Source organism: Pygocentrus nattereri, chromosome 20, assembly GCF_015220715.1.
Source record: "Pygocentrus nattereri isolate fPygNat1 chromosome 20, fPygNat1.pri, whole genome shotgun sequence".
Classification (NCBI taxonomy): domain Eukaryota; kingdom Metazoa; phylum Chordata; class Actinopteri; order Characiformes; family Serrasalmidae; genus Pygocentrus; species Pygocentrus nattereri.
Window position 1 is genome coordinate 3,391,120 of NC_051230.1, and position 71,716 is coordinate 3,462,835.

A 71,716-nucleotide genomic window follows, 5' to 3' on the forward strand; every position below is an offset into this window, starting at 1 on the left:
CACAGCACAGCGTAGATTAACCTCATACACGGGATTAAGACCGGTCAAAACCAGCTCTAAACAAAGTGACCGCTGGGCCCTGATTGGTGCTCTGGCTTTGCGCTTCTTTCGTTTTGACATGTTACGTTTTTATACACACAGAAACCAAAAGGAACGACAGATTTCTCAAAATGTAGGAGGAAAAAGTCGGATATTAGACTCTGAAATGTAGTGGAGTGAAAGGAAAAAGTCCAGAACGGAGAAACTTCAGTACAGATACACCAAAAAGTACTTAAGTACAGAAACCAATTACATTTACTCAGTTACTCAGTTACTGTCCAGCACTGCTTTTTAATCATTTCAAGAAGAGGTGGGCGATATGCCAAAGAATACAGTATTGCGATACTTCAAGAAATGTTCATTGATGATATCGCAATATTTATTTTTCAGACATCTGATCAGTTGGAACAGAGAAAAAAGAACCAACAGGGCCACGTTAAAAAATACTATCAAAAATTGTAAATACAATGATTTTTATTTAATACTTGGCACTAAATCCAATTAACCCCGTATTCTCCAGGGCATATTCTGGTTTGCCCATCTGAATTCACATGACCAAATCGTAAGGCAAATTATTCAGTGACTGCATAAAATAAATGTAAATTTTTATTCAAATGAACAGAACCTGTGTGTTATGATCTCCACATTTCACTACATGCTTACAATTTACTGCTGAAAGCCAAAAATCTCGGCCGCTCTTTGTGTTGTTTTCTAAAAGTGATGTTTCCAGAGCAGATCACTGAAGAGACGCCGTCTGTTTATAGTTTATAGCCCAGATTTGGGGAAAAACGGGTCGACTTTCAGTAGAAAAACAAAGTTCAGCTTCTTTTATTATAAGGGTTTAAAATGACATCACCGTCTATTAGACTGGAGAGAAGAGCTACAGCCTCACACGACGCCCAGCTTCTGAATGGAGCTTATGGAATATGAACATTATGGAGAACATGACCGAGTGCGGTTTGGAACCACCGGTGGTCTCAAGGAGTTGAAGACGTTAAAAGGGACTTCACTGTATATTCAATAATATACAGAATATATACTGTATATTATTTTATATTACACAAAACACACATCTTGAATACTGCATAGTATATACAATACAACATATAACTGGGCATATCATATTGCATATCATACAATATATATGATATATTATTAGGCATATTATACAGCACGTGGTATGTTATATTGTATTTTATATATATATATATATATATATATATACACACATACACATACACACACACACACACACACACTCTGAGTAATACATATCATCATCATGACCCATTTATCACGATAATTATCTATATTGCCCAGCCCTACAGAGAAATACATGCAGGGCATATAGAAGCTCAGAAGACTCGTGTAGGTTCTCTGGTGGTTCTGGATGGTAATAAAGTGTCTATATCTGTGTTGTAGCCATGGCGACGCCTGGTTCCCATCACCACCACTGTAAAGACGTCTGAACGGCTCTGTTTACACGTCACACGCTGAAATATGCAGGAATTTGGGAAATTCGGTGGAGTTCCCCCCAAATGAACCGAGCCACACCGAATCAAATGTAAACAGACTCACCAGCTCGTCGAGATTGCGCATGTCACACACTCTCCTCTGCGGCTGCCAGACGGGCGCGAGCTCGTGCTCCTCTTCCTCCTCCTCCTCCTCCTCTTCCTCGTGCTCCTGCTTCGTCCTCCGCTCCCGCTCGCGCCCGCGCCCGCCGTCGGCCGCCGCGGCCGTGCCCCCCTCGCGCTCCCGCTCCCGTTCCCGTTCCCTCTCCCTCTCCCGGCTCTCCTCGCGCGCGATCTCCTCCTCGAGCTGCACGAGCACGGGCGCGGGCATGCCGAAGCGCGCGCCCCTCCGCGCCACCTCGAGCAGACACAGCACGACGTTCTTGTCGCTGCCGCGCTCCACCAGGTCGTTGGTCTCGAACATGAGCACGTCCTTCACGCGCAGCTCGCCGCGGCACCAGCCGATGAAGTTGGACACGTTGTCGCGCGCCACGAACGAGCCGGGCGCGGCGCCGCGCGCCTGGTACGCCACGTCGGGCCACGGGCGCCACGGCTGCACGAGGCGCGCGGCGCGGTTCACGCTGTTGGCGTGCTCGCAGAGCGCGCAGCCCGTCTCGAGGCTCTCCATGAACGTGTCCGCCGTGATGTCCAGGCCGTAGAGCGCGTGCAGCCACTCGGCCAGGTCCTCCTTCATGGCGTACAGGTACTCCTCGCTCGAGCGGAACGGCCTGATGCTCTTGCACGCGGCAGACTGGATGTTGCTCTGGTCGGTCATCCTGGCTGGAGGAGGTCGCTCGGGGTTACCGGGGCAACGGCGCGTGTCCTCTATCCGGTGCAGCTCCTCGCGGTATCCCCGTGCGCGTCAGTCTGGGTTGTTTTCACTGCAAGCAACGTGCACGCACACTGCGCGCGCGGCCCTCGACCCCGCATGGCGATGTGTCACGCGCCTAAAACAAACAGAGAGAGACAGTGACGGTTTGTGGGGGGGTTGAGGGGGGAGGGGGGAGGGGGGCGGTCAGTCCAGTTCACCTGGTGATGAAGGTGTCACAATCTTCTCCACCCGGTTTGGGCGGGTCATTTTAATTTCCCACCCGCATTCCGACAAGGCCCGCCCTCCTGCGCTGGGATTGGCTACCGTCGCTCGGCCAATGACCGACACTGATTACACTGATTAACCACGACACTAAAGCCTCCTCCTGTTTCTACACTCACTGTCCACTTTATCAGCTCCACTGACCGTATAGCTGGACCTTACAGACTGTAGTCCATCTGTTTCTCTGATACTCTGTTACCCTGTTCTTCAGTGGTCAGGACCCCCATGGACCCTCACAGAGCAGGTACTGTTTGGGTGGTGGATCATTCTCAGCACTGCAGTATCACTGGTGCTGTGTTAGTGTGTGTTGTGCTGGTCTGAGTGGATCAGACACAGCAGTGCGGCTGGAGCTTTTAAACAGCTCTGTGTCGCTGCTGGACTGAGAACCAAAAACATCCAGCCAACAGCGTCCTGTGACCACTGATGAAGGACTAGAGGACGACCAACACAAACTGCAGCAGCAGATGTGCTATCGCCCGATTTAAGGTGGAATGGGAAAATTAGGACAAGAAGCTAGCAAATAACTTCAGCTTCATGTAAGAAGCTGCTGACGTTAATCTATTATGAACATCTACACGGATTAAGGAATGCTGTAACTCACCGCTGCAATGCTTTAACCATCACTGTAAATAAATAACTCCTACATAAAGTTAAGACCCCCTGATTAGACTATTAGATGAAATGAGCTTAATAATAAAACAGATATATATAAAATATAATCCTATCCCACTTTCTGAGAGCAGTATTCCTGAAATTGTGGAATTGTGGACAGTCTCTTTATTAAACCGCCGCTCTGTAATGGCACTGAATGCAGTCCAGCGGAGATGTTGACCTCCCCAATATGGCGGCGCCATCGACGTGCCGGGCTGGACCCAATGTGTGTATATCTGAGGCCTATACGCTCTGCCGTAGACCTGCAGGGCTGTACGTCTTTAATATTTACATTCTAGACCTCTATTCAAATAAACTCACTGCAGCTCGTGACAGACAGTTGATCTATGCAAATACTGAAGAGCAGGACTGCTGAGCGGCCGAGCTGAAGACTGTTAACACTCTCGGTGTGTGGCGGTGCAATCAGGGCTGCCCGCAGTCCGGCCTGATACGCAACCTTTAAAGCACTTTAGTAACAATTAATTTTACGTTGCTTTGTATTTTTGGCTCTAAACCCACCACAAACCCTGCATATCGGCCCCCCCAAGACAAAAAGTTTGGGATCCTTCAGTTCTAAAGGTCACCGTCACCGTCATCCTGATTTTTGGTGGATGTGAATTGAAACGTGTTTTTTACGTCGCTCTTGTTGACCTTATAAAATATTACTGAGATACTGTACCAATCATGTCGTTTACACTGCTAAGTAATCAAATCAGCCATAAAGCCTTTACTGAGAGTCTTACTGATTATATCAATGAAGTGCCATTAAGACAGCTCAGTGTGTTCCAGCGTGGTGCCGCGATCGTGAAATTTCCTCACTACTAAATATTCCACAGTCCACTGTCAGTGGGATTATAACAAAGTGGAAGCGATTGGGAACGACAGCAACTCAGCCACGAAGTGGTCGGCTACGTAAAATGACAGAGCGGTCAGCGGATGCTGAGGGGCATAGAGCGCAGAGGTCAACAACTTTCTGCAGAGTCAATCACTACAGACCTCCAAACTTCATGTGGCCTTCAGATCAGCTCAAGAACAGCGTAGAGAGCTTCATGGAATGGGTTTCCATGGCCGAGCAGCTGCATCCAAGCCTTACATCACCAAGCGCAGTGCAAAGCGTGGAATGCAGTGGAGTAAAGCGCCGCCACTGGACTCTAGAGCAGTGGAGACGTGTTCTCTGGAGTGACCAATCACGCTTCTCCGTCTGGGAATCCGATGGACGAGTCTGGGTTTGGCGGTTGCCAGGAGACGGTACTTGTCTGACTGCATTGTGCCGAGTGTAAAGTTTGGTGGAGGGGGGATCATGGTGTGGGGGTGTTTTTCAGGAGTTGGGCTCGGCCCCTTAGTTCCAGTGAAAGGAACTCTTAAAGCTTCAGCACCAAGAGATTTTGGACAATTTCACGCTCCCAACTCTGTGGGAACAGTTTGGGCCCCTTCCTGCTCCAACATGACTGAGCACCAGCGCACAAAGCAGGTCCATAAAGACGTGGATGAGCCAGTTTGGTGTGGAAGAACTTGACTGGCCTGCACAGAGTCCTGACCTCAACCCCATAGAACACCTTTGGGATGAATTAGAGCGGAGACTGTGAGCCAGGACTTCTCGTCCAACATCAGCGTCTGACCTCACAAATGTGTTTACAGAAAAAATGAACGTATAACTACTAGTGTTAGCAACATTAGCCTCCTCGCTCCACTGGGAGGCTTGGCTGATCGAAATCTGTAGTTTTGTGTAGCACCAGCATTTTTTTTAGCTGAATGCTTCTTTTAACAAATCCATACAGCAGTGAAACCCGACTCAAACAGCTGGACCTTCAGTTTGGGCCATAAACATTAAAGCTCTACGAGTAAAAACCACCTCCACGATAATGCTAACTTCAGCTAGCGCCCTTATGGGATTTTAGTACTATGTTAGCGCTAAGCTAATGGCGATTAACGTAAACGTTCACATATATTTTAATTACTGATGTGTATTTTTTCTTATTTCACTGATATATTAACAGTCATGTGCCTACAGGCCTACAGGCTTCAGGTAAACTACACAGTTTATTGATTATCTATTGGAAAATGAGTCGTTTATAAGGCGCCAAAACTTTTGCACAGGCCACCTTTATAAAGACAATTTAAAGACAGTGGTTCTGTTTAGAATCAAGCCTTGTACATAGAACCATCTGCGTGCTTCAAAGGTTCTCTGCATGGTAAAATGGTTCTTCAGATCGGTGGAGAATGTGCTATGGTTCTATATAGAACCCTTTTGAAAATTTCTTGCCATGTAGAACCAAAGGGTTCCGCGTCAATCTTAAAAATGAGGGCTCTTCAAGGATGATTTAGCAAACAGAATGGTTCTACGTACAGCCGAGGGTTCTATATAAAACCGTTTGTAAATTGTTCTATATAGAACAGAAAACAGTTCTTCCGAAGACGCTTAGTTCTTCAGTTCTTGGTTCTTTGAGAAACAAAATGCATTTATACAGAACCATGAACACTCAAAGAACCGTTTGCATGATTAAAGGGTTCTTTGCATAGAGAAAAGGTTCTTCAGATTGTTGGAGAATGAGCTGGAGATGGTTCTATATAGAACCTTTTTGAAAACGATGCAATGTCAAGCTTGCGACAATACAGAACCATACATGACACGTTCTCCATCAATCTGAAGAACCCTTTCGCCATGCAAAGAACCCGTTAATCATGCAAATTAGTCTTTGAGCGTTCGTGGTTCTGTACAAAACCACGTTTGCCAAAGAACCAAGAACCGAAGAGCTGTCTTTTTTTGAGAGTGTACCGAAGAACACTTCACTCGGTTTAACCGTTTGAGCATGAAAATGGTTCTATATGGAACTCATGGCTCTAAATTTACCCATATGACCGGCCGCATTGGCGCCGCGCGCTGTATCGAACCAGCATCTGAAACATCGCCAGTAATATCGAATCGACACCGAAGGCGGCGTATCGAACCGCGCAGCTCTCCGTGAGCCAGAAGTATCGATACACCGGCGAGCCGTAAAGGCGAAACGCGGATCGTTATCCAGCAGTGAGAGGCTGGCGTGGCTCTAAAGCCTCGGCAGCCGAGCTGTGAGTGTGTTTTACCCATTCAGGCCGGCGGGCTGCGCTCGGATTCCTGGGAGAAGCTGAGGGCTCCGGTCTTCAGGAACACGCAGACACTCTCAGCTCGCCCCGCTGCTGCTTCACCGCGCGGTCCGGTCCCCACTCCGCCGCTCCCGGCGCTCACAAACACACGCCCGGTCCTGTTTTTAGTCACCAGTTCGGCTATAAGTCCGTTCCTCAGGGCTGCGAGCTCGACGCCTCCTGTCTCCGTCTGAGATTTCAAACCCAGACTGGCTGCGAGCCGCTCGGCCAGCCTGCAGTGGGCGGGTTAAAGAGGGAGAGAGAGAGAGAGAGAGAGAGAGAGAGGCAGCGCTGTGTGTTTATCCGCGCGGGTATTTAGCACTTAGTGGGGACCTCGCGTCCCCAGAACGTTCATGAACAAATACATCACGCACATAACAAACAATCCAAAGTATAAAACATGACATTACACAACACAATCAGCTAAAACAAGAACAGAAATAAATGAACTAACGCAATACCATGAATAAATATACAAGCGATCATATATTAATAATATTAACAGTAATAATATATTAATAATAATAATGAACCATGCCCAAAAAAATTACATTATGCGCATAATAAACAACAATCCAAAGTATAAAATTTGACATTACATAAAGCTAAAACAGTAACATAAATAAATGAACTGACGCGAAACGAATAAATACATGAACAATATTATGTATAATGAACAACGTGAAAAGTATGGCAATACAGTATGTGATTCATTAAAAGATAAAAAAGCAATAAGACTGATACACTAATGATAAAAGTAATGAAATAATCTCAATGAAGTCAAATAAAAATGAATATTTGCATAAGTGAATTAAATATATGTAAATATTTAATAAGAATCAATAATAATATTTTGCTTATTTATAATAAACAACTATGTCCTCACAATATACCTCACAAATGCGCTTCTGGAAGAACGGTCAGAAATTCCCGTAAACACACTCCTAACCCTTGTGGAAAGCCTTCCCAGAAGAGCTGAAGCTGTTATAGCTGCAAAGGGCGAGCCGACATCATATTAAACCCTATGGATCAAGAATGGGATGTCACTCAAGTTCATATACGTGTGAAGCCAGACGACCGAATACTTTTGCTCTTATAAATGAGTTCATAACAACAATAAAAATGAAAAACATAATTAAATGACATTTAAATGTAAATAAATGAAGAGGTCCAAGTGTTTTGGTTGCTACGGTAACACCCGTTTAACGGATGTGTTTAGCGGACACTCCGGCGCGAGAGGAGACTCATATCTGACTCAAGGGCGCAGCTCTTCCTGAGGGTCATTCGGGCAGGAAGTTATGTCAGAGGGGTTACCCTGAGACTACAATCGGCCTACAACCCGCCGCTACAGTCTCAGAACCAAGGTTCCGTCACAGCACGCCTGAGACAAAGGGCCCGGCGTCAGGAACACGCTGCAGAACGTGACGTCTCAGCCAGGGAACGTTTCTCACGTGCAGTTCCACTAGAAGAAGAAATTTCTTCTTAAAACCCACTTTTTCACAAAGATCCCGACGCTCACCAATGTTTTCCTATTTTCTTTGGTAGGAGCAGAATTCACTCATTCCACTGGACGCAGGAACTGGTTTCTAGAAGTAAACTAATCTTCCAGGCACAGGACACATTTTAGGGATTTTCCCCCAAGTATGTCAGCAAATAAACAGCAATTGGGCACCAAACTGCGTGGAAAGTCATTATAAAATAAGCGAAACTAAAAAAAAAAAAAAACGTTTTCACGCAACTTTATATAAAACGTAATAAATTCTTCTTTCATTTGTAGTTTTTAAGTACGGTAGTTAAGTGATACTTTTTTAATCCCACAAACGGGGAAATTCCACCTCCGCATTTAACCCATCCATGAAGTGGAACACCACATACACACTAGTGAGCACACACACACTAGGGGGCAGTGAGCACACTTGCCCGGAGGTGTCTTGTTAGGTGTCTTGCTCAGTCATGTGCTGTCGGCACTGGGGATCGAACTGGCAACCTTCCGGTTACCGGGCCGGTTCCCTGACCTCCAGCTCACTGCCCCCCCGCGAGTAAAACTTTGTGTAAAACGTTATTTTTTCAAATTTTTTTGGCCCAATCATCATGAACCTCACCCACAATGTGAAGGAATTTTCAGGTATTTTCAAATAATGTCATAAACTGAAAAACGACAAAAATGTATTCTGACAACAGCAATGTGTGTACAGTGTATATATAGAGTGATATAGAGAGAGAGTGCTTTGCCCTTTTGGCCCTTGATCAGCCCACCACACTGCACTTTGGGCCCCAAGACAAACTGCACTGTTATGGTATCCCAGGTGGGTGCTATGGTGGTTGATTGGCCATTGCTGTGCGTGGCTTGCGCCCACCCCCCAAGGGGGTTCCTGACCATTTACATTAGAAATGTTCCATATGGGCATCAGTGAATTGACACAGTTTGGAAGGAGTGAATTTGAAGTCTACTGTTTATAGAAGTTTATATATTGATAATGATCACATATGGTCTTACTGCCCGGCCCTGACTCTGTACAGCTCTTTCACTTGAGCTCCATCGAGCGACTGTGGCCCAGTAAAGTCTCCGGCTCAGTGCGTGAGCGATTATTCCAGCATCCGAGTGGCCAGAAAGGGGCCCTTGTTTTGATTTGAAATGCGTCGGTTGTTTCTTTAAGAGAGCTAGACAGAGAGGGTGAGATCATCCTGCGAGGCCTGGATGAATCAGCTCTTCTGCGCGCACACACACACACACACACACACACACACACACACACACACACACACACCATCCCGTAGTTCACTGGCGAGTGAGCAACCGGCTCTGAATCGGCCATAAAATCCAGGGTGGTTCCAAACAGCCTGAAAGACTGAAAGAACAGATTCCTCAAATGCTTTTCCAATCACAAACACGCAGAACCAGTCCCGGCCAAAAATCAAACTTCCGCCAACCCCCGAAACACCGCCCCCCACTCCAAATGTGAAACAGCACACATACTTCTTTAGTTCTTCACTGGGGCTATGAAGCTAATATAGCTAATGGAATTAGCATTACTGATTAGCATTGTGCTAAATTATCATATTCTTGCCCCAAACTGCTTTGAGTTGTTCAGTCATTTCTAACAGGCCTGTTTGTTTTTTTCCTGACACACTTTCATCTAAAAACCACCTATACGTCAGCCAGTTTCTTGTTCAAATTTTCCCGTTCCACCTTAAATGGTGCATCAGCCAGTTTCTTGTTCAAATTTTTCCGTTCCACCTTAAATGGTGCATCAGCCTGCTTCTTGTTTGAATTTTTACGTTCCACCTTAAATGGAGCATCAGCCCGCTTCTTGTTCGAATTTTTCCGTTCCACCTTAAATGGTGCATCAGCCCGCTTCTTGTTCGAATTTTTCCGTTCCACCTTAAATGGTGCATCAGCCTGCTTCTTGTTTGAATTTTCCCATTCCACCTTAAATGGTGCATCAGCCTGCTTCTTGTTCGAATTTTGCCATTCCACCTTAAATGGAGCATCAGCCAGCTTCTTGTTCAAATTTTTCCGTTCCACCTTAAATGGAGCATCAGCCTGCTTCTTGTTCGAATTTTGCCATTCCACCTTAAATGGAGCATCAGCCTGCTTCTTGTTTGAATTTTGCCACTCCACCTTAAATGGAGCATCAGCCCGCTTCTTGTTTGAATTTTTACGTTCCACCTTAAATGGTGCAGCTTCAGCCACCAGAAAGTGATTGCTGCACCATTTAAGGTGGAATGGGAAAACTCATAGCACACAGTGATTCACACATTGATGGATCAGCTGATGTGTGAGTTTATATTTCTATTCGCTCTAAACTCGGCTTTTAACTTCAGGCACAGACTGGATACTTTCATGCTGGACGGCTAATTATCACGGTCAGTTATTAAAGTAATAAAATCTGCAGAGAGCAGATCCGTACAGCCTGGACTAATCTGAGTCGGAGGATTATAACTGAACAGATCTGGTGAAAATGGGTGGAGTATTAATGAAGCTGAGGCTGATTTAATCCTGAGACTCATCGCCTCTCAGTACCAGTGAATCCGTTCACAAGCGGACCTTGACCTCTCCAACATGGCGGACCTGCAGACGTATCACCTCACATACAGAACAACAGGCAACACTACTGTACATCTAGGCGTGGATGTCTATGGCCAAAAGTATGTTAGCATAGCTACAAACAGCAGCCTAACATCAGGAACACACTGCATCTGAATTTTCTATCCTTGTTTATAAATTATATTATATTATTTTAGATTGTATATTTTATTACACAACATTTTAAAAAATTGTCCAAATCCAGATTCAGGGTCTAAACAGTCCAGGGTCAAAGAGCCAATACGAAGAGACCGATGGACAGACATGACAAAAAGGAACACAGACTAAACACAAAAACAGAGACGAGGAAATATAACGGAAGCCATAAGATACGACACCAAACAATCATACAAAGACCAGTAACCTAACAGGGCAAAACACAGGGCTTAAATACAGGAACAGGTAAACAAGACACAGGTGGTTAACAAGAGGGTTAACAAGACATAGGGGTTAATAAGAGGGTTTACAAGACACAGGTGGTTAACAAGAGGGTTTACAAGACACAGGTGGTTAACAAGAGGGTTTACAAGACACAGGTGGTTAACAAGAGGGTTTACAAGACACAGGTGGTTAACAAGAGGGTTTACAGAACACAGGTGGTTAACAAGAGGGTTTACAAGACACAGGTGGTTAACAAGAGGGTTAACAAGACACAGGTGGTTAACAAGAGGGTTAACAAGACATAGGGGTTAATAAGAGGGTTTACAAGACACAGGTGGTTAACAAGAGGGTTAACAAGACACAGGTGGTTAACAAGAGGGTTTACAAGACACAGGTGGTTAACAAGAGGGTTTACAAGACACAGGTGGTTAACAAGAGGGTTAACAAGACACAGGTGGTTAACAAGAGGGTTAACAAGACACAGGTGGTTAACAAGAGGGTTAACAGAACACAGGTGGTTAACAAGAGGGTTAACAAGACACAGGTGGTTAACAAGAGGGTTAACAGAACACAGGTGGTTAACAAGAGGGTTAACAAGACACAGGTGGTTAACAAGAGGGTTAACAAGACACAGGTGGTTAACAAGAGGGTTTACAAGACACAGGTGGTTAACAAGAGGGTTTACAAGACACAGGTGGTTAACAAGAGGGTTTACAGAACCCAGGTGGTTAACAAGAGGGTTTACAAGACAGGTGGTTAACAAGAGGGTTTACAAGACACAGGTGGTTAACAAGAGGGTTAACAAGACACAGGTGGTTAACAAGAGGGTTAACAAGACACAGGTGGTTAACAAGAGGGTTAACAAGACACAGGTAGTTAAGGAGAGGGTTTACAAGACACAGGGGTTAACAAGAGGGTTAACAAGACACAGGTGGTTAACAAGAGGGTTAACAAGACACAGGTGGTTAACAAGAGGGTTAACAAGACACAGGTGGTTAACAAGAGGGTTAACAAGACACAGGTGGTTAACAAGAGGGTTAACAAGACACAGGTAGTTAAGGAGAGGGTTTACAAGACACAGGGGTTAACAAGAGGGTTAACAAGACACAGGTGGTTAACAAGAGGGTTAACAAGACACAGGTGGTTAACAAGAGGGTTAACAAGACACAGGTGGTTAACAAGAGGGTTAACAAGACACAGGTGGTTAACAAGAGGGTTAACAGAACACAGGTGGTTAACAAGAGGGTTAACAAGACACAGGTGGTTAACAAGAGGGTTAACAGAACACAGGTGGTTAACAAGAGGGTTAACAAGACACAGGTGGTTAACAAGAGGGTTAACAAGACACAAGTGGTTAACAAGAGGGTTAACAAGACACAGGTGGTTAACAAGAGGGTTTACAAGACACAGGTGGTTAACAAGAGGGTTAACAAGACACAGGTGGTTAACAAGAGGGTTAACAAGACACAGGTGGTTAACAAGAGGGTTAACAGAACACAGGTGGTTAACAAGAGGGTTAACAAGACACAGGTGGTTAACAAGAGGGTTAACAGAACACAGGTGGTTAACAAGAGGGTTAACAAGACACACGTGGTTAACAAGAGGGTTAACAAGACACAGGTGGTTAACAAGAGGGTTTACAGAACCCAGGTGGTTAACAAGAGGGTTTACAAGACAGGTGGTTAACAAGAGGGTTTACAAGACACAGGTGGTTAACAAGAGGGTTAACAAGACACAGGTGGTTAACAAGAGGGTTAACAAGACACAGGTGGTTAACAAGAGGGTTAACAAGACACAGGTGGTTAACGAGGGTTTACAAGACACAGGTGGTTAACAAGAGGATTAACAAGACACAGGTAGTTAACGAGAGGGTTTACAAGACACAGGGGTTAACAAGAGGGTTAACAAGACACAGGTGGTTAACAAGAGGGTTAACAAGACACAGGTGGTTAACGAGAGGGTTTACAAGACACAAGTGTTTAACAAGAGGGTTTACAAGACACAGGTGGTTAACAAGAGGGTTTACAAGACACAGGTGGTTAACGAGAGGGTTTACAGAACACAGGTGGTTAACAAGAGGGTTTACCAGACACAGGTGGTTAACAAGAGGGTTAACAAGACACAGGTGGTTAACAAGAGGGTTAACAAGACACAGGTGGTTAATAAGAGGGTTTACAAGACACAGGTGGTTAACGAGGGTTTACAAGACACAGGTGGTTAACAAGAGGGTTAACAAGACACAGGTGGTTAACAAGAGGGTTAACAAGACACAGGTGGTTAACAAGAGGGTTAACAAGACACAAGTGGTTAACAAGAGGGTTAACAAGACACAGGTGGTTAACAAGAGGGTTAACAAGACACAAGTGGTTAACAAGAGGGTTAACAAGACACAAGTGGTTAACAAGAGGGTTTACAAGACACAGGTGGTTAACAAGAGGGTTTACAAGACACAGGTGGTTAACAAGAGGGTTTACAAGACACAGGTGGTTAACAAGAGGGTTAACAAGACACAAGTGGTTAACAAGAGGGTTAACAAGACACAGGTGGTTAACAAGAGGGTTAACAAGACACAGGTGGTTAACAAGAGGGTTAACAAGACACAGGTGGTTAACAAGAGGGTTTACAAGACACAGGTGGTTAACAAGAGGGTTTACAAGACATAGGTGGTTAACAAGAGGGTTAACAAGACACAGGTGGTTAACAAGGGGGTTTACAAGACACAGGTGGTTAACGAGAGGGTTTACAGAACACAGGTGGTTAACAAGAGGGTTTACAAGACACAGGTGGTTAACAAGAGGGTTAACAAGACACAAGTGGTTAACAAGAGGGTTAACAAGACACAGGTGGTTAACAAGAGGGTTAACAAGACACAAGTGGTTAACAAGAGGGTTAACAAGACACAAGTGGTTAACAAGAGGGTTTACAAGACACAGGTGGTTAACAAGAGGGTTTACAAGACACAGGTGGTTAACAAGAGGGTTTACAAGACACAGGTGGTTAACGAGGGTTTACAAGACACAGGTGGTTAACAAGATGGTTAACAAGACACAGGTGGTTAATAAGAGGGTTTACAAGACACAGGTGGTTAATAAGAGGGTTAACAAGACACAGGTGGTTAACAAGAGGGTTAAAAAGACACAGGTGGTTAACAAGAGGGTTAACAAGACACAGGTGGTTAACAAGAGGGTTAACAAGACACAGGTGGTTAACAAGAGGGTTTACAAGACACAGGTGGTTAACAAGAGGGTTTACAAGACATAGGTGGTTAATAAGAGGGTTAACAAGACACAGGTGGTTAACAAGAGGGTTAACAACACACAGGTGGTTAACAAGAGGGTTTACAAGACACAGGTTGTTTACAAGACACAGGTGAGAACAATCAAGGGCGGAGTCTGGAAACAAGGGGGCGGGGCAGGGAAGAATCAAAACAAGGAAGCACATGGACAAGACCAGAAGTAAACTAACGCACATGGAAGACTGGGATGGGCCAACCATGACAGTCACGCATATCTAGAAATAAAGTAAATAATCTTGTAAATTAGGTACATCACTCCTAAAATTAAACAGATTGAATATACATTTAAGACAATTTCACTTTCCAAGATCCCATTGTGGAGCAATGTTTGAGGTCAAGTCTGATCATTTAATCTTTCAGTTTAGCAAAATGCTAACCGGTGATGCTAAATCCACTGCTTGTTAGCTACACTTATAAACAAAGATAGTTCTTCAAGGGTTCCTTAGTAAAGACAATGACTCTAGAACCATGAGTTCTTTCTAGAACAACTTGCATGCTTAAATGGTTCTTTGCATGGGTGAATGGTTCTTCAGATTGATGGAGAATGTGTTGTATATGGTTTCAAAACATACTCTGCTATAGTTACAACGTCAAGCTTTTAACAACAGAAGAACCCTTTTTGGAACAATACATAGAACAGTGTACGAGACATTCAAGCACACAAACGGTTCTTTGAGTGTTCATGATTCTGCGTCATCCACTGTCTACTAAAGAACCCTTGAAGAACCATCTTTCTTAAGAGTGTACATTAGCCTCGTAGCTCAAGTGCAGAACCAAAGTGGCTTTGCTGATTTTAACAGTTCTCTGAGGCGAGTGTGATGCCATAGAACAACACTCTGGTTCCCTGAAGAACCTTTGAGTGTTTCTTTCTGTAAATCATCATGTTTATAAAGGAAATGAGTGAGTGTGAAGAACCATCTTAAAGTCTGAAGACCTTCCGCTTAATGTAAAAGTTCTATGGTTTCCCTAGAACTGCACATCCAAGCCAAGAACCCTTGAAGAACCTATGAAACCTGACAGTCATTCCAGCGGGTCTCCACTTACTAAACCACGCAGTAAAGAACAGCAGCGCAGTGACTGCGAGAAAAGCTTTGAAAGAGCAGGACAGATGTTCAGCACATGGGCCGAAAGCCTGCAAAGCGCAATAAGCTGCTGGACTTTACGAGGAGCTCTGATGAAGAACACATGATAATTAAGTCAAGATTCAACCCTCAACCACACGCTAACAACCACACACGCTAACAACCACACACACTAACAACCACACACACTAACAACAACCACACACACTAACAACAACCACACACACTACAAACAACCACACACACTAACAACAACCACACACGCAAACAACCACACACACTACAAACAACCACACACACTAACAACAACCACACACGCAAACAACCACACACGCAAACAACCACACACACTAACAACAACCACACACTAACAACAACCACACACACTAACAACAACCACACACTAACAACAACCACACACGCAAACAACCACACACGCTAACAACCACACACACTAACAACCCCACACACACTAACAACTACACACACTAACAACAACCACACACGCAAACAACCACACACACTAACAACAACCACACACACTAACAACAACCACACACTAACAACAACCACACACTAACAACCACACACACTACAAACAACCATACACTAACAACAACCACACGCTAACAACCACACACGCAAACAACCACACACACTAACAACCACACACGCAAACAACCACACACACTAACAACCCCACACACACTAACAACTACACACGCTCACAACAACCACACACACTAACAACCACACACACTAACAACAGCCACACACGCTACCAACAACCATACACTAACAACTACACACACTAACAACAGCCACACACGCAAACAACCACACACACACTAACAACTACACACACTAACAACAACCACACACGCAAACAACCACACACACTAACAACCATACACACTAACAACTACACACGCTACCAACCACACACATGCTAACCCTGCTGACCATGAACGTAGCAGCAGTTACCATGATGTTATTATACCAATGTCCATAAACACGCTGTGATTTTTATAATAATGAAGGTCATGCCGGGTTTGTAAAGCCAGTATCCACTTATTTTTACAGCGCTCATGCCCACCAACTACCCAGTTAGCAAAACGATATCTGGTGCCAATCTGGCCGAACTACTTTGTTGGTCAACAATATTTACGCCAGAATCGTCTTACAATTGTAGACCCGAGGCAAAACGGTATGAAGCTGTCCAGCTGTCTGGCCCTATTCTGGCCCACATGCCCAACATCTACCCGATAGTCAACCAGCACTCACATAGAGATAGACGAGGTAGGAGTGTCTAATAGAGTGGACAGTGAGTGGACACAGTGTTTAAAAACTCCAGCAGCACTGCTGTGTCTGATCCACTCACACCAGCACAACACACACTAACACACCACCACCACGTCAGTGTTACTGCAGTGCTGAGAATGACCCACCACCCCAATAGTACCTGCTCTGTGAGGGTCCATGGGGGTCCTGACCACTGAAGAACAGGGTAACAGAGTATCAGAGAAACAGATGGACTACAGTCTGTAACTGTAGAACTACAGAGAGCAGCTATACAGTAAGTGGAGCTGATAAAGTGGACAATGAGCGTAGAAACGAGGAGGTGGTCAGAGTGTTAGGCCTGACCGGCGTATAATAAATTAAATACTTGACTTTCCCAAATAATTCATAACGTTTTCGACCTGAAAGTTTTAAAAAATTCCAAAAATTCCAGCTGTGAAACAACTTCATTCTTCTCTGTGTAAGTCAGGATCACAGGCTGAACTACTTGCCAGCAATAAAACCACATTTGTTTTTAATCCCTGTGTTGGAGAGAAGCCTCTCAGCCTTAGTCATGCTCAGATAACAGCTGGCATCACTGCACAAGACAGTCAGCAGAAAACCAGAGCAACGATCCGCTTTAGCTGGGATGCCTACGCCACCTTCTGGTAGAAGACTGAACTGCACCCACATAGAGCACAGGCGCTTTTTCCCTCCTGCAAACTGTAATATTAGTTTTTCTGCATTTTATGTTCAGCCTCAACAGCGTTAGCTTTCAGCTCCTCAGGACCACCGGTGGCTCCAAAACACTCTTCTTCATGTTCTTCATAACGTTCATGCTCCATAAGCTCCATTCAGAAGCTGGGCGTCGTGTGAGGCTGTAGCTCTTCTCTCCAGTCTAATAGACGGTGATGTCATTTTAAACCCTTATAATAAAAGAAGCTGAACTTTGTTTTTCTACTGAAAGTCGACCCGTTTTTCCCCAAATCTGAGCTCTAAACTATAAACAGACGGCGTCTCTTCAGTGATCTGCTCTGGAAACATCACTTTTAGAAAACAACACAAAGAGCGGCGGAGATTTTTGGCTTTCAGCAGTAAATTGTAAGCATGTAGTGATATGTGGAGATCATAAAACACAGGTTCTGATAAACTGAGGGGCTTTTACAAAAAATAAATAAATAAATAAATAAATAATGTGCTTTATTTCCTGCAGTTACTGAACAATTTGCCTTACGATTTGGTCACGAAAAAAATTCAGATGGACAAACCAAAAGATACCCTGGAGAATAAGAGGTTAAACTTTTAAGCTTAAAAAAATTAATAAACTTTTTACTTTCTATTCTTTTTTTATTTAAACCCATTTAGCCGTTAAAAAACACCCTCTTACAATTTCAAATTCGTTTTTTTTCCCTTGTGTATTATTATTAGTATATCTTGTATTAGCCACAGATGTACACACCTGGATGCTGCGTTGGGTCCAGCCAGGCACGTCAACAGCACCGCCATATTGGGGAGGTCAGCATCTCTGCTGGACTGCATTCAGTACCATTACAGAGCGGCGGTTTAATAAAGACACTGTCCACAATTCCACTATTTCAGGAATACTGCTCCCAGTAAGTGGGATAGGATTATATAACGGAGGGAACGCAGTGATCCACGCTCTTGTCTGTGTGGTGTTTATGTGTAGGTGTGATCGTGTGGTTGGTGAAGCTCAGAGAACCTGCTGATGTGGTTGGTGAAGCTCAGAGAACCTGCTGATGTGGTTGTTTTTCCTCTGGTTTTATATTAAGCTGATTTCGTCTAATAGTCTAATCAGGGGGTCTTAACTTTATGTAGCAGTTCTAGTTATTGATGTATGTGCTGAACTGAGTTTTTAACGTCAGCTATCCGTGCAGCCTGGACTAATCAGCGTCTGAGGATTATAACTGAACAGATCTGGTGAAAATGGGTGGAGTATTAATGAAGCTGAGGCTGATTTAATCCTGAGACTCATCGCCTCTCAGTACCAGTGAATCCGTTCACAAGCGGATCTTGACCTCCCCAACATGGCGGACGCGCACCTGTATCACCTCAGGTAGAGAACACCAGGCAACTCGGCATCCCTACTTAAGTACAAGTACTGTTACTATAGTGAAAATTAGTAAAAGTATTAGTAAATAAAATGACTCAAGTAAGAGTAAATGAGCAGTTCATTAAAGTACTTAAGTACCGAGTTACTCAGTTACTTTTTGGTATTTATGCTTCACAACCTGAACACACGTCTGAGCTGCTCGGCTACATCACTGGAAATAACCTGTAGAGCTCTGAGAGCCGAGACGGACCACCGAGTCAACAAGGTTTACATTACACTGCGTGCATTTCATGGCTAGATGATTATATAAGATCTGTCTCCTGGGAAGTATTTTAGAGCCCCTGGAAGGCTGAGCAGGGGGCGCTGCTGTTTAAGTTCCTTTAAGAGAAAAACAGTCATGATGAGTAAACTGCTGAATTAATAGCGTCATCTCACTGGACACTAGCTCAGGTTAACAGAAGCTCGACAGACAGTAAACACACTCACAGCCTTCAGGCTGCGCATTTTACTTCTGTTCTACTATTAAAATCAGCAGCGACGTTAGAAACTCACCCAGCTTTGATTTTACTGATACATTTCACTGATAATCACGCTGATCAGTTCAGACAGAACCGGACATTATTACTGCATCTCACAGCTACACAGACTCTCTCAGCTAGAGACGAACACCAACACTGAGAGAGAGAGAGACAGAGAGAGAGAGAGAGAGAGACAGAGAGAGAGACAGAGAGAGAGAGAGAGAGAGAGAGAGAGAGAGAGAGACAGAGAGTGACAGACAGACAGAGACACAGAGAGAGAGAGAGAGAGAGAGAGAGAGACAGAGAGAGACAGAGAGTGACAGACAGAGAGAGAGAGAGAGAGAGAGAGACAGACAGAGACAGAGAGTGACAGACAGACAGAGACACAGAGAGAGAGAGAGACAGAGAGTGACAGACAGACAGAGACACAGAGAGAGAGAGAGAGAGAGAGAGAGAGAGACAGAGACAGAGAATGACAGACAGACAGAGACACAGAGAGAGAGAGAGAGAGAGAGAGAGAGAGAGACAGACAGAGACAGAGAGTGACAGACAGACAGAGACACAGAGAGAGAGAGAGAGAGAGAGACAGACAGAGAGAGAGAGTGACAGACAGACAGAGAGAGAGACAGAGAGAGAGACAGAGACAGAGAGAGAGACAGAGAGAGAGACAGAGAGAAACACACAGAGAGACATAGAGAGAGAGAGAGACACACAGAGAGAGAGACAGAGACAGAGAGAGAGAGGGAGAGAGAGAGGGAGGGAGAGAGAGAGAGAGACAGAGACAGAGAATGACAGACAGACAGAGACACAGAGAGAGAGAGAGAGAGAGAGAGAGAGAGACAGACAGAGACAGAGAGTGACAGACAGACAGAGACACAGAGAGAGAGAGAGAGAGAGACAGACAGAGAGAGAGAGTGACAGACAGACAGAGAGAGAGACAGAGAGAGAGACAGAGACAGAGAGAGAGACAGAGAGAGAGACAGAGAGAAACACACAGAGAGACATAGAGAGAGAGAGACACACAGAGAGAGAGAGAGACAGAGAGAGACACAGAGAGAGAGAGAGAGAGACAGAGAGAGACACAGACAGAGAGACACAGAGAGAGAGAGACACACACACACACAGAGAGAGACAGAGAGAGAGAGACAAAGAGAGAGAGAGCTGAACTGGGGTATAAATGCCCTGAACTGGGCTGTATAAGCGCTGAACTGGGGTATAAATGCCCTGAACTGGGCCGTATAAGAGCTGAACTGGGGTATAAATGCCCTGAACTGGGCCGTATAAGAGCTGAACTGGGGTATAAATGCCCTGAACTGGGCCGTATAAGCGCTGAACTGGGGTATAAATGCCCTGAACTGGGCCGTATAAGCGCTGAACTGGGGTATAAATGCCCTGAACTGGGGTATAAATGCCCTGAACTGGGCCGTATAAGAGCTGAACTGGGGTATAAATGCCCTGAACTGGGGTATAAATGCCCTGAACTGGGCCGTATAAGCGCTGAACTGGGGTATAAATGCCCTGAACTGGGCCGTATAAGAGCTGAACTGGGGTATAAATGCCCTGAACTGGCCCGTATAAGCGCTGAACTGGGGTATAAATGCCCTGAACTGGGCCGTATAAGCGCTGAACTGGGGTATAAATGCCCTGAACTGGGCCGTATAAGCGCTGAACTGGGGTATAAATGCCCTGAACTGGGCCGTATAAGAGCTGAACTGGGGTATAAATGCCCTGAACTGGGCCATATAAGCGCTGAACTGGGGTATAAATGCCCTGAACTGGGCCGTATAAGCGCTGGTCTGTGAGCGACACCTGTTAACTACAGTATCTGACAGACACAGTAAAACACGCCACGAGTTTCCAGCCTAATAAACAGAACCGCTATAAAAGAGAAGAAACCCGTGAACGCGGTACCAGTTGAGCTCAGCTCGGCCGGCGCTGCCTCGGGCCGGAGCCCGGCTGCGGGAGCGGGTCTCCCAGTTCGGGTTAAATGGACAAAGACGACCGTTTGGCCGCGGTCGGTTCCCCCTGTGTGCCGGTCCAGTTCTCCTCTAACCCGGACCTCTGCAGCGTTCTTCCAGCCGGAGGGGCTGTTTTGTGACGTTTAAACTGAACCGCGGTTTGTTCTCGGTTTTCGAGCCGATTCGCTCCTTTATTTTCACTCAAAAGCGCCGCGCAGGGAAAACTGTACTCAGTTACAGTAACGAGAGTAAATGTAACTCGTTACTTACATCTCCGCCTGAGCCTGGCGTCCCATTTCCCAGCTTCTTACTCGAAATTCCCCCGTTCCACCTTAAATTATCACCATGAGGCCGCGCGCTGCTCTGAGGCGATACGACTGCTCGTCCGCCATCTTGGAGCGGTCAAGGCGATGAGTCTCAGGACTAAACCAGCCGCCACCACCTCCTCACCCTGCGGAGCCCCGCTGGTGACATCCTGCATAAATATATATAATGCGTGGCTACGACTTAGGCTCTCGTTCCCACGCGTAAGTAAGTCGTGGCCACGCACTATTTTTACTTCTACAGGATGTCTCCAGCAGGGCTCCATAGAGATCTGCCCTTGGTATCTTCATTGCTTTAATAACTTATAATTATCCATCTGGACCAGCTGGAAAGCATTTATTCCGAAATTTGCTGGTGAACAGGAAGCCAACTTCAGGTTTGTGTAATAAGGCACCAACAATAATCTACATACATCAATAACTAGAACTGCTACATAAAGTCAAGACCCCCTGATTAGACTATTAGACGAAATCAGCTTAATATAAAAACAGAGGAAAAACAACCACACCAGCAGGTTCTCTGAGCTTCCCTCCGTTATATAATCCTATCCCACTTTCTGAGAGCAGTATTCCTGAAATAGTGGAATTGTGGACAGTATCTTTATTAAACCGCCGCTCTGTAATGGCACTGAATGCAATCCAGCAGAGATGTTGACCTCCCCAATATGGCGGCGAAATTGACATCCCTAGCTGGACCCAACGCAGCGTCCAGGTGTACATCTATGACCGGGGCTGTGAAGTGATGACCCAACAGTCACAACAGAGCAAAAACCATGAGTTATGTGAAAAGACGCACCGCACACGAAAAGCGAAATCAAGTCGAAAAGTTTATTTTGAAAAAAGTCGTCCGTGTGGTACAGTGATGGTGTGGAAAGGGAGGAAAATGTCCAGTACAAAATACAACTGACAATATGGGGCATTGTACAGTGAGAAAAAAGCAAAACAACTATGCTTAACTAAAAGCAGTAAAACTAAACTCCTAAAGAAACGGCTATAAAAAAGAAAAAACATGTGCCACAGATCTGATAACCATATATAAATATGGACACGCAAATTAAAAGACCATTTTAAAAGTACACTCCTTTACACAGGCTCCTCGCTGCCGGCATGGGAGGCGCTTCAGTAGGGCCTGTCTCTGCGCTCCTGACGGTGGTCCCTGTGGAGGACAAAGAAAACAGGGTAAGAGTCCTGACCCAACAGCACCGACCACAAGCAGCTAAAACCCATCAACCAACGTAAAACGATCAAAACCTTGAGCTGAAACGAGTGTGATCTTTTGGTAACCTGTATTCTGCGCATACCTCCCATCCATCTTCCCTGGGGGGCCCATTCCTCTCCTGCCCCCACGGTCCATAGGGGGTCCGCCTCGGCCTCCTCTGAATCCTCCTCTGTCCATCCCTCTGCCGCCCCTGAAGCCTCCATCACCTCCCCAGCCTCCTCGCATGCCCCCAGGGCCGCCCATGCCAGGGTGCCCACGGTCCATCCCTCTGCCCCCGCGGCCCATACCACCACGGCCACGATCGCCACCTGAAACGCACAGGGACTCATTCAAAACCATCTAATCTATGCAACAGAGACATTTGAGTGGTCTGGTGTGAAGCACTGTTCTAGATTAAGAACGGTTCACAGCTGTGGTGCTAGGACATCTAGTTGGGTCAGTAGGCCATGTGCATAAATGATTATCGTTCTAGACTATAGTTTTGGTTAGTTAACCGCAAAATCAACCATATTTTCCCCCAGATTGTCCAACATTTATACTCAAATTTACTCGTACCAGCCGCAAGTTTGATCATAGATACACCAAAGATTAAACTGATAAAGATATCGATCTGGTTTGGCTGTTACTCTGAATATGGGACACAGGAACCAGGAGTCACAATGACCACCACTAAACAAAATCGGAGTCTCTGCACTCAATCATTTCACACCGAACCACAAAACTGATTAAAAAAATTAAAAAAATAAATGCACCTGCAAAAGGAAGAGTTAGAATTAAATTAAAATTTAAACTCTAAATGATCAACAGAAGCCGACGGGGCACAACAGCCAGCGTCCACATAGTCAGGCACACATACTGGGAGACGTACCTTCAGGGGGTCCCAGGCCTTCGGGCTTTGGAGCTTTGCACTGGTTGCATTCAGTCCTCCAGGAGAAGTTCTGGTTCCCACAGCCACTGCACAAATGAGGGGAATGTGTCATATGGAGCCGCGCTGATCAAGTAAATACGACATCTAGGGGTCCATGTGTGTCAAATCGGTACATCTCTGTGCTACAGATAAGACGTAGGTCTGTGCGCCGAGTAGCCTAAACCGATACTGAAGTAAAAGCCTTGCACCACATTTAAATGACTGAGAAGAACAAACAGACTTTGGAAACATTTGGTATAAGAAAGTCTTTCGGCTGCTCCCTTCAGGGGTCGCCACAGCGGATCATCTGCCTCCGTCTTGCCCTATCCACTGCCTCCTCTACTTTTACACCAACCATCTCCATGTCCACCTTCACTACATCCATAAACCTTCTCTGAGGTCTACCTCTTTTACCCGGCAGCTCCAATATTTGGTATAAGAAAAAAGCATTTAATAAACATAAATATACGTATGAATGAATGAAGGTAAGCTAATAAACCAGTTCTCTACAACTTCACAGCTCTCAATTTCTAAAATTAACAAAAGTGAGTCCAGAATGGTGGAGAGCTGTAAAAGAGTGGCATGATTGAGAACGTTGTAGAAAATTGAAAACACTGAAATTCACGACAAGTTGGACAAATCTTTACTCAGCTTTACCCAAAAAACCCTGAATACAACATTCAGCACTTTTATTTGAGATTTGAAACCAAATGGGTGGAAGAAAAAAAAAAAAAAAAAAAAAAAAAAAAAAAGAGCTCAAGTATTTGAAAATACACTAAGAACACATTATGTAATGCAACACACTCTGTACGATGATGTGTGTACATGTCTGAGGTGGAGACTCACGGGTTTGGGCACTCCCAGTCTCCTGCCCTCTTCGGGACATTGTTGGCCCCTGGCGGTCCACTCCAGCCCATGCCGCCTCTGGGACCTCCACGGGGAGGAAAACCTCTATCTCCTCCTCGTCCCATCATACCTGTATAAAATACAACAGTCATAGCAAGTCATCTGCCATCTTAATTTAATTAAGACAGTCACTGTTTTAACAGAGGGGAGTTTAAAAATTCAGTGATGCATCGTGTGAAATGAGGGCAGATGCAGAAATCTGATTTACTAGGTACATTAAAAAATAAATAAATAAAAAATGAAGTGTACGCATGGCTGAAAAGAGCTTTACCTCCACGATCAGGGCCTCCTCTCATGGGCATGCCTCCACGCATCCCTCCTGGCACGTTCTTCCTCCGAGCCATGGACACATTCAGCCTCCTACCCTGAAACTCCTTACCTGGAACAGACAGAAGAAAAAAGGTCAAGAATTTAGAAAGAAAGAAAAACTGCAGGGAAGTTTCACATTTCATTTTGGAGAACAGGAAAGAGGGGTATGAGCAGCGTAAACGAAAAATGTAACTCAATTTATTTTTTTTTTTTAAAGAATTGAGCACATTTCAGCAACCACTTTCAAATAACCCTCAAAGAGCATGTTCCTCTTGCTCTTGGGAGTTCTTCCCTGCTACCCTCACCCTCGTCTGGCTCGTTTGGGGCTTGGACTGGGATTTTCCGTCATTTCTGTAAGTGCTATATAAATAAACCTAAAATTGAATTAAGTGCTGCAGGAGTGAAGAAGCAGAGACCAAGAGACGAACCGTCAAAGTGCTCCACGGCAGCTCTGGCAACCTGAGGTTCCTCGTAGGACAAAGTGGCATCTCCTTTCGGCTTGCCCGTCTCTCTGTCTGTGTAGATGTTGATGGCTGGTTGGCCTAAACGGCGATTTATCTGTGACAGAAAAGCAGCAAACATAAAAATGAATGTTTATACTGGTCCATATGCAGAGCAGTATGCAGTAAAGGTTAAAGATTGACAACTGGTTCATTTTACATCTAGGAGGTGCCTACAGTGCGTATGGGTCAAGTCCTAGACACTCATCAATAGTTATGCTCTGCTGACAGCAGCCACATTTATGTGCAATAACCTGGCGTCACAGAACACGTCTACGTACACAAAAGTCAATCGGAATGGACTAGTACAGCCATTTGGAACGGTCTCAATTTCTATCCACTGAACGAGGTGGGTAGTCCTATAAATAATCCATTAAATAGAAGAATATCCGTGTAAACGCCTGTATACGATTAAAATCCCTTTCGGAAAGTTTCAGCCCGTTCTGCATGAGCGTCGCGTCACAGTGAGAGTTTATCCCGTTCAACGCGGCGGAGCAGAAACTGGTCTGCAGAGGAGACGAAGTTCATGCTCTGATCTTTAAAAGACGGCGGTGGGACGGACGTCCAGCTTATGTGTCTCAGAGCACGACGTCTTCCTCTCGGCCTTCTTTAATAAGGACGTGTGAAGGACGTTTTCCTGAGTCTGACGTCATTTTAAAGCAGTTAAAAAACACAATCACTGCTCACTGCTGCTCATCTCACTCTGACTGGACCTCACATGATGCTGGTCGTCATGGTAACGTCTACACCAAGCCGTTTTCTGTGCATGCATGTAATTTTGGATCGGATTACTTGTAGTGAGCATGTAAACAGATTTATCAGATTGTTGAGTAGGGCAAGCAATAAACACCAACAACCTATAATCGGGAAGTGTTCACATTGGTGAAAATCTTTGTAAACACAACCAGTGAGAGATCTGCCTGACAAACACGCCAAAACACCGGATTACTACCTTTTTATTTAGGACTACTACTATCAGTACCTACAAAACAAACTGACCTCGTTATAACTTCAGAACCATGTTCGTCTTACGTGCACCCTTCTGTTTACATTTATTGTGCGAGGCATTGAGGCTCGCCAACTATGCTCCTCAACGAGCGTTTGCAAGGATTTGAATGTACTTCCCCTGCTACAGTGCATATCAAAAGGCCGTGGAAAAGCCTCTGCGCATAACGGACAAAGGCATAAACCAACGCTGAATGCCTGACCGCCAATCAGACGGCACCGTGTTAAAACCTCATGCTTCCATAATGCATAGAACAGATCATGCCAAGCGTTTCCCACATAAATCTCAACACAGTTTGACGCTGCAACTACAAACACAAGTTAAGACTCCACTACATACAGTAGAAGCCACAAATCATGCAGGAACCGAAACCAAATTCTCTGGGCTGAAGCTCAAATGTTGTCTTGGTCCTTCAACTGAACACAAAACCAAATGTTGGAACTGGGTGCGTATTTCAGAGCCACTTGCAACCGAAGGCCACTTCAGCTGCAATTCCAAACATTGAGCATCTGTCTGGTGTGGAGTTCGATGTGGAGACATTTTGCTGGAGCTGGATCTACCCGTACTCACCCGAATGGGGCCACAGTGCTTGAAGAAGTCAGCCATTTCTGGAAGTGTTGCCTTCTCAGTAAGTCCAGTGATGTAGATGGTGCTGTTCTCAGAGTCATCCTGCTGGCCTAAAGAAGTAGAAGAATCAAACCAGCATTCTTTCAGACTTTCAACAGCTCAAGAGTGACATTACTTTTAGAGGCACTATATAGACAAAAGTACTGGAACACCTAAATACTGAGGTCAGGGCATTTCAGCCTAACCCACTGCTCACAGATGGATAAGACTAAGCAAACAGCTCTGCAGACTTGATCGATAATAACTAAAAAAAAAAAAAAAAGGCACACAGACCGGAGCAGTAGAAACATTCTGCAGAGTGATGAATCACACTTCTGTCGAGTCTGATAGACAAGTCTAGGTTTGGCGAATACCAAGAGAACATTAGTTTGCACTGTGTAGTCAGGCAGGAAAAGTTTGGTGGAGGAGGGATGATGCTATGGGGCTGTTTTTCAGGGGTTGGCCTAGAACCCTTAGTTCCAGTGAAGGGAAACCCTAAAGCTTCAGCAGACCAAGAAATCCTGGACAATTGTACGCTTCCAGTTTGGGCAAATTTGGAGAAGGACCAAAGCAGCGCCCATAAATGCCTGGCTGGGTGAGTTTGGTGCGGAAGAACTTCATCGGTCTTCGCAGAGTCCTGACCTCAACCACATCGAACACCTTTGGGATGAATTACAGCAGAGATTGATTCAGACCCTCTTGACTGACAGTGTCTACCCCACAAATGCTCTGCTAGATGAACGGGCACAAAATTCCCCAGACGCCCTCAAATCTTGTAGAAGCTTCCCAGAAGAATGCAAGCTGTTAGAGCTGCAAAGGGGGACTAACTCCGTATCGACACCTATGGATTTAGATTGGGTTTCACAGAAGCTCCCAGTACTTTTGTCCATATTGTGAACTTGGGTGTGTTACGCATGTGGTACTCACCCATTTCGTGGTCCATTCCATCCCTGTGTCCTGATGTTTCGTAGAATTGAAAGAGAAAAAAAAAGAAAAAACAAGACTATTATGCATAACAAACTCCGGCGTGCAATTCCTGCATCAGTATTTTGTAAATTAGCTGCCCATGAGAAGATACGGGTTGGTTTTCAGGGTTTTCCTGGGTAGTCACCGTTTTAAAGAATGGGGGGAGAAAATGAAACCATCCTTCAGTGAAAAGACACTAGTTCAAAAACTCTTTGAAGGAACCCCATTTTAAAATTCAGACACCCAAACCATCAAAAAACACCCAAACTTTTGGAGGATCCCCAAAAAAAAACTTCAATAAATGTGACACACCAATAGAAGATATTTTATGGGCTCATAGGCAAAAACAGTATAAAACTCAGAAGTGGACTAGCCAGTGTAATACTCTTTAGCAACTTACCACCAGGCTTACTGAAGCCACCTCTGTCCCCAGCCATGCTACGAATGAAGATATGAAGGCGAAATTCCATTTAGTCTTGAACCAAGGAAACTCGAACAGGGCATAGACATCACTTTCTCCCTCTTTTTTAATTAAATAAAACCCATATAATGCAAACAAAATACCTCGAGAGGTCCGTTTCATACTACGTTTAAAATTTAAGCAATAAATCCCACAAATATTTAAAATCAATAAATCCTTCCACAGCTTAACCCTTAAGTGAACACAGAAAAACCAAATATAATTAAATTAAAAAATAGGTATTTTTGACAATGTACTTGGGAAAAACAGGAGAAACAACCAAGTTCAAAATGAACAGAAACAGTGCCCAGTAACCCTTCAGCAAAAATAAAAAACAAGGTCATTAAAACATCTGTACAATATATTAAAAAAAAAAAAAAAAAAAAAAAAAAACTCCATGACAAAATCAGGTTAAAATACAGCTTTAAATAAAATATATACACCAACAACATAAAAAAAGTACAAATGTCAAACAAAATAGTAAAATGCACATTTATAATAAAATGCTGTTGAATTCAGCAAACTCCCCTTCGCTGCTGGCTTTGAAATGGAAAGAAGTACTTAAACTTTAAGTACTGATGTTCTTACATGGATCTCTGTTACCTGTAGTATACAAATATGACAAAGCATGTTAAAATAATACCTTGAAAAATGAACAAAGTGAATTAGAACAGATTTGGCAACACTGTAAGCTGAATTTCCAGGTGTTAAAAAGTTGTCAATAACTTTGAAATTGCACCTTAAAATATAACCAAGCATGAAAAACAACTCGACTACCATTACGACTTTTTTTGCAGGAAAAAGGGAATTCAGTTAAAGTCAAAATGTGTCAGCACATTATCTGTGCAGCTTTACATGCTTACCGTCATGAAAAAATATCTGGATTGGGGGGGAAAAAAAAAAAGAAAAAAAAAAAAAAGTTACTAACTTATGCGTGGACTTCTGGTTTGGCTCCTCCTCTTGACGTGGTTTCAAGCCGTCTTTCGCAAGCAGGCCCGACACTGGGCCCCTCAGGTATATACACCAGTAAAGCATGCGGGGGGGGGGGGGGGGGGCCACGAAAAATTTCACACATGCATATGAAATTTCACGGTGACCGGCCAATTCTAAGGCTTCCAAATCCCTGCTGAACTCCGATTACCCTTGTATTTCTGGATTTCGCTGTTGTCGGAACAAAACCACGTGGGCCTTTATATGGCGTGTAAATTTCATGAAGAATGGACCAAAATAAATGGGTAAAAAAAATACTTTGGGGGGGGGGGGACTCTGGTTCCATTGATTTACATAGAAAGTAATGCATGTTTTGTTCTTCTCCTGTAATGTTGCCATTTTGGAGATACAAGGTTTTGCTCCGACATCATCGATATGATACAAGAGCCGGAATCTTTAACTGCATAACTTTATTATTTTTAAACCAATGCAGTAACGTTAGTCCCTGATGTTGGTATTGTGTTCCACTGCATTTGACTCAAGAATCAAATTACGGGAAAAATCTAATTTTTCTAACTATGGCTACAAATTTCAATACAATGACTCCAAATTTGATTTGCGCACTTAATTTACTGCGTTTTTGATTTTCTTCTTGGAAAATGTTAGTGTGTGTTTAACTTGACTCAATTACATGGGGTGCCAATTATCCTCATGAACTGATCTGGAAACAGCCAGTTATTGTGAAATGCTGCCGTTTTCCTTCCATATAATGACCAGGTTTAAACCAAAACACTTTGACCCATTTTCTGGGAAATGGTCATTTAATGTGCTGAATTTGACATGGGTCAATTAGATGGGGTACACCTTACAAACTTCTTGGCAATTTTGGTGGCGAATTACTTCAAAATGCTGCATTAAAAACTGATTTATTTATATTACAACAGATTTTAAACCAAAATTGTTGTGTGTTCATTGGTAACGTTCAGCTCATGAATGTGTTGGATTTGGCTACTGAGTGGAAAAACACATTTGGTAAATTTGGCTGCCAATTTATTTATATATATATTTTTTAAAATGCAGTAAAAGGACGTAATTTTTATTTTACTCCTAGTATGACAGAGTTAACGCAAGTCTTCTGGTTTTATGGTCAAATTATTGATAGTTTTTTAGGGTGTTAAGAGAACGCCTATATGTACATATACATCAAATTGTGTGATGACTGGCCAACACCAAGCAAGTCAAAGCCCTGCTGAAATCTGATTTGTCCGTTAAGTTGCAAAAACGCAGCTTGCAAAATTTCCACTCAGACGAACAGCAGCTGAGTTTTTGTGCAGCACCAGCCCCTATTGACTGACTGACCACAAACTTGGTGGGCTTCCTCAAAGTCATGTTGCGTACAAGACTATACAGTTTGGTGTGAGTTGAACCAAGCAATCCTGATCTATAGCCATTTTCGTAAACTGTGCTCCACCCCTGAGGGCTTAAATTTAGTATGGCAGCTATGCTGTTGACAAATACTAAGCTTTTTGATAATTCTTGACCTATAGACTCAACATTGATCCCTATATATTGTGGAGGCATCATGAAAAAAAAACATTAATTTATATTAAAAAAAATAAACCAAACACAAATAACTGTTGCACATATCTTACCAATTAGGATGCAGGTTTTGGGGCAGAGCTATAGCTGCAGTGAGCATTTTGTGGAATTAAGAGATTCAGATGGAACCAAAAAACCCTGAAAGTTCATGTGATGTGGGGAAATAACATGACATGTTGCTCCATTGCACCACCATCAGGCCAACTGTCATCTCTTTGCTTGCTAGGGAAGATTCACACAAATCTACCTTACAAGACTGGTGTCTGGAATAACTTCCTCCACAACACTCTCAAAGGAAAAGTATTACCAAATCTCTGAGCAAAAACAATACGGTTCCAACACCTTCAACGCTTGGTGTTCTGGAAAAAATACCCCAAAAAACTAATGGATGGTGGGATCACACCCTAATAACTTGAGCACTACTGGGCAGATTTACTTCATTTATAGCAAATAAAACCCAAAAATCAAAAGTTATCCTGCTCAATAACGCCCACCTACCACTTCGTTCAATTTTGTTCAAACGTTAAATCAAATTTTTAAAATACTCAACGTGAATTTTTCATATGCAAAAAAAAGCAAATGACTTGTGCCACCAAATTGCAGTCATCCATAGAAAGAAACTCAACATTTAAAAATAAAATTTGACCCAGGTTCATAATTCTCGGCCGAAAGAAGCCTCATACAAAAACGTACCAAAATATAAAAAGGTTAGTTGAATTTTTTTTAAAAATCCCACACCAGAAGTACACTGAATAACAGAAGTACGTTTTAATGAACGCATATTTAAGTGGTCATCAAAAAGCCTACTGCATTACTAAAAGGTACCCTCCAAATCACTTGTGGACTATGACCGCCAATATAACTCAAGAACGTTATTTTATTAAACTGATAAAGTACAGAAAACCTTAAAAGTATCAAGTTCTCCAACATGAACTAATGTAATTCTGAAAAGAGGTACTGAGGGAAAACAAGGTTCACAATATCTTCGATTCCCACATTGTGATGACTCCAAGCGGTCATAGGAAATTCCTAACTCTGCATGGAACAAACTCAAGTTTTAGTCACACATGCAAACAGCAGGACTGTCAAGCATTTTTAGGTTCAGGCTGATATTTTAAATTTGATTCTACAATTCAGACAGAACCTTCAGTGCCTCACCGCCCAAACAGAATCCCCAAAACCTACAAACTACAATAAAATAACCCCAGTCTTGAGCGTGGCGTCTGCCAGATGCCCAGTTTCTGTGATTGATGGTGCTTTACATCTCCAGAATATTCTTTTTGCTGCTGTATTAAAATCTTTACACCCTCAGCAAAGAGGGTTTCTAGGTGCTGCTCCGTTCCACAGATGTGTCAATGCCTATTCCCAATCCAAGTGACCAGAATTAAGAGTCGATTCCACACAATTCCAAAAACTTGACATCGGTCAAACTTTGAGTACAATATTAATTATACTTGACCTTTTTTAAAGCCAGCACTACCCAAACGGACTCCACTAACAGACTGGCTAAGGTGCGCCAGATTCTTTTGCATGGGTTGGCACTTTTTACTTTAATGAAAACCAAATTTTGTACTTCATAAATTTTACTTTGTTTTCCCACTTTGTCTAAAGTAAAATGAGGGAAGACTACCAATGAGAAAGTTGTGGAAGGCTGCACCGTTTGTACACCTACAGAACAGCCCTTTGTTTTGCAGGTGTGGGAAGGTCACTGTAGATTTGAGACCAGAACTTGAGCCAACTCCCAATTTCTGAACATCTAGAATAAAAGAATATTCTTTTTGGGATCGACTCCCAGCGTTAGCTGTTTGGGTTAAGACTTTGATCACACGTCTAATGTTTTTCAGCAGACAAAGTCCAAATCTCTACTCGATCTAGCCTCTAATACTCCAGTTTGAGTCTTCTAGTGGAAATGTCGATCTACAATCAGGCACCCAAACTTAGTCACTTAACCTGAATGTCAAGCATACAAGTGGACAGTCATCCTGGCTACATTTTGTCCTCCTGGGAATCCCTGCCATTCGGAATGCTGTTCAGTATATTGCCGACACCTCCACTTACATCAGGCACCGTGATTTGCCAAGGGTTCCAAGTGGTTGCTAGCTGTGGCGAAGTTTCAGTTTCATGGCCTTTCTCGCTGTGATGCCACGCGGCAACAAAAAGGAAGAACCCTCCAAGGACTTCCATGATGCCCCCCAAGTAACCCAGAAAAATGCAGTAACCTATGCGAATTTCCTCTGATGGTGAATCGATGTCGTTCAGAAGGTAGCCATACCATGCGACAGGCATGATGGCAAGAAGCCCTGAACAGACTATAACGAAGCCACCGAGGCATACGCCCGTCCACGTCGGCTTGACAGTCCAGCATCGGACCCCAATGGCCGCGACGGCCAGGCCGATCAGGGTCATAACCAGGGACCCGGCCATCATCCTCTGGGCAGTCCCTACGACTCTGTGATCGAAATATTCGTCGTCCTCTTCTTTACAAACGACATCCGATGAGGTGTGGTAGCTGCAGATGTCCCATAACCCCTGGAACAAGATCAGATCCGGATCTTCTCCCGTGATGTTGTGGATGGTGCGCCAGTTTGGCGCCAACATGCTGGTCAGGTCCAAGATCCAGCCGCAAGCGGTCAAGACCAGGCCAAAAATCAATATGCCTGGAGCTCGAACGGGGCACCTTTCACCACAGGCCTTCATCATGACTCTTGGACTTCTGGGGAACGTAGCTTTAAAGAGTGGCTCTAGGCACTTGACCGAAACTTGGGAGAAGGCGTATCCCATGAATTCCCACACTAGTGCAAGGTCATGTGTTCACATTCAGCTTTCCTCAATAATGCCTCAGCTTTCAGCAGCATTACCTTACAGTCCAGGGGGAGCAGGTTGTACGGAAAACAGTTGAACGATCACAAAGACGTTAAGATTATATTGTGATTGGATACCGATATAGAAATGAATATATTGCTGCATCAATAGTCTATTTCAAGCACAACAACTGAAATATCCTCAGAACTATTAGTGGGTAAGGGGTAACGACACAACTCAAAGGGTGCAACGCAATACCGTTAAAAGCCGAGGCAGCATTCATGCAGTGCTATTCACCGGGATTTTTGCTTAGTCATTCCCTCAAAGGAAATATGAGTTTGAGCGAGGTCAGTCATGAATACGAGTATCTAGAAATCAAACACCTGCACTTTTGGAACAAAGCATGACGTTCAGTGCCCTCTTTCACCGAGTAAGATGGTAAAAATATAAAAATTTAAACATTTCCTAAAACTCAATATTAATATTTCTCCAAAAGGTAAAAAGAGCCCGATGACCAATAACGACCACGGCTATATCATGCCGTTTCACTCGGGTGTGTTCGATTTGTTAGTGACCTGCTTGTTTTGTTACTTTAAAATCAAAGAACTTAAACTTAAATAAAGCCCCAAAACAAGGTTTTCTATCCCACATTTAAAATGAAAAGTCAGAATACTGATGCACAAATAAAACCCAGCGTTAAGGATAAAAATACTGCCAAATGATCAAATTCATGACTCCAAACCAATTATATCCGCTGGTGGTCGAGACACGAAGTTGAAAAACGTGAAATACCCAAATATTTTAAACCCTACTTTAAAATGTGTTTTGCACAACAACAAAAAACACCAGTGATCAAAGCGCCACAACCTGAGGCCTCGTGATCTGGAAAGTATGAGGCAAAAAAGCCTTTTGAAGTGTAAAAAGTGGATCGTCAACCCGCAAGTCCATTCGAGATCTAATCATTTGGTTCCTTATAAGCTTTAAAACGTGCAACCACCACAAAGACCCAGCTAAACCATTTACGTCTTGGTGGGCGGGGGGTTTAACTACGCACTGTCCTCACAATGGCATCTCCTCTGAGTGATGAGTAGACGCTCATAAGTAGATGGTTATAAAATCCTTTTAAACAAAAGTGGCTCAGATACAGGAACAGAACAAAAGCCACCGTGTCGCTCGTCTCCAGTTGACCTGTTGGGGGAAGCGGAGGCGGTTTGCGGAAATAAGAGTCAGAACTTACCCCATTCCTCCACGCCCCATCGGCCCACGGCCCCGGGGCCCTCCTCGCATGCCGCCCCTGTCGTAGGAGTCTCGACCCGGTCCAGAGGAATCACCTGCTCCTGGGTAACCACCACGGCCCGGGGGCTGCTGAGAGCCAGGATACCCACCGCTCACACCACCCTGACTGTAAGCACCTGCAGGAGAGGGAGATCGACGCGTTGTTTAGACCGAGTCAAAAGCTGGTCATGGGAATAAACAGCACAACAAACTGAATGTAAAAAGGTGAATGCAAGGCATGTAGGACCTTAAAGGGCCCTTTAATTTCTATATATTAAATGGGGAATTAAAATTGTTTTTAAAACGTATTTCACATCAAAAAACAAAATTTACATGACACGGGCCTTTAAGTTAGGCTGGGCATTCAATACTCGACTTTATCTTAACAGATTTCTTTAACAGACTGAACAACATGCCACGAATTTGGGCTACGAATAAGAACTCAAACTCCCAGATCTCCTCGGATCACACGACACACACAGAGCTGACCTTACTCGACCCGTTTGCACCGCGAAAGCACACTCCTGGGATTAATATGTGGTGAGAAACACTTACAGCGCGAGCTGTAGAAACATTTCACTACAAACTGGCCGCCGAGCCGAGGGCTGTAAAGAAGAGTGACCCGACGACTGGACCCCACATTATGAACATGATATCAGCTCCTGTCCCGGCGCAGGGTGCATATGCCTCTCCGCCCTTTTCTCCGCTCTCCTAGCTCTGACTGGCCGTTTGAATTACTCTGATAAAATCTCTGAACATCTCACAGGACAGGACTGGTGACCGTTTTGAGTCGTAAACATCACACATGACTTATTGGAGGTTCTCTGATCAGATCTGGGGGCTAAAGACTCGCTCATTTGTTCTCACACTACCAGATCATCTCCCAATCGAGCTCCCAACCTGGAAAATCGCTTCAGATAGAGAATGTGTGTTGCAAAGGGCCAATCAGACTTAATCAGACCAAAATCATAGTGATCATAGTGTAGGTCCAGCCTTTCCTGGCTACCCTTAGTACTTGGGTGTTGCTCAGCAGTGAGACCTTAAGCTTACTCCTTACTACTCAGAGCGATGCAGTTAGACTTACTGTACTGGTCGTAGCTTTGAGGTGCACCAGGCTGGCTGTACTGGCCATGCTGACCCTGCGCATAGGAGCCATTAGCCTGCGGAGGGTAGGCCGCAGACGGAGTTTGCTGGCCCGCTGCATAGCTGGCTTGCTGCTGTCCTGCGTAGGCAGCCTGCTGCCCCTGGTATGCCCCCTGCTGGGAGTAGGCTGCCTGAGTGTATGCGGGCTGGGTGGTAGCACTGTAGCTAGAAGGGAGAAAAAAAGGAAGCACGAAAAACACAAAACTCAGGGTAAGATGGCACAAACTCTTCAATCTGGATGGCCTAAACGATCAGAACACAGGGGAGGATATAATAGAAGACCCCTACTCTCACCAACAGGGGGATTTTATGCATGTACTTTGATACTCCGCCCTGCTTACAACTCACTCATACAGTACCAGCCTCGTTTTTTCTTCCTTCTTAAAATAAGAAGGCGGCTTTCAGCTCTGCTGAGAAGCTCATCCAAAAATAAAACCCACACAACACCACAGGAAAACAACCATATGGTCTATACTACGGCAGGCCGTGGAACACCATCCTGTTGATATAGATTTGGGAACGCTTCCAGGTACCTCTGAGCAGCGGAGGCGGCGGGCTGCTGGCTGTATCCGGAATAGGCAGGCTGAGTGCCGTAGCCAGGCTGGCTGCCATAGGACGCCTGCGCAGCAGGGGCCGCAGTGGAACTAGTGTATCCGGCAGTCCCGTAGCCCTGAGCAGACTGGGTGTATGCCTGAGTTCCAGACTGGGCAGTGCCATATGCAGCTGAAAGAGAAGATTTCAACTATAAAAACCACATTTCTCACACATACAGAAGACATTTGGCATCAAAAGTTCTTTTCTTCAGCAAACTACACTGGAGCTCGCAAGTACCAAGGTTATACCCATCTGTTAGTATCGTGCCAAGTACTAAAATCACCCTCGGGCAGTTTGAACTCTGCTATTTGACAGGGTATAGGCTTCCATTACTTATCTACACCAGCAATGAAGCTTCATTAATAAAACCCAATGAAGCAAACTTCAGGAACTTTGGGGAAGAGAGAAACTGGAGTGAAGCCAAATCATTTAATTCAAAATAAATAAATAAGTTAATTAATTAAATTAAAACAGCCACCATAATCTAAACTGCAGAGGACATCAAGCGCATCACGCAACAAACCTGGTGCGGCCGATTGCCCATATGAGGCTCCATACTGCTGCTGCGCATAGCCTCCAGCGGAGGGCGCAGTCTGTCCATATGCAGACTCAGTTGCAGCAGGCTGGCCATATGAACTGTAGTCCTGCTGAGTATATCCCTGCTGGAAAACAAGACAGGTGCGTTTATAACAGAGCTGGAAGTCACGGACAAAAAAAAAACGAAGCACAGCGATAAACTAAGTTATTCAAATAGGCCACAAGACGTTTTGTGGTGTGAACAGAAATCTGACCAATTCTTTAAAATACACGTCACTTCCCACAACATGCAACAACTTTCTGAACCATTTGATTAGTTTTCCGCAGCATTCCCAAATAAAAACGGCAGAAGCCGAGATTTAAACGGATTTGCCGAAAGCAACACGCCAAAAGAGGCGCCGCAAGGCTGAACGTTAGACACGGGTTGGAACTCGAGTCTACAAAAGAGTCTCGAGGAGTGTTGACCGCTTCTTTAACACCAGCGACCAAGTTAATCTGGCCGTTTTTGGCGGCCTTACATGACCGACGACTTGCCCGACTTTCTGGATTTGCATTCGTGTTTTCACTTTTCTAATTATTTACACGTTTTCTCAAGATTAAGTCATTCACGTCATTAACATGAGACCATGAATGTTCTCCAAAAAATAAAAATAAAAAGTTATATTGTGACACAAAACTCAAACACACCGGAATCCGTGGCCCTTATGGCTTCTGTAATTTTCACATTTCACAGATTTACAGTGTGTAAACCTACCTGTGCCGTTTGCGCGTATCCCTGAGCAGGCTGAGCAGCATATGAGCTGTACCTGTAACGTAAACACAAAAACCGCTCACTGAAGCAGCTTCAGGCTTTAGAAAAACTTCATTGGCATCGACATAAAATAGTTTTAAAAACAGACGAAACTAAAACAGTAAGGCTCAACCCGACTTCAGCCCTCGCCCCACCACTCGGCCCACAGCGTCCCGATTCTTGAGATGGAGGGGTAGGGCGAAGTGTCAGGGCTGCATGGTCCTCCAAACGGAGGTTTTTCCAGAGACTCCAAATGGAGTGAAATGACAGGGGGGGGGGGGGGGTCCAAGCTGACGCAGCCAAAGAAACCCACAAATAAGTATTTTCTCTGTTAAATACGACAACCACTGTATTGAGTCATGTTCTTCATAACAAGCACCAAAAATAAATGAATTTGCTAATAAAATGCATGCTGATGTCACGGCACCATTTAAGGTGGAATGGGAAAATTCAATCAAGAATCTGACATCTTCAGATCATTGAAGAATTGGGGATGGGTGAACACAAATGTGTATTTTTTCTGTTACAACATGATAACCAATGTCTTCAGTGTTATGGTCCTTTTCTTTATAACAAGCATTAAAAAAAATAAATAAATAAAAAATTGCCGATATCTCGGCAGCTATCTGGCTAAATTTCCCGTTCCACCTTAAATAGTGCAGCAGTTACATTCTGGCCCTTTAGGTATCAGAACTGCTGCTCCATTTAAGGTAGAACGAAAATTTTAGCATGAATCTGGAGAATCTCTGACTTCAGCTTCATATCACTGAAGAATTAGGGGGGGTGATAATAAATAACTGCCCCCCTCTTTGAAGGCGTATGATCCCTAAATGTAACTAAAGCCCAGCAGTGAGGAGCTGAACTTTCCCCTCCTCTGCTGTCCCTGCAGACGGGCAGGGTCGCCTACAGAGCAGCGCTAGTAGCTGTTAATGAAGTGATGCTCTTTTATTAGAGGGTCTCATTTCAGAGGGAAGATCTCAACCACTGCCCTGTAGCTCAGCAACAAGGAGGTAGAGTGACACTCGAAAACAAGGGGCAGGGTTAAAAAGAAGAAATGGGACTGGGCCAAAGTTTCTCCTCTGGACCAAAAGCCACGTTGTGTGTATAAGCCACTCAAACAGCACGAGTTTATGAACTTTAACAGAAAAACAGTAAAACATGCAGTGCTGGGGGACTTCAGGAAAGCCCCAGGTAACATTTACACAGAGAGAGGACAATAAAGTGACTTACGCTTGTTGGGCACTGGCCTGGGTGAAGCCGCTGTAATCTATGAGGGGAAAGAAAAAAAAAAAAAGATGAACTGGTTTCGTAAGAATCTTTGGGTTTGTTTTTATATATATATATATATATATATATATATATATATATATATATATATATATATATATATATATATATATATATATATAAAAAAGTTCTGTAAAAGACATTTAATACAAAATACAGAAAAATCTAATCCAAACCGCACTAAACCTAAAAGCTGTAAACAGCATACTGACGCTGTTGGAACAAAACCTTGAAAATCTTACTTTGTAGGGAAATTCATGTCATTTTAATAATTTGTATTCAACCACCACAAGATCCTCACATTATATAAAGGTCACTTGGCATTTTCCGACACGTCACATGATCAAACATGAATTTCAATAACTGTCCACTATAATCTGAAGAATAAGGCCGCAGCAGTGTTTATGCCTCCTCCTGTGGATTAAACTGCTTATAAGCCAAGTCACTGGCTCTGCGCTGCTCTCTGGTGGTTCTTATGAGAACTCTACTCGAGAGGCAAACTGTCTCTAGAGGAACGTACGCAACGACTCAACATTCAAATGTTCGGGCAAGCACCCTAAACCACGCCGACAAGCGGCTGAGAACTTTTGGGGACGCACCGACGGAAAATACTCGGGTGACTGCCGACTGTTTGTTTGCCTCAAAGCTTCAGCTCTAAATGCAAGAAGCTAAATATGAAACGATCATATCTGAACATCTGGCATGTAAAAACTGAATGATTTTTTTTGCCAAATCGTTTAAAAACTACTTAAAAAAAACCAAACACTAAATAAACCGTACCAACGTGGGGGCACAAGAGTGCCAACCACCGATCAGACAAAGGCAGGTCTTTCTCCAACAATTGACTTGAACCAACATCTGCATTCCATCTATTCATCCATGTTTATAAAGAAATGAGGCTTACATCAACAACCAGGCCAGTGGTTTATAGGGGAGCAGAAACCCCCCCAGATAGATCGATAAATGGACATAACGCCTGCGGCGTGAGCCGAGCGTGAGACGACAGTCCCGGTCATTGTCTCACCACCGAGCGTTTAGAGAAGTGGTCTGCGTTCTCCCCCTTTAGACCTTCCTCCCTGCAGCACCGGCTACGACCTACATTTCCACAAGACTTCGATTAATTAGGCATACGAACTCTGGCTTCACACCAAACCCCGAAGAACGGAGGTCTCCAAAAACAGCTGCATTTAAAGGGACCATGTCAACAAAAACACACCTCTCTTCCCATAAAAATAAATAAATAAATACTTTAATTATATATATTAAGTGTCATGACGAATCGCTCGCGCCCCAGTCCAAACACGGAAACCAAGCTGAAAAACAACCCAGTCTGAACTGACCGTCTTTGTCATGTCATTAAAGCCAAAGTATTTACATACCCATCCACACCTGGAGTGAATCACTCATAACGAACTAATGAACGGCTGGGCCAAACTGCTGTAGTTAGAGGGTTTGTGACATTACAGCAAATTCAAAGCAGGCTGTTTTTCGGCAGATCAGCTTCCTCATATAGACTGAAAAGAGTGGAGCGAATGATATTTTGAAACTAACTACATTTACCACATCAAGTCTCTTATTTAAAGTGAGTTTTTCCCCATGATATGGACTCATTATAGCCATAATCTTCACTCTTTAGCCAGGGATAAGGACCAAAACGGTTAAACTTTTAATATTAAATAGCTTCGACACCTCAGGCAGTATTGGGCATATGCTGTCTATACTGGTAATTGATACTGGTGTCAATGAATTGGATGTTTGCTTTAAACAGAATTGATAAACTGCAAAAACAGCTGAACCAAAACAAGCAGAGAAGCAGCACCACCTTGAGGACAAAGAGAGGAACGGATGTGAGGTCTTTCATCATGTTTAGGAGGGAAAAAAGGACAATACGTTTCTCCTCTATCTGGGCTCCCATACTCTGCAGATTATCAGATAAGCACACAATAATAACCCATCATTTAAAAAGACTACAAGTGCTTTCAACTCTGAATGGCCTGCACAGCCATCAGGCCTAAACCAAACTGCTCACCCAGTGGAGAAATAGAGAAATAGAGAATGGAGAATTAGAGAAATAGTCAGGATTCTTCACAGTGGGGGTGATGGGAACCAAACGTCCACCTCTAAAAGTTCCCCCACAGAAAGTTATTATATATCTGACCACTTCATATCACGTCTGATATCTGGTGCACCATCATGAGGGCTTGGCTTAACATGCATTATAACTCATTCAGGGTGGAGGAACACATGCAGGGTGTTGTGAGACAAAGTAGTCCCCAAAGAAAGCCAACACTACATATAACTACATATTATTTACACATAAATGTAACCAGATTCGTGCAGGCTCTCTGGTGGTTCTGGATGGTAATTAAAATGTCTATATTTGTGTTGTAGCTCCCATGGTGACGTCTGGTTCCTATCACCACCACTGTAAAGACACCTGAAACATTTCACACCAAACCACCGGCTTTGTTTACACCTCAAGGAGTGAATTACACCGAAAATGCCGAAAAAAGGGCGGAATGTACCTTTAAAATTATGCACAAATTCCGACCTAGATTAACTGCGTGTATTCTCAAATAATTAACTTGGGGTTCAAACGACGGTTAGCATTAGCATTGTAGCCTCTGGGCTGCGTTTAGGGCCAAGTCTTGTGGTTAAAATGATATTAACATTAAATTAAACAGATCTAATTACATCTAAAACCAACGGGCGTCCAAATAAAGAGTTTCCACTGAAACGCGTCATTCAAAAGCTTCGACGAAGTTGGGAAAAAAAATGTTTTTTTAAAAAAAAATCCCGTTCCACCTTAAATGGCGCAGCAGCCTCATTGAGGCGCTTCAGCCGGCAGCATGGAACCGCGGCACCATTTAAGGTGGACCGGGAAAATTCAAAAAAAAAAAAAGAAGAAAAAAGATACACGTGTGGTAGGTTTAGGTTTCACTGTGTGAACATTTTCACCACCACAAAACTCTAAATTACATCCTTTTCCACACGAAATTGGGAATTACTTAACTACCGTACGCTTAGTGTTAGCAACCGTGCTAAACGCAGCATCAGCAAACCGCCGACCGACCGGGCCGGCCTCGACAAACCGCGGAAACAAGAGCCCATTTACGGGCTAAAATCCGATTAAACCAGCACGGCCCACATCTATATCTGTTTCAAAACACCACACCTGCTTTTAAAACCCACTTTAAAAGTCAAAAAGTGACAAAACACCGAGCTTATTTCTGACTTTACTCACTCGTCGTCGACGCCATCGCTCTCTCTGTCGTTTGGTCGAGCTGCACATGCGCGCTTTGTTGGCGCTTAAGATATACCAACGCCGGTTTCCGGGGGGGGCGGTGTCAAAAAACACACAAACGACATTAAATCCTTATGTGTTTGTTCTATATCACTCCTATACGATTCATTTTCTTTAAGCATAAGCATGTGATTGCTTATGTGCGATAGATGTACTAATTTCCCCCCAAAATGGACAGACTTCGCCAGCGTTCATAAAGTGGTACTTCCCAACGGAGGACTTTAGCGAGGTCAAAACGCTGTTTACGTTTCCGGTCTGTGGATAATTTGATGTTTTTTTAGGAGAAAATCACCGAATAATGAGCGTTTATAACGTTTACACGTGCAGGGAGCGCATGTGCGTCGTAGGCTTCAACGTAGACGCGCCCTGTCAAGGCTGGGCTGCGCACACGAGCGTTTGATCGGATCCGATCCGCTGTCAGATGGACGCGTGATCGCGGATGGTCTGAGATGTTGGAGCGCCCTTTCTCGGCGTGGTTCTGGTTCGGATCCACCCGCCCTGGTTTCTGCAGTGGCACTGCCCTCACACTGCTGCTCATCCTGCTGGCTTGGCTATGTGGGATCCACACGAGCCTGAGTTTGGGACCAGGAGGGGAATTCCCTGGATTCTATGGTAAGCAGTTCGTGGATCATTAAAAGGACACTCTGGCCAAATTTTCAAAATTTACCTATTGATACGTCTGTCGTAAACACGCCTGCTTGCCTCTTGGCTGTGCAGCAGTGGCCTCTAAGGCAAAATTTCCTGGATTACAGAGTAAAAATTACCCCCTCTGATGACGTAGCTTGAAGGTGGATGTGAATTTTGGGGAAAAAAAAAAATTCACTAGCTGGCTTGAAGCAAAGGTTTGACAGCGTTTCAGTGCTCCACACTTAAAAAATATGGTTCTGGGAAGACTATATTGCCCAGCTGGCCTGGGAGCGCCTCGGAATCCCCCCGGGGGGCTAGTGGAATTGGCTGGGGAAAGGGAGGTCTGGCCCTCATTGATTAGGATGCTGCCCCTGCGACCTGAACCCCGGAGAAGCGGAAGATAATGGATGGAAGGATGGATGGATGGATGGTTCTGGGAAGATTATTAACTAAAGTAAATTGTTCTATTCGGAACCATTTCATGCTTAACCTCGTATTCTCAAGGCCATATTCTGGTTTGTCCATCTGAATGTTTTCGTGACCAAATCGTAAGGCAAATTATTCAGTAACTGCGTGAAATAAATGTACATTTTTATATTATTTATTTATTTATCTATTTATTGTAAAAGCTCCGCTCAAATCAACAGAACGTGTGTTTCATGATCTCCACATCACTACATGCTCACAATTTACTGCTGAAAGCCAAAAATCTCGGCCGCTCTTTGTGTTGTTCTCTATAAGTGATGTTTCCAGAGCAGATCACTGAAGAGACGCCGTCTGTTTATAGTTTAGAGCCCAGATTTGGGGAAAAACGGGTCGACTTTCAGTAGAAAAACAAAGTTCAGCTTCTTTTATTATAAGGGTTTAAAATGACATCACCGTCTATTAGACTGGAGAGAAGAGCTACAGCCTCACACGACGCCCAGCTTCTGAATGGAGCTTATGGAGTATGAACGTTATGAAGAACATGACCGAGTGCGGTTTGGACCCACCGGTGGTCCCGAGGAGCTGAAGAGGTGAAATGGTTCTTCAGATTGATGGAGAATGTTTTGTATGTGGTCCTACACAGAACCTTTTCAAAAAGGGTTCTATATAGCACGAAAAAGTGTTACAGGTTTGACATCATAACGACAGCAGAACCCTTTGTGGTGCTGTATGGAACCATTTTTTTTTAAAGGTTCTATAATGGAACCATATATAACACATTCTCCATCAATCTGAAGAACCATTTGACCATGCAAAGAGCAAATTTAGCATGAAATGGTTCTATACAGCTCTAAATAGAACCATTGCCTTTACTAAAGAACCCTTTAAGAACCAAAAAAAAGCACATATTCAATCAAACCAGTGCAGCTGAGGGATACAGTACTGGATGGTAGAATACTAAATAGCCTAATAGATAATATTAATCGTTAATTTTAGGCCGGGATGCTTCTTTAATATTCTGCGTGTTTAGTTGGTTACAGAGCAGAAACGATGAACTATAAAATCTGATATTAAAAAATATTTAACTTTACTGTTAATGTTATATAATAAATAATATAGTGTATATGTCACTGCTGTTGGAGCAAAACCTTGTATCTCCATTTCTCTCGTTTTTCAGTTTTTGACATATTTTAAAATTGTCCGTTGGCCTTTACATTGGGTCAACATTTCATGATGAACGGACCAAAAGAAACGTCCCAAAATGACTCGGAAAGACGTCCGGTTCCATTGACTTACATTAAAAGTACAGTAGGTTTTTTCCTTCTCCTGTAAAGTTCCCGTTTTGGAGATGCGAGATTTTGTTCCGACAGCAGAAATATGAATGAAATATTTACAGCTGGCTACAGAAGCCTCACATTAATTGGCGGTAATGTGGTTTTGGCCAATATTTACAGATTTGCGCGTTTTACTGCAGAAACTGGCACGAAAAATCATCTTAAATCTTGAATAAATTTGAATGCATCTAATATTTCTCTCTCAGATTAGCACGGTTATAAGACTCTCTGGCCGAATTCCAGACCTTTTTACTTGTTTAATGTGCTTTTCTCGTAATATTATTCATTCAGTATTTTTCTCTGTATTCACAAATTTGAGCACACTCCTCATCTGTACCCGCAGATTTCATCTTCTACGCTTTAAGTCACGAGGAGTTACTGTCTCTTCTCTACAACGTCACCCTGTTGCTGTGTCTTGGACCATCTCAGGAGAGGCGATGGGGCACCTTGGCCTTCGTTGGCCTCTCCCTGCTGTCAACAGTGCTGCTGCCTCCTATTTACGCCCTCTTCCTCTTCGTGACCGGGGATGAAGCCAGTCGTGTTTGCGGCTTTTCGGCCACGCAGCTCGCTCTGTTCACTGCCCAGTGTCGTCAGGCGAGGCAGAGACGGGTCCTCCGCTGTTTGCCCCCGTGGTCACTGCCTTGGCTCTTCTTACTGCTTGATTTGTTTCTGCTGCCCAGCGCTCCGGGGCTGCTGCACTTCTATGCCATTTGCCTGGGCCTCAACTGTATCCTTTACCCTCCCTGAGGGGGCTGTTATACGCGGAGTCGCTGAACGTTTTGCTCAAAATGTAATGATTGTAACATCATTACAGCAGCACTGAATGCAGCACTGCAGAGGAACTCCACAGCTTTTTTGAAATTTCTGTGTAATTCAATGGTTGAGATGTAAACAGTCATTCAGAGCAGTTTGGTGTGAAACGCTCAGTTCTTAAGAAACTCGCCAAGTCAGAATTGTTCACAGTGGTGGTGATAGGAACCAGACGTCCACCTCATTATTTTATGATAGTGTTGTGATAAAGTTTTGGCTTAAAATGTATTTTCATTTATTTACTTTTAACCTCTTCAAGAAAAGAGACCCTAAAACTGAACCTTGAGGGACTCCACAAGAAATTCCAGTGATACCATGAACTGCCTGTTACCTAAACATGATTTAAACCGGTCTAAAACTGAGCCAGAGAGGTCAGCCCAGCATTCAGGACGTTGGATTGTAATCATGTGGTCAACGGTATCAAAAGTTGAACTCGTTTGAGCTTTTATGTGGAATATTGATGATGAATAGTGATAAATCTGCAGTAATACGTTTTCTTTGGGTCCTACAGTATCTCTGATTGTACCCGTCTGTTTTAGCCAAAAGCCAGTAAAGTGCGAGCTTCAGGTAAAGAGTACATTTTGCTGCTTTTCGCTTTGGTGGTATAGCAATGAAAATGGGAATCAGCCATAAAAACACACGTTTACATCACCGCTTTAGCTAACGCCCAAACTGAGGCTCCTGCCAGGGCTGGTCGGGCTTTATTTGTTTAGCACTTGTTTGTCTCCTAGTTCTACATTGTTTATTAACCCGACCAAGCTATACTGGACTGGGACTCTAGGTCATACCTTCTGTAAGACCGTCTGTATAAAACACTTTATATTGTTAGAAATGAAGGTTCTGTTCAGGTACGTTTTTCGTTCATCAGGGTACAAACAATATAAATGTTCCCTCAAAGGTCCTACAGTGGTTCTAAGGTCTGATTGTGGAGCTTAAATCAGTTCCTCCAGGTGAAAAGTTGGTATTTGTTCCTTTTCATAACCGAATGTTTTAAAACAGAGCAGTAGAGTAAAAGCCTGGAGGCGAGGCGAGGCGGGGTGTGTGGAGTCAGTCCAGCTTAGAGCAGATCATTTCAGTGGATTATGGTTCAGTTATGATCCCTGACTAAAGGCACTGAGTTGGACCCTTGAGGGAACCACCCCAGTGACAGATTAGTACCTTTATTTCTGAGAGAGGACTTAAGGGAACAAGGTCAGTGTCAAGGTGCCACAACTGTCACTGTTACCCAGTGGGGACGGTCCTTAACACACTTCTCAGACAGTTCTGAGTTCATAGGAATACTGCAGCGGATAGAAGGCCTTGGCGTGTGTGCCTGTCTGCCAGCCTGGGCCTACGTTTCTGTCGTCCCCCACGTGTCAAACAACTATCAGCTGCCCACCTACATCAGCCCGACACACAGGTAACACCAGGCCTGCAGTCCATCAGCCATATAACTGTTTATAATGTGAGTTATAAGAGGGAATAAGAGTGTAATAATATTAAAATGTAATAAAAATAAAGTAATATTAAATAGATACTTGTGTTCTGCACAGACACAACTTTACATACACAAAAACTCTCCAGAACACGTTTTAAAAAGATGTGCTCCAAGGGTTCTCTAGCAAAGAAAATGGTTCTACATAGAACCATGAACACTCAAAGAACCCTTTGCGTGATTAAAGGGATGGAGAATGTGCCAAAAGGGTTCTTCTGTGGTTTCGGTGTCAGGCTTGTAACTTCGTTTTACAAGGTATCCATACTGCAGTGACACTGACGTGGTGGTGGTGTGTTACTGTGTGTTGCACTGGTGCAAGTGGATCAGACGCAGCAGTGCTGCTGGAGTTTTTAAACACTGTGTCCACTCACTGTCCACTCTATTAGACGCTCCTACCTTGTCGGTCCACCTTGTAGATGTAAAGTCAGAGACGACAGCTCATCTGCTGCTGCACAGTTTGTGTTGGTCATCCTCTAGTCCTTCATCAGTGGTCACAGGACACTGTCGGCTGGATATTTTGGTTGGTGGACTATTCTCAGTCCAGCCACGACACTGAGGTGTTTAAAAACTCCAGCAGCACTGCTGTGGCTGATCCACTCAGACCAGCTCAACACACACTAACACGCCACCACCTCGTCAGTGTTACTGCAGTGCTGAGAATGACCCGCCACCCAAATAGTACCTGCTCTGTGAGGGTCCATGGGGGTCCTGACCACTGAAGAACAGGGTAACAGAGTATCAGAGAAACAGATGGACTACAGTCTGTAACTGTAGAACTACAGAGAGCAGCTATACAGTAAGTGGAGCTGATAAACTGGACAGTGGCTCTGAGATACATGTCAGTGTTTATGTCTGCAGTGCAATGTATTTGAAATGAATGTCCCTGTATGTTTTCTCTGCATGGTCATCATGGGAATCAGCCATTCAAATCCAGGTTTCTCATTTCAGACCTGACCCGCACCTCGAGCCCTCTCATCTGGGACTTGTAGCATCTACGAGCAGGTCTCAGCTGCAGGATCACTCGCTCCTGCAGCCATGGAGACCTCCTGCTCCAGAGTGGCACCGCGAGCCCGCCGTGGCAACAGACGCGCAGCTGCTGGAGGAGCAGTTGCTAAGGGCGGGGATACTGGCGTCGCTGCAGGACGCGCCCGAGGGCACAGCCGACAAAGTGGAGGTGCCCAAGTCTTCGGTTTCCTCGCTGAGGTGGGTGAGGTCACATCTTAAAGGGCCCACGTCTATTTATGAGTATCAATGTACCAGAAACAGTCATGATTCATCTTCAACGGATCGTTTTCACTTCGTGCCTTTGAGTTAAACAGGCTGTTTTTGTTACTGCGCCTTTAAGAGTGGATTTGTGGGTCCCTAGCATTTACACATATATTACACTTGAAAGGGTTACAATTTATTCATATTTCAAAATAAAACAAGTTATTTTAACAATTACACCTTCTTGAGCATCAGTTTAGCAATACTGGTTTCCAAGCATTTACATTTATGGCATTTGGCAGACGCTCTTATCCAGAGCGACTTAGAATTTGATCATTTCATACAGGTAGGTGAAGGTGGTGTTAGGAGTCTTGCCCAAGGACTCTTATTGGTATAGTGTAGGGTGTTTACCCAGGTGGGGCACTGAACCCCAGTCTACAGTGTAGTAGGTGAAGGTGGTGTTAGGAGTCTTGCCCAAGGACTCTTATTGGTATAGTGTAGGGTGTTTACCTAGGTGGGGCACTGAACCCCAGTCTACAGTGTAGTAGGTGAAGGTGGTGTTAGGAGTCTTGCCCAAGGACTCTTATTGGTATAGTGTAGGGTGTTTACCCAGGTGGGGCACTGAACCCCAGTCTACAGTGTAGTAGGTGAAGGTGGTGTTAGGACTCTTCATTTATAAACTGAATTTTGTGTTTACTTGTTATCTTTTTATAATATTTCTATTTATTTGGTGAGCTGAAACATTTAAGTGTGACAAGAAATCAGGAAGGGGGCAAACACTTTTTCACACCACTGTATACATGACTATGGAATATGTAAGCTGAATGTCATAAAGAAAACAAAAGCCAAATAAATATTACGAAATATATATAATAAAAGTTCCCCCAGGGCTCGTGTCAGTGGTGTTACCGCGTAACCAAAAGTCACGCTCTATGAAGAAAAGCTCATGGTTCTCAGTTCTCAGAGATCTTCTCATTCAGCTCATGATCTCATATGAAGCTTTTAGCTGACGTCACCGGTGTGACCGACTTTATTCTGAGGTCACTGTGAAAAAACAGAAACACAAATGGATTAAATTCCATATTTTAGTGGACGTTCCCTGATGGACAGCGTGTGGTTTGATGCTCAGTACCAGCCGTTTGGTGAAAGGCAAGTTTCATTAAAAATGTCTGTGGTGTTACCACCAATGAGGATCTGTAACACCAGTGACTTCTGTTGACAGACATAAAAGTGGGCATTTCTGTACAATGATCCGTATATGTAAATGAGCTCAGTTCTGATTGGCTGTCCTTTAAGGCCAAAGCGCACTGATGGGACAAACACAAACACATTCAGATGTTTTCAGGTGTCCTTAGACTGCTCTGTCAAAGAGAATGAACTACACTCTTAGCAAAAAGGGTTCTATGGCTTGTACCAGTCGTGGAACCCTTCTTGGTGCTATATAGAACCATCTCCATCAGTCTGAAGAACCATTTCTCTATGCAGAGCAGCCTTTAATCATGCAAGGGGTTCAGCTATGAATCGCTGGCTGACGACTGCTGTGTTATCATGTTGAAGGTGTGCTTCAGTTACACTATACTATATAATAGAACCCGGTACTAGTCTGTAGTGGTTCTTGGAGCTCAGAGAACATCTACAGTGCCTCATAAGTGAGTGATGTATAGTCGGACCATGACAATCAGTCAGTTCAGGTGTTAATGAGTGGCTGCTATGTCTAAATAAAGTGCGCGCACTCCGCTTTGTAAACAGAGCTGCCTTTAGGGAATTTGGCTGAGCATTTATCTTACGGCAGATTTAAAGGGGAACCCCACTAATTTTTACAACATTTTGTGTAAATATACGTTTAAGATGTAAAGCGAGCCGTTCAGAGCGGTTTGGGGTGAAACTCTCTGTTCTAGATAAGCTTACCGAGTCAGAACTGTTCATAGTGGTGGTGATAGGAACCAGACGTCCCCCTCTAAAAGCTCCTTCACAGAAAGTTCCTATGTGAAATGGTTCTGAATTCCCTGCCTGACGACTGAGACGCTGTTTTATGACTCTGAAATATTTTTTAAATGCCCATTCATGGCGGTGGGGTAGATTCCAGGCGTTATAAATAAATAGTCCCTGTAGAAAACCTGTTATTTTATTCTTCAGATTTACGACCAGTTTAATCATCAACAATTCATATGAACTCTGAAGACTCGTGTAGGTTCTCTGGTGGTTCTGGATGGTAAATAAAGTGTCTATAATCTGTGTTGTAGTCATGGCGACGCCTGGTTCCCATCACCACCACTGTTAAGACGTCTGAACCGTGTCACACCAGACTGCTTTGGATCCCTCGGTTTACATCCCAGTGGAATTCCTCTTGGAGGGATGTGTAAATGGATTTAGAAGAGAGAAAGAAAAGGGAGAGAAAAATGGAAGGAAGGAAGAGAGAATAAGCAAGATAAAAGGAGAAATTTGGAGGATAGAGAAAGAGGAAACAAATAAAGAGTGGACTCAAGAATGCAGAGAAAGAAAGAAAGAAACAAAAGACAAAAAGAAAGAGAAATAATTGAGAAAAAGAGAGCAAAACATCTCAGAAGACTCGTGTGGGTTCTCTGGTGGTTCTGGATGGTAAATAAAGTGTCTAAATCTGTGTTGTAGTCATGGCGACGCCTGGTTCCCATCACCACCACTGTAAAGACGTCTGAACCGTTTCACACCAAACCCTCTGAGTGACAATTAAACTGGTGGAATTTCTCTTTAAGTAAATTTAAAAAAGGTGTGACCTCCTGGATGACTCATGATGCATCCTTAACATCCTTAAAAGAGGCCTTTTATTATTTATTCTCACTGCTGTTAATCGTCCGAATCATTCTGAATTGTTCAGCATGTTAGGACTAATGTTTCATGTTTATACACAGCTCAAAAAAATAAAGGGAACACTGTAATAACTCATCCTAGATCTGAATGAATGAAATATTCTCATTGAATACTTTGTTCTGTACAAAGTTGAATATGCCGACAACAAAATCACAAACATCATCAATGGAAGTCAAATGTATTAACCAGTGGAGGCCTGGATTTGGAGTCACACACAAAATTAAAGTGGAAAAACACACAACAGGCTGATCCAACTTTGATGTAATGTCCTTAAAACAAGTCAAAATGAGGCTCAGTGTTGTGTGTGGCCTCCACGTGCCTGTATGACCTCCCTACAACGCCTGGGCAGCTCCTGATGAGGTGGCGGATGGTCTCCTGAGGGATCTCCTCCCAGACCTGGACTAAAGCATCCGCCAACTCCTGGACAGTCTGTGGTGCAACGTGGCGTTGGAGGATGGAGCGAGACATGATGTCCCAGATGTGCTCAATCGGATTCAGGTCTGGGGAACGGGTGGGCCGGTCCATAGCTTCAATGCCTTCATCTTGCAGGAACTGCTGACACACTGCAGCCACATGAGGTCTAGCATTGTCATGGAGTCAGTTTCTAACCGTTTGTGCAGACACATGCACATTTGTGGCCTGCTGGAGGTCATTCTGCAGGGCTCTGGCAGCTCCTCCTGTTCCTCCTTGCACAAAGGCGGAGGTAGCGGTCCTGCTGCTGGGTTGTTGCCCTCCTACGGCCTCCTCCATGTCTTCTGGTGTACTGGCCTGTCTCCTGGTGGCGCCTCCAGCCTCTGGACACGACGCTGACAGACACAGCAAACCTTCTTGCCACAGCTCGCATTGATGTGCCATCCTGGATGAGCTGCACTACCTGAGCCACTTGTGTGGGTTGTAGAGTCCGTCTCCTGCTACCACGAGTGTGAAAGACCACCAACATTCAAAAGTGACCAAAACATCAGCCAGAAAGCAGAAAGGTACTGAGGAGTGGTCTGTGGTCCCACCTGCAGAACCACTCCTTTATTGAGTGTGTCTTGCTAATCGCCAGTAATTTCCACCTGTTGTCTGTTCCATTTGCACAACAGCTGTGAAACTGATGGTCAGTGCTGCTTCCTAAGTGGCCAGTTTGATTTCACAGGAGTTTGATTTACTCTGAGTTATATTGTGTTGTTTAAGTGTTCCCTTTATTTTTTTGAGCAGTGTGTGTTGTTTGCCACAGAGGGACAGCACAGTTATGTCCACTAAGAAATTAGAAAACATACTGGTTCTGGTTTCAGTTTAGTAAAAGTATGTGAAAAAAATCTAACTGACATAGTTTCCCCCTTTGCTTCTTTGGTTTTAGCCCTGGAGCTACGAGTAATGGGAGCTTAGTATATACCATTCTCCAAACATCTAGTCTGATCTTCACAGTCGGACCAAATCAGACTGAGCCATAAAACTGAGCCAATATCAGGTTCAGCTCAGTTTGGTCAGTTTGTCCAGATCAGTATTAATGTTGTTTTGTTCCAGCCGGTCTGTAAAGCTTCTTACAGCCCGTTTAGTTTGGCGAATGGTGTTGGGTTCATTTCTGGCTGATTCCAGGTTGGAACATATCGTCGTCTCATCTACAGATTCTGACCAAATCGGCTGTCGGTCAAATGTGATCTTAACAGTGTCCGTTTTCTTTTTGTGGCAAAGTAAGAAGTAAAAACATTGAAGTGGCCTAGCTCTGCACATTTCTCATTCATGATGTAAAGAGCGTTTATGTCACTGCGCAGAACCCTGTCCGGTTCCATGTGGCAGCTTTATTTTAAAGGGTGCTGTTCCTCTGTTTTCAGGCTGCAGCAGCTGGAGAAGATGGGCTTCCCGATGGAGAAAGCGGTGGTGGCGCTGGCCGCTACAGGGCAGCTGGACGGGGCCATCTCCCTGCTGATCGAGGACCAGGTTGGGGAGGAGGCTGTGGTGGTCTCAAAAGGGAAAAAGTCTCCCACCACATAACTCAGGAATGCTCAGAGCTTATTCTGATGGACTGCTGTTCCTTCTGGTTCAAAACTGAAGAATATCACATTCATCCCAGATATAAAATATTATGCTGGTCAGTTTGAGGTAAACTAATAATCTGACCACAGTTAAAAGGGGAATTCTACCATATTAAAAAATCCTGCATAATTCAGTGATTCATATGTAAGTAAAATCATGTAGAGTGCTTTATGGCTGTGTGAACTTCAGAATTGGTGAAAAAATTCAAATTTCTTCATAGTGGTGGTGATAGGAACCAGGCGTCCAGGTGTCCAAAACCACCAGTGACCCTACACGTGTGTTCTGAGTTTATCTGGAATGTTAATGATTGTAAAAGGGTGATGAATCTGGAATAATACACACTAATTATATAATTAAAAGTTTTCACTTTTCACCTCCCAGTCCACACAGCCTGTCTAATGAAACTAAACGGCTCATTTTGAGCCAAATCATTTACATACACCCAAATTTTCAGTCTGCAGCAGTTTAGCCTCATCCATTCAGGCTGAAGTTATAAGGAGTGTTTCAGCTCAGAGTGCTTTTTCAATGAGGGCAGCCAATCAGAACAGAGCTCATTTACATACATCAGTCTTAAAGGCACAGCCTGCTTAATTCTAAGGCAGGCATTGGCAACCCAAATGTTAAGAAGAGCCGTTTTGTCCTTTCAGCAAAAATTGGACCAACCTGGGCGTCGCAACGTTTAATGTCCGTTTATCTTGGCTGTAAACGTGTCTCAGTGTGTGTTAATGTACAAGTACAGGTTAAAAATATAACACAAACACAGACTCGCTCTGCTTTAAACTTCAGCTCAGCTGTAGCTGCTTTTCTTGCATCTCCGGCAGGAAACTTTTCCACAAAAGTGGAGCTGTTTCTGGTAAAATTCCTCTCAACGTTCAAGTTTTTACGAGGCTGAAGTCGCTTCTCATTCCGATTTTCCCGTTCCACCTTAGATGGTGCCTGAGGCGGCAGAATGTAACTGCTGCACCATTTAAGGTGGAACGGGAGGGTTAGAATAAGAAGCGACTTCAGCTTCGTGACTTTTCAGTGTTTCAGTTTCTCGCTGCAGATTAAACGTATCAGGAAACCAGCTGGAGTGACTATAAACACTAATCAGTCCATTCGTCTCCAGATTATCGATGTTCGTCTTAAATCTCTCTCTTTACCGTTTCGTAGCTACTAGCTGGGTGAGACTGTTGTCTGTGTTGCTATGGTGACCAGCCGTCTGCGCTGGTCTTCAGGGTTAAAGGGTGAATCAGCAGTTCTGCATTAACTCCAGCGTTTAAGACCATTTACTGTTAAACTGTGTTGAAGGATCAGCAGAGCTTCATTTTACTGTAGAGGAGGATTAATTTATTATTACCTACTGATCTGATTCTGATTGTGGAGCCACAACAGGGCAGTAAAAGAGCCGCATGTTGCCGACCCCTGATCTAGGGGTTAAAGAGGTTAGGAAATAGTCATTAAAACAGGGGCGGTGCCACCCTAGTGTGGTGTATGAGGACCATTCTGACCACCCCAGTTATGCAAAACTGCCTGCTTTACTGTGAAAATCTGCTGATACTGATCAGTTATAAGGCTCAGATGAGACTCCCCTCCATAATCATCTGGTCATCGCTCTGCTGGGCTACTTTGCTGAGAAAACTGACGAGTGAACTCCTCAGACGTCTGGTTCCTATCATCACCACTGTGAAGAGTTCTGACTAGAACAGAGCGTTTCACCCCAAACCGCTCTGAATGACTCTGTTTACACCTAAACCAAATTAATTATGCAGATTGTATTTAAAATCTGTCGAGTTCCCCTTTAAGCTTCAGGGGTAGGTTTAACATGTCTTCTGTTTGAGGCAGAGAAACTGATTTTGTGTTATTTATTTGATAAACTGGACAGTGTTTACATCACTAATGGTGGGAAGGTCAAAAGCTCTGTATGTACACTGGTCAGGCATGACATCATGACCACCTCCTCGTTTCTACGATCCACTCAGACCAGCGCAACACACACTAACACACCACCACCACCACATCAGTGTTACTGCAGTGCTGAGAATGATCCACCACCCAAACAGTACCTGCTCTGTAAGGGTCCATGGGGGTCCTGAGCACTGAAGAACAGGGTAACAGAGTATCAGAGAAACAGATGGACTACAGTCTGTAACTGTAGAACTACAGAGTGCAGCTATACAGTAAGTGGAGCTGATAAAGTGGACAGTGAGCGCAGAAACGAGGAGGTGGTCAGAGTGTTAGGCCTGACCGGCGTAAATTATCATAATAAATTCTATCACAGTTGATTCCAGCCACACACTTTGATATTGTTACATCTGTTAACAGTATTTATTCTTTTATTTTTGTTTTTTATCTTTTTTTTTACTTGTATCATTCTCATTACTACTGGTTGCTAAGTAACAACACTGATTGTTTTACACTAAAAGCTGCTGGAATGACGTCTTTGGCGGTATTTGTGTTCACACTGCCAACTTCTTAGCTGTGGAAAACTTTGGACCCTCCAGGTCAAATAACATGTTTTGTTGATTTTAACACGTCATCTGCAGGAAACACACTTAAATATGGCATTTCAGCATCTTTTAGTTCACCTCTTCTGTTTATTTGCTGATAAAAAAAATGAAGAAATAAAATGTGCAATAATTTTTTCACCGGCCACATTTTATGTTTTATTTTTTCCCCTAAAAATGTCAAATCCAGTGCAAGAAAACAGTAATTGTGCATTTACACGTGCAGAAATGTGTTCTTAGTAGAGGATGTGTTCACTTATTCAGCCTTAGGCCCAGTCCCATTTCACCCCTCGCCCCTACCACTGAGCCCTTAGCCCTCTGTCCACGTGTAGGGGTGGGGTGTCCTGATTCTTGTTGAGATAGAGGGGTGGGGCGAAGTGTTGGGGCTGCATGACCCTCCAAACGGAGGTTTTTCAGAGACTCCAAACAGGGAGACCTGAGAAAACCAGAAAAAACGGTCGAAGTGGAGAACAAGAGACCAAGGAAACCCACAAATGTGAGAATTTTCGCTGTTAAAAAAGTCACGATAACCACTGTATTCTTCTTCTTTCGGCTGCTCCCTTTAGGGGTCACCACAGCGGATCATCTGCCTCCATCTTGCCCTATCCACTGCCTCCTCTACTTTCACACCAACCATCTCCATGTCCACCTTCACTACATCCATAAACCTTCTCTGAGGTCTACCTCTTCTCCTTCTACCCGGCAGCTCCATCTCCAACATTCTTTGCCCAATATATCCACTATTCCTCCTCAACACATGTCCAAACCATCTCAACCTGGCCTCTCTGGCTTTATCTCCAAACGGCTCCACCTTCACCGTCCCTCTGATCTGCTCATTTCTAATCTTGTCCATCCTGGTCACTCCCAACGAAAATCTCAGCATCTTCATCTCCGCCACCTCCAGCTCAGCCTCCTGTCTTTTAGACAGAGCCACAGTCTCCAAACCAAACATCATAGCAGGACCACTACTGTCTTGTAAACCTTCCCTTTCACTCTTGCTGCTGTCCTTCTGTCACACGTCTTCCCACTTCATGTCTCCCATTAATTATGGCGAGGGTAGCTTTTGTCTTTGGATTGCCTAATGTATTTCAGTGGCAGCAATCAGTACCAAGCCTTGTTCCGTTAGAGGCGTTCTCTTCAGCCCTGAAAAGCAAAACGCTGCTGTTTTTTAGGTATGGACCCCTTATTTGTGTCAGCAATTCACTATTTGGCCACCAGAGGTCTCACTCTCCTGATTACAGACCACCTGTACCTAATTTCCTTAATCAGTCACACCTTAAATACTGCTCTCTTTCAGCCACTCCTGAAGTATTGCCGGTCCATTTGTGTCCGTCTTGCTGGTGGTTTTGAACCTCTGCCTGAACTACTGGGTTCTGCTTTGGCCTGGGTTTTTGGACTGATTTCCCTGTTATGACCTTTTTTGCTCCGTCTTTTGACGTCGAGTTTTTGCCCTTTTTGCCAATAAATCTGCACATGGATCCTCCTCAAGTTCCTGAGTCTGCCTCGTCACAATTTGGACTATTTGGGCACTGAAGAAGCCCAAAAACGTATTTCTAGCTTGTAAAAAGTGTTAAAGTGCTATTTGTTATTTTTAGAACCTGCTTTTTGTTCTTAAATTAGTCCCATTTGGAAAGTTTATGTGTGAATATAAATTGTTTATCTGCATGTGTGTTTGAGTGTATCTAGGATGTCCATGTGTTTTTTTTTTGTTTTTTTTTTGGTTTCCCCTCCTTTCCCCACTTTTCTCCCACTCTTTAATTGTACGTTGCTTATAATTATTTTGTACAATAGTATTTATTTTGCCTTAAAATGTTTAATAAAAATATTTTTTAAAAATCTGGAGAATCTCTGACTTCAGCTTCATATCACTGAAGAATTAGGGGGGGTGATAATAAATAATTGCCCCCCTCTTTGAAGGCGTCTGATCCCTATATGTGACTAAAGCCCAGCAGTGAGGAGCTGGACTTTCCCCTCCTCTGCTGTCCCTGCAGACGGGCAGGGTCGCCTACAGAGCGGCGCTAGTAGCTGATAATGAAGAGATGCTCTTTTATTAGAGGGGCTCATTTCAGAGGGAAGATCTCAACCACTGCCCTGTAGCTCAGGTCCAAGTGGGGAAGGTGACACTAGAAAACAAGGGGTAGAGGTAAAAAGAAGAAATGGGACGGGGCCTTAGACAATCAACAAAGCACAGAATTTGACTGGGGGTGCACAAACTTTTTAGTGCAGTAAAAGGGCGTCGCCCACACAGTCAGAGTGTGATATACATCCCCAAACATCTAAACGTCTAAACATCTGTCCAGTGCTGATTAAGTTTAGCTTAACAGCTCATCACTGATGGCTTTGATGTGACTGTATACCGACTGGCATTATCCATCTCTGGCTGCGTTCACATTACCAGGCTGAAGTGGCACAAATCCGATGTTTTGCCCTGATGTGACTCAGATCTGGTGTTTTCAGGGCCGTGTGGACACAAATCTGATCTCTTCAAATCCCACCTGAGACACTTTCATATGTGGTCCTAGATCGGATCCGTATCCGATTCGTGGTTAATGACCTTAATGAGAAGCTCAGGGGTGGGAAGAACTAGTACTGAAAAAAGCTACTTAAGTATAAGTACTGTTACTATAGTGATATTAGTAAAAGTATTAGTAAATACAATTACTCAAGAAAGAGTAAATGAGTAGTTCATTGAAAATGTATTTAAGTACTGAGTTACTTTTAGTTTTAGTTGAGTTTTACTTTTTCGTATTTTCGTCATTTCTGGCCGGTTCATCACATTAACGACAGATTTGAGTCACTGACTTAAATGAGTGTGAACCATCGAGTCAGAGCGATCGGATTCGAGCGACGAGGCTCGTAATGTGAACGTAGCCAAAAACACTACTTGAATGGACTTAGAACGAAATTAGCAGATGGAGCCTTTATAATGAACGAGGCTTATCAGAATAAGCATTTATAAACCTTTGCATGGGGTTATGTCAGTTGTCATGAAGGCGTCATGTAGCCTTATGAACAGCACCCCGCAGTAATGTGTTACCATACCATGTGAAACGTTCTAGATATACACACAAACGTAACAAACAAAGGTTGAGTTTTAAAAAAAAACACAAAACAGCTTTTATTTAGTTTGAACACCATTCTGAACAGCTACAAGACAAAAACGCAATGTTTGGAAAAGCCAAAAATGAGGAAAGTACAAGTGACATTACATGACTTCGCATACAAAAACACAGAGAACGTCAACTGCTAATAATCATCTTTAAATAATTAACACCGATATTTATATAGGGATAAAACGAGACGGTCAAAAAGGACGACAGCAAAATCAGAAAAAACAGAAACTGGGAGAAATAAAAACAGAATTCAAGTTGTGTCGCTTTGCCGCGTGCTTTGTGTGCGTTTCACACATCGGAGTTGTTTGTACTTTTGCGTGCACTTTCAGCGAAGTCTGTTCGTCAGGAAAGGAATGTGCTTTTTTACTGTCGTGTGAAAAACGTCCAAGTTAATATGAATCCAAAGTTAATCAACCCACAATCATCCCGTCCTTTTCACCAGCAGCAGCGTGCAGGACTGCGCCATCTGCTGGTTACGCTCGATACTTTTTGAATCTCAATTCATTTCACCATTGGGACATTTTTTTGGCTAAAAATTCAAAGCTACGCCAAAAAAAAATAAATAAAATAAACCACTATCAGAATATTTCACTGAGCCAACAGGGAAGATAAAAACACTGTTGAACTACAAAACCCCTGGCACTGGATGTGTGATAGTGTTTATGGAAAAACACTCAAAAAACGTGTTAATTTTACGGTAGATTATTTGTGTTTGCACTGAAAAAATGGTTTCCTGTCGAGTGAAATTTTCTTAAATCTAGTCTGTCTAATATTTCTCATAATAAGATGGTCGTAAGATTTTTATAAGATTCAGGTTTAACCTGTTTCTAGACTTTCTTTACTTGTTTTATGCAGTTTTATCAAGTTATCTAATTATATCAGCGGATCATTTTGCTTGATTGAAGCCAATACAGTGAAATCATTCATAAATTCATAAAATATTACCAATAATTTACGTTTCTACAATTTTTTAAACACTTTTTTGTAAGAAAACCTTTGACTGGAAACAAAGCAAATGTTATGGCAGCAAATATACCTGCAGTACACGGCACCTGCAATTCGTTAACCTACGTTATGAACGTAAACAGCAGAGGGCGCCCTCGCGCCTTTCTGCCAGAGGCTTCTGAGGTCGTGGCTCATTTTGTAGTTGGCGGATTTTCTCTATCGTGGAAATGAACGGCATTTTTGAGAAAAAAAAAAAACAATGCTCAGATAAATTTTGTTTCAAAGCTCATAACTTTTCTCCGTTCTATATGAATTATGAGGTCATTAAGTAGTTGAAATGCTAATATTGCTATACATGCTACAGTCAAGCTAGCGCTCCTGTGCATTTAGGTAACCACCGTCAGAAAGCCGGCCAATTTGCATTGAGAGTGTTGTGCCGTGTTTGAGCGATATTGGAAACTGGGAAATACTAAGTTTCCCATTTGTAATTTGTGCCCGAATGACGAAGTCATATTTTAAGCTGGTAAATTTAGGATTAAAGGTGATATACGAGTTTAGGAGATGTGATGTATAATGTGACCTTTAATCTGTTACACAAGTAAAAACCACTAACGTGAAAAAATACAAAACGGACAGGCTTCTATTAGATCTAATAGTTAATCGCTTTTAACACAGCAAATTTAGTACAGAAGTCATTACAGAACAACAGTCCTTAAGTCTGTAACCTTCTCTCATTTCCAGTTAAGAAAACAGTTTTACAGAAACATCCTAAGTTGCCAAAATATCTTAAATATTTTCTTTACTTTACGATAAACCTCAGAGCTTCTTAACTTCTGTTTTAACCGTCTGTTTCTATTGTTTTATGCAGTGAGAAGCAGCTCAGTTCACTGTAACCAGCATAATGACGCTACACTCACCTACACTGAAAACGGGGCTTTGACTTGTGATTTTTATTGTCTAACAGCGTCTAAAAGCCCCAGATGCTGCCGACTCGACTCCACCACCCCTCTGATTACTTTCCTGCGTTAATGTTGCTGATGAAACATTACAGTAATGGTGGTGAATAATGAGGAGGTGGAGCTGAACGTGTGTCTGTTTATTAGGAGGAGTAACGTTAGCGCACTCGACTAAAGCGTTTGGGAAATGGAGACTGAAACTGAGAGCGGCAAATCTGATTAACAGCACGAAGCGCTGACACAATATTATTAACTCTGCTTATAGCACATTAGTTTTAATTGACCTTGTTTACCTCAGTAACAGCAGTTGATTGTCGACTTCAAATGAGTAAGTTGAGATTTCCTAACTTGAGATCAGAAAAGATGCTGTAAGATAAGACAAGGCTCTTAAATTCAGATCAGTTTTGCTTCTGTTATACGAATTTGTGAGAAATCTTATCTGGACCTGTCGGATCTTAAGTAAAGAGAAAAAGATAAGAATTTTCTGTAATACATTCCCTGATCCCCATGCTTTCTTTTTCCGTGTGGTGGGCGTTTCTATGAAGAAACACCCAAACCTCCCGCCGGGCACTAGAGCACAGCATTAGACTGCACAGAGCAAAATCTATATTACAAAATCCTTATCAACCTCAAAATTCCAATTACACAGTGATGTTCGAGGAATAAGTACCAAACGGATCAATTTCGGATCACTTTTGTTTATCACACTGTGGGATGAGGGGCATTTTTTGGAAAATGCCATTCATTTCCCATAGAGAAAAAACTGGTTTATGCTGAGTGTGGAAAAAACCTCTTAACTCGCAATTTGCGGCTTCTAATTTGGAAAAAAAATATAAAACAAAACGCACCCTCAACTAGGAATTCCTACTTGGAAAGTCGGGAAGGTGTCCTCAACTCCAAATTCAGCGTATGAACATAGCTGCACGACCTAAATGGCATCTTGTCAAGTACAATTATCTTAAATGTGGTCAATAAATCTACTATTTTACACGCTGAGATGCTTAAGATTATTTACCTTATTACCAGGCATTTGTTACCTGTGTAAAGTGATTTAGTCAACCAACTAAATTACCTGCCAATACAGTGAGATCATTTTCCTTAATAAAATGACCTAAAACAAGCGAAGCGTCTAGAAATGAGCTGGATCGTCTCATAACAAGTGCACAACCATCTCAAAATGGGAAACACTAGATACATCGACTAGATTTAAGATCATTTCACTTGACAAGATGCCAATTGCTCACACTGTCAGTAATGAACTACAGCTTGTCTACCTTTAAATGAGACTGTAATAATGTGAGCTTCACATCACAGTCAACATTGGGCTTTTCTCCACTGTGGAGCCAAATGGTTCATGGAATGGGTTCCATGCCGGTGTGGAATCGTGAAGCTTACTACTCACCAAAGTGGCTTAGCAAAGACCAAAAGGCCAATACACCACAGAACATGTTCGATTCTGACGCTCACTCGACTTTGCGAGTCTCTGGACGTGCATTGTTTGAGCAGCTGGCTGGAATCTAGCCTGTACTGTCGTGTGTGGCACACAGCTTTGCCAAGCAACTCAAAACACTACAAAACAGGTTTGATTCCGACTTTCTGTCACTCCAACACCAGTCATTCGACTTTGCTCTCACAGACGTGAGTTTGTATAGCCTACACTAGTCACACTGGTCAAAATCACACCCGTACTGTGGTGTTTGGATCTGCAGCCCACCAGCTCAGCCGGAGAGGAGAGAGGAGCCAGCCAGAGAGGAGGATACAGATCCAAACACCACACAACAGGTTTAAATCCAGACTTCTCTCACTCCAACACCAACCATTCGACTTCTTCAGATTTGAGTCAGCGTGGCTTCTGTTATCCAGAACCGAACGTGCTCTGTGGTGAGCAGAGCTGTCTGCATGCTAACTTAAACAGCAAACCACTCAGGCATAACATTATGACCACCCTTCAGTGGTCAGGATCCCCATGGACCCTCCCAGAGCAGGTACTGTTTGGGTGGTGGGTCATTCTCAGCACTGCAGTGACACTGACGTGGTGGCGTGTCAGTAACACCAGCGACTCCTATGGAGACTCCTATGTAGAAGCGACCCTTTTATTGACCGCCGGCTTGAAAACTGTGCACTGCTTTCACTTATTTGGCAACCGCGGTGTAGGCGGCTCATCCCAGACGCTTAACGGCAAGCTACAAAATGACGAAATGACCTCAGAGCTCTGTTAAGAGGAGGATCACAGGGTTCTGCTACTTATCGTCTCCCATAAACTTCATTTAAATAAGGACTTCATTTGGACTGAAGGGCATTTGGCAGGTTTCAACCTTCTGCTTTCCTTTAAACACTCACTATCACTTTTACTATCACTTCTACTTTCAGAAACTGTATACGGTTGATCGTTTTACCCTTGCATATGCTTTTCTTTACCACTCCGCCCAGTTAATCCACAGGTAATTGCACATTTTTCCCATTGAGGATGTGACTTCGAGTTGTCCTTGGTTCCCCACATTAAGAACAGAAACACTGTACTACTACAGATAAGCGGTTTAATCCAGTCCAACGTCTAAACTCTAAACTAAATAACGCATTATAAATAGATACATACAGTACAGGTTACACAAGATGTAAAATCTGCCCAATCTAGATGGAAACGACTTTTTCTGCACAGCTATTGCTTCATTCAGAATCAACTACGCCTCTAGAGGTTTCATGAATGGATATGAAGAGAGAACGTGCGATTTCCTGCCTCTCACGGGGACATAGTGCATTTAATGCTAGGGAGAATAACTAAGACTGCAGTGTTGTCGTTCAAATGCTTGGTTGAATATACCTACAATGCTTCTACCTGCTGGGATATGCAGCGACTTCAACGGTCAACAATGCCCGCGGTAACACTTTACTGTCGGGTGCTGTTCATAAGGCTCTGTGACACCTACGCAAGCTTGTCATGATAACTGACCTGACCCTACATAGCTGTTTATTAATGCTTATTCCAACATGCGTAAAAGTAAAAATCGCTGTAAAAGTTGAATTTTGATCAAGATAAAGTAAAGCTAAATGAGTGGGATGACGCCCACTGTAATGAACAGTTATGTAGGGTTATGTCGGTTGTTATGGCAACTTTATGTAGCCTTATGAACAGCACCCTACAGTAAAGTGTTATCACGTTCGTCTTATTTAACCGCCTTTATCGTGTGTACCAGCTCGTTTTTGTCCCGTTATTGTCCCGTTATTTTACAGTTATTCAAGCACCAGTAGAATTCCTGCAGATTTCATGATGTAAATATATATGTTTCCGTTTTTTTTTCCCGTTCAACGTCAGTTCAACAGTTTTCCCGATGATTATATTCTTTTGGTTATGGTTAGTAAAGCGAATGGGAGGCCGCTTTTAACACAGGACAGTGTTAGTGTCTGTTTACGTGCAGGGCTTGTTGAACTGATTCCCAGTAGAGGTGGTAAACATCTGCAGCACCGGTTGATCTTCCCTGAGGTTTCTCCCTCGTTCTTGATTCAGCGGTAGGTTCCAGAGCAAGCGTTACAGGTGATATGAGCGGAGCTATAGGGCGCGTGTTAAAGGGACTCGTGAGCGGCGTTGCCAGTCCAAGCTGGAACGAGGGTTTCACCCCTTTGTTTAGTACTTCAGGAGCTACTTCCCCCGGACGTCAGCGTCAGCAGGGAGGGATGGAGGCTTGACCTGGAGCGGCAGGGCTCCGGCCCGCTTGTTCCGGTAAAACTCTGTCGGTGCGGTGCCAAACGGGCCGTCTCCAGATCCCAGGTCGGGCTCTGTGGGAGGAGAAGAGAGAGAGGCGGAGCTACAAGCAGGTCCGAGCAGCTCTAACTGAACACTATGCAGTGTGCTGGAATAGGAAGGCCACACTGGAAAGTCCTGCTCATGCCAATAATCTTACGACCCCCTGAAAGGGACATTCCACCAATTTTTTCAAAATTCCTGCATAATTAAACATTAAACAGAAGTCAATCCGGGTTGTTTGGTGTGAAATGCTCTTAAAAAAGATGGTTCTTCAAGGGTTCTTTAGTAAAGACAGTGGTTCTATATAGAACCATGAACGCCTAGAGAACCACTTGCTTGTTTAAAGGGTTCGTTGCATGGTGGAATGGTTCTTCTATGGTTCCAAGCTCGACATCATAAGCAAGATCATTTTTGGTGCTATATAGAACCATATACAGCACATTCCCCGTCAATCCGAAGAACCATTTCACCATGCAAAGAACCCATTAAGCACGCGAATGGCTCTTGGAGAGCTCATGGTTCTGCGCTTTAGTAAAGAAAATGGTTCTAAACGCTCAAAGAACCCTTTGCATGATTTAAGGGTTCTTTGCATGTTGAAAGCATTTGTCAGAGTGATGGAGAATGTGCTATAGATGGTTCTATATAGAACCTTTTTGAACCTTTTTTGGTACTACATAGAACCTTTTTGCTAAGGGTGTAAATAGAACCACTGTCGTTACTAAAGAACCTTTGAAGAACTGTATTTTTAAATATAGAGAAACATAGCTATTACAGTTAAAGGGTTCCACTATTGTTATAAGCCAAAGAACCTTTAAAGAACCATCTTTTTAAATATAGAGAACCATAGTTATCTGCAAAAGAACCCGTTCTTGTTACAATATTGTACCCGTTTCACTAAGAGTGTATGTAGAACCACTGTCTTTATTAAAGAACCTTCTTATTAGAGAACCTTCTTTGTAAGTATAGAGAAACTTAGCTATTACAGTTAAAGGGTTCCACTTTTGTTATAAGCCAAAGAACCCATTTTTGGTACTATATAGGACTATTTTTTTGCTAAGAGTGTATGTAGAACCACTGTCTTTATTAAAGAACCCTTGGAGAACCATCTTTTAAGTATAGAGAAACTCAGTTATTACAGTTAAAGTTACTACGTGAAATGACTGTGAACACACTGCCTCATGTCTGAGTCCATTCGTGGTGGAGGGATACATGCAGGGTGTTATGAGGCACAACACTCGGCGGAGAACATATTTTATCACATTTGGCACTATTTTACCATCATCGACAAAACTCTTTTAATTTATCTCTTTTTATTTATTTATTTATTTATTTATTTCCTCTCATTTTATTTTTAATAGTTTTTTATCATTACTTTTTTAAATTTGTGATATTGTATTATTACCTTACTAATTTCTTATCTACTTTTGATTTCTTATCATTTAAATCTCAAGTTATATTTGTATCTACTTTTATCTTTTATTCACTGTTATTTTTAATTTTCTTTTAATGTAAAATGTAAAATTCTTAAAATGATTAAATGTAGTTATTATTTTCTTTATCATGTCAATCCCTGTTTTTGTAAATGCTCGGCTACATTGAAAACGAGGGTTGCCCTCAATGTACTTCCGAGTCAAAATAAAGGTTGATTGATTGATTGATTGATTGAAAACCCAGAAGGTGTGCAGGTTCTCTGGTGGTTCTGGATAATAAATAAAAAGTCTATATCTGTGTTGTAGTCATGGCGACGCCTGGTTCCCATCACCACCACTGTAAAGACGTCTGAGTCTGTAAGTTTCTCTGCAATGAACCTCTTCACATCAAACCACTCAGAACTAAACCAAGCAGAGATTTTGAAAATTTGGTGCACTTCCCCTTTCATTTACCATGTCGTTGAGCTGCGCTATACTTGTACCAGCAATTGAGCCACTGTAGATCAATAAAATGAAGAAGTCTGTCCCAAATGTGCAGAGATCATCATCACGGAGGGCCGCAGGGCTCCATTTGGGACAGACCACCACCTCTCCTGCATGCTAGTTCACTTGTTGTCCAGCAGAGGGCAGAAGAGGGCAGCAGATTGCAGCGTTACCTGGCCAGATGATTGCCTCCAGCAGCTGCACCCTGCGAGCCAGCAGCTCCAGGTCAGCCTGCAAGTCTCGGAACATCTTCAAACTAACGTCCTACCAAAGATCAAGAGCAGTGACAAGCACAGAGGGGTCCGGCGTCAGGTTTTTTCGAGGGGATGGGGGTCCGTCCCTGAGCGCTCGTCCCCTGTTAGCCCCTCACAAAGGAGAAGAACGGGCCTAATCTGACCCCCTGACTTCAACTGTTGACCCTTAGAGCTGACCCTGCCTCTGGCTTCCTACTCACCATGGATACCGATCATAGTCTCGAGGATTAAAACCCTCTCGGCTAAGATCTTCAGGGCCTCGCGGATTTGGTGTATGCCGTCCCCCTGCGGAGACAGATACAGCCGTCAAGTTATGGGGCGGAGCCAAACAAAGCGCTTGCCAAGATGCAAAGTCATTCGTTCACAAGGTTAACTCGATCCGTGGTAGCAGTTAAAGGGTTAAAACATCCAGTCCGAAGCATTCACCACAGATAAGTTTCACTACACTGCAAAAAAAAAAAGGTATCCTGGCGAGTGAAATCGTCTGAGATCTCGTCAACGTCTCTAATATTTCTCAGTATGAGACACAGCGCTGTGCGAAAGTCAGAGACCACCTTTCCGTTATATGATTCCCAGTCAAAACAGCCATCAAGCACAAGCTATTTATCTTCAAGAATCAGGAGGAAAACAAAAAACAGATTTTATTATACAGAAACCTTAACAGCGAAATATGAAGTAAAAATAACAATTTAAAAAACGACTTAGTGTCTTTTCACTGTTTGCCTTTACGGTCCCTTTCCATATTTCCGCATTTTTTTCTGCTGGAAGTTCTGGGATCAGAGTTTGTGCAGTTAATAAATGAATAAACTTTGTTATCCAGAGTAAAAGACGCTCTGAGTCAGCGAGTCAGCACTGCTGACCAGCGTTACCGTCCGGTTCGAGCTTTAAAGTCGCTGCTTCAGCCGCTTTCAGAGGAACAGTTTCCGTTTTCTCCTCTAAAGCTGTCGGTATCTGAGAGCGAGAGCTCAGCAGGGAGCAGATGTTCCTTCACTGGAGTCGGTGTTTGTGTAAAACGTCTACAGTGGCTTTACAGACCCTGACGACCCGGTGCGCCCCCTGCTGGCACATGTGCGTCTTTAGCTTTTTGCCAATTAGTTTATTGTTAGTGAGCTGTTTCAACGTCTCCAGCTAACATGACTAATCTAGTGGCTTGGTTATAGTAATTTTTACCGGTCCATTTTATTTTACCGGTTAGCTTGGACTCCTGCATTGTTGTGCACTTGGTTCTCCAACAGGTCTGGACTCATCCTCGAATTCAAATTTTGGCAACTATGACCAAGATATAATGACACACCTTTCTGTGGTGCTCCAGTGATATGAGTGCTTGTGTTTCTGAGGTTAGTAACTGTCCGTAAGGCAGCAGTAGAACTTATTTTACTCGTTTACGCACTTCAGTTTCTTGCCTTCATTCCAGCTTCCGTTGTTCTCTGGAGACTCACTTTCAGCTCCTCAGAGAACCTGCAGACACGCCTCCAAAGCTCAGTCTTAGAAGCTGGTTAGATTTCCTGAACTAATCAAACCCACTCAGTGGTGCTGAGGTCTGGACTCTGGGGCGGTCAGTCCATCGTCCAGCTTCTTTGTTTGATGTGTCCGTCTCCTTTTCTCAGTGAGGTTCTTCTTGATCAGCTACACGTGCTTTCAGACCCACAGCGCTGAGTGGTCTTCTCACAGTGGAAGGATGGACAGAAACCCCTGTGGATGTTTTCAGATCTGAAGCAGCTTGATGTTCTCCTCTCTCTCAGAGATCAAAACTTTCAGTGCTGTTTATCTGCTGGGGGCGGTTTTGGGGTGCACCAGGTCTTCCAGGTGGTTGTTAGGAGTCACGTTTTCTCTGTAGCTTTATTTGTGGAAACTTTGCTTATTTTCCTTTGACGTCTTCCTTCCTTACGCAAGTGGTTTAGCTTATATCTCGTCTCCTCAGAAACATCTGAGAAATGAATAACCTGTACTTAACAGCTGTTTTGATGGAAACGAATGGAATGATGGGCGCTTTCTGACTTTTGGACAGAACAGTAGTTGTAAAAATATCACTTAAATTATTTCTAGACAGAGATTTGTCCTTGTTTCAAGCAAAATTATCCACCAACTGAAGATGTGATGGGCAGATAAAATTACTTCAAACAAGCAAAAATGTATAGCAACAGGATACATAATCTACAAAGATTAATATTAGATATATTGACTAGATTTAAGATGATTTTACTCCTGATCTTTCTTTGTTTTTTTCTTCTTTGTCCATGCTGTAAGACTAAAGGGCAAAACCAGCATGCAGGTAACAGGCCAGGCTGCAGCCACCTCAGAGGAAGAGATCTCCATTCAGTCTTTTTAGTCTCTCATGCCATAAAACAGCACATTCTTCAAAAAACCCCAACATCTGATCAAGACGAGCAGCTTTCTACAAACCAAAGGGATGTTGTTTTCTTTTAAAGCCGTAGAGCCTTAGAATATGCTAAAAAATAAATAAAAACCCCCTAAAAACAGTGTTAAAGCATCTACTTGCATGCCGTCACCCTCTTTGATCTCGCTACTCATCCCCCGGTACAGGATATTCTTACACCAAAGCCACTCATTGGTTTTTCGTCCCCAATGAAATCTTAAACAGAGTCAGTGTCCAATCAGAGAGAATGTATTTCTATAGAGATGCTACCTCAAAGATGACCTATATATGTTTGTGTTTACTGTATATACAATCTGTAGACCCACTTTATTAGAAACACCTGCCTTTTATGTTCACTAACTGGCCACTTTATTAGAAACACCTACTTTGTGCCTTCACTGACTGACCACTTTATCAGAAACACCTTCTCTATGCCTCCATTCACTGGCCACTTTATTGGAAACACCTACCTTGTACATCCGCTCACTGGCCACTTTATTAGAAACGCTTACCCTGCACTTCCACTAATTGGCCACTTTATTAGAAACACCTACCCTGTACTGCTACTAACTGGCCACTTTATTAGATACGTCTACGCTGTACTTCCACTAACTGGCCACTTTATTAGAAACGCTTACCCTGTACTTCCACTAACTGGCCACTTTATTAGAAATGCTTACCCTGTACTTCCACTAACTGGCCACTTTATTAGAAACGCTTACCCTGTACTTCCACTAACTGGCCACTTTATTAGAAATGCTTACCCTGTACTTCCACTAACTGGCCACTTTATTAGAAATGCTTGCCCTGTACTTCCACTAACTGGCCACTTTATTAGAAACTCTTACCCTGTACTTCCACTAACTGGCCACTTTATTAGATACGTCTACCCTGTACTTCCACTAACTGGCCACTTTATCAGAAACACCTACCCTGTACTGCTACTAACTGGCCACTTTATTAGAAACACCTACCCTGTACTGCCACTAACTGGCCACTTTATTAGAAACACCTACCCTGTACTTCCACTAACTGGCCACTTTATTAGAAACACCTACCCTGTACTTCCACTAACTGGACACTTTGCAAGAGAGGGGTTTCTAATAAAGCGGCCAGTATGCGTATATGCCTTATACGGCTTTAGGTGTGATATTTTCATATAAGACAAATATGAAAGTATGCTAAAATATTACGTGATGCTGTGCATGGGCCATTAGCTGACTGTAATATTTCCATGGCTTTGGTGGGCATCCGTTACAGGGGTCAACAAACATGTTACAGAACATAACACACATGCTACAAAACGGCGACCAACCAGAGGTTAAACACAAATGTCAGTAGGAAAGAGAGTCGAGGAGGTTATCGATGACTTGGTCATGAACTTGGTGAAGGGTTATGTACAGAGCTTATGTACAAAAAATGAAAGGAGGAAAATCACCGAAGCCAAATAAAACAGAACGCCTCATGTACTGAATGGATCACTTAGTCATTTTAAGACATCGTTCTGGCTTCGATCTGGAGAATCTCCTCCTTGGAGCGGCGCTGTACCTGGAGATGTGGATTAATATGTAGGGAATTCGCTCTGAGCGCTGCTAAGAGACGTCTGAGTGTGCTTAAGTGCGCTTGTGAGAAGTAAACGATCTCCGGAGAAGGCTGGTGAATCATCTCCGTGTGGTGATTAATGAGGTAAAGGTGGCCTTTAGTGCCCTAAAGTCTTTAGACGCCATGTGAAGCCATCAGTCACCGAATTATGGACGAGGAACGAGTCCAGAATAACGTGCTTTATTCCATGTTATGCAGCACGCTGCTGAAAGACTGCGGCGTAGTCTGGAGGTGTGCAGTGAGAAGACCTGCTTATCCAGTTTGGTGCACTCATGTACAAACCCAATTCCAAAAAAGCTGGGACAGTAGATAAAATGGTTCAAACGGTTAGCTTTGATGTTTTTCGTGTATATTTACGCATATTTTAAATCTGATGACTGCAACGTTCCAGTTTTTCAATGTAATTGAGGCCTCAGTTCATGTCTACTTCATTATAGTTATTATGAGAAATGAGAAATGATGTTATAATAGAATAACTGAAGTGTATAGAGGACTATATTTAGTTATTACTAATACCATTATTACAGCAACAGCAATAATAACTACTAGTACTTATTTACTTTTCTCTAGACATGTGCTCCTAGTTTTAAGCAGCTTTATCCAGTGAATGTCCGTCCAGCCGGCAGGTCACTGAGCACTGGCGGCTTCTTGAGTCCCAGTTTCACTGCAGTACAGTGACTCCCTGACTGCAAGCTGTAGGTGTGACAGCGGGCGGTTCGAGTGTCGTCGCGTGGCCGTTAAACCGGAGAGGAGTGGGTTAGATGTGAGAGCAGACATGAAGGTCACATGCAGCGCAATGGGATGGTGCCATGCAGCAATGCATTGTGGGACACTGGAGAATAGCTGTATCCACTCACGTTTCTCCACACGAAACAGCCCCGCCCCCCACCCCCACCACCCAAAACGCAGCACCACTGTACCCACAATCACTACAGCACAGAGGCTTCTGGGACGCACACAGCATAAACACATATAGCCGTGTGCAAAAGTTTGCACACCCCATGGTTTGTGTTGACCTTTTTTTTTTTTTTTAAGTGA

General features: G+C 43.5%; 5 protein-coding genes across 9 annotated transcripts in view; 1 reads left to right on the forward strand and 4 right to left on the reverse strand.

Annotated features, from left to right (window-relative positions):
* The window catches only part of gas2l1 (growth arrest-specific 2 like 1), a 73,816-nt gene extending 67,167 nt beyond the window's left edge, over positions 1-6,649 (reverse strand). The window contains exons 1-2 of the mRNA XM_017720868.2: positions 6,376-6,649; positions 1,618-2,497 (exon numbers count right to left, since the gene is read on the reverse strand). Coding sequence (XP_017576357.2) covers positions 1,618-2,325 — 708 coding nt within the window. The 5' untranslated portion in view covers positions 2,326-2,497; positions 6,376-6,649. The remainder of the gene's footprint in view (positions 1-1,617; positions 2,498-6,375) is intronic.
* Positions 6,650-22,221: 15,572 nt separating this feature from the next.
* ewsr1b (EWS RNA-binding protein 1b) lies at positions 22,222-42,552 on the reverse strand. Of its 2 annotated transcripts, none has more exons than XM_037531587.1 (16): positions 42,488-42,552; positions 39,187-39,223; positions 37,921-37,972; positions 37,153-37,288; positions 36,569-36,758; positions 35,977-36,200; positions 34,855-35,029; positions 28,227-28,264; positions 27,788-27,817; positions 26,825-26,931; positions 25,177-25,306; positions 24,711-24,818; positions 24,380-24,509; positions 23,495-23,580; positions 22,709-22,934; positions 22,222-22,563 (listed from the first exon to the last, which is right to left on the reverse strand). In XM_037531587.1, exons 1-16 carry the CDS (start codon positions 42,501-42,503, stop codon positions 22,527-22,529), a joined length of 1,722 nt encoding a protein of 573 aa, XP_037387484.1. In that variant the 5' UTR covers positions 42,504-42,552; the 3' UTR covers positions 22,222-22,526. The 2 variants fall into 2 exon arrangements, with proteins under 2 accessions (XP_037387484.1, XP_037387483.1); XM_037531586.1 differs by having other exon boundaries at positions 37,153-37,291.
* Positions 28,687-34,848, reverse strand: LOC108441386 (claudin-23-like). The gene has a single exon (XM_017720870.2). It carries the CDS (start codon positions 33,594-33,596, stop codon positions 32,802-32,804), a length of 795 nt encoding a protein of 264 aa, XP_017576359.1. The 5' UTR covers positions 33,597-34,848; the 3' UTR covers positions 28,687-32,801.
* Positions 42,553-42,601: 49 nt separating the features above from the next.
* rhbdd3 (rhomboid domain containing 3) lies at positions 42,602-54,260 on the forward strand. Its single transcript, XM_017720869.2, has 5 exons — positions 42,602-43,159; positions 45,278-45,661; positions 47,002-47,143; positions 48,167-48,421; positions 53,089-54,260. The coding sequence occupies exons 1-5, from the start codon at positions 42,997-42,999 to the stop codon at positions 53,246-53,248; spliced, it is 1,104 nt and encodes a 367-aa protein (XP_017576358.1). The 5' UTR covers positions 42,602-42,996; the 3' UTR covers positions 53,249-54,260.
* A 4,603-nt stretch (positions 54,261-58,863) lies between these two features.
* Positions 58,864-71,716, reverse strand: part of emid1 (EMI domain containing 1) — a 164,471-nt gene continuing 151,618 nt past the window's right edge. For 3 of the 4 annotated variants that reach the window (XM_037531663.1, XM_037531662.1, XM_037531660.1), the window contains 2 exons: positions 66,900-66,984; positions 58,864-64,564 (listed from right to left, as the gene is read on the reverse strand). In XM_037531663.1, coding sequence (XP_037387560.1) covers positions 64,428-64,564; positions 66,900-66,984 — 222 coding nt within the window. In that variant the 3' untranslated portion in view covers positions 58,864-64,427. Of the gene's footprint in view, positions 64,565-66,618; positions 66,710-66,899; positions 66,985-71,716 lie in introns of all 4 variants that reach the window. The other variant, XM_037531661.1, reaches the window with a different exon arrangement.

What these genes read in the sequence shown, in the direction of transcription:
- rhbdd3 (XM_017720869.2), top strand. Translation starts at nt 42,997, where the DNA reads ATGTTGGAGCGCCCTTTCTCGGCGTGGTTCTGGTTCGGATCCACCCGC. An exon ending in CATTTGCCTGGGCCTCAACT is followed by an intron (nt 45,662 to 47,001) that starts GTATCCTTTACC and finishes CACACTTCTCAG; the next exon opens with ACAGTTCTGAGTTCATAGGA. An exon ending in TACATCAGCCCGACACACAG is followed by an intron (nt 47,144 to 48,166) that starts GTAACACCAGGC and finishes TTCTCATTTCAG; the next exon opens with ACCTGACCCGCACCTCGAGC.
- LOC108441386 (XM_017720870.2), bottom strand. Translation starts at nt 33,596, where the DNA reads ATGGGATACGCCTTCTCCCAAGTTTCGGTCAAGTGCCTAGAGCCACTC.
- ewsr1b (XM_037531586.1), bottom strand. An exon ending in TGCCGTGGAGCACTTTGACG is followed by an intron (nt 24,819 to 25,176) that starts GTTCGTCTCTTG and finishes TGTCTGTTCCAG; the next exon opens with GTAAGGAGTTTCAGGGTAGG. An exon ending in CCAGGGAAGATGGATGGGAG is followed by an intron (nt 22,564 to 22,708) that starts GTATGCGCAGAA and finishes TGTCCTCCACAG; the next exon opens with GGACCACCGTCAGGAGCGCA.